We start from the raw sequence: 72,089 nt of genomic DNA on the forward strand, positions 1-72,089 counted from the left end.
TACCTTGACATCCTCAATCAAGGATGTTAAAGTTTGAATACCGTATGTATTTTGTTCATCGTTGAAGACTGAATTGTGACTTGTAATTATACACATCTTTGATATTGGATCTTTTTAGATTTTCACTCTCATTCGCAATCATTCCATACTTCTTCAGTTTTATCATTATACGTTTTGCTATGGTTGAAATATTTTATGAAATATTGTTCCATTTCATGTCGGTATATTTTGCTTCCCCTTTTTCATTTGCAAAATGGATATACATGTGTTTCTTTTTAAATTACGTACATGCGTAGCAACGATGTAAAGAACAATTTCGACATATGACGTGTATCTTGTGTTTCTATAGTCCTGGCAAAAATTGTTTCTGGCTTTGAATTGGCCAATATCTACCTTTTCAGAAAGTCTTTGTTCTGAAATTTGATAAATGTGATAAGTATCGATAACATACAACATATACGATGTTATGTTTTCGTTTAACTAACATATCCCATCGTGCCATCAAATGCTCCTTCTCCTTTGTAATAATGTCTAGTTTATTTATAAACTTTCTGGACCATCTCTTATGATGGCCAGTTTTGTTCTTTTGCGGTTTGTCGACACTGGCCTGGGCATAAATGTCAGAAGTATATTCGAATGTTGAATTAAACGTTACACATAGCAGGCAACATATGTATATTTTGTTCAGAATTGTCCATTTTTTATATTATGATTTATTTGCTTTTTCCTAGATTTGCTATCAACACAGATACAGAACTGAGCACAACCTAACCAGATATGATACTGGCTGTACATACCCTGAGGTAAGTATGTCTACACACCAGCTCTTACGTGAAAATGAATACTCCTTAAGAATTTTCGTTATAGTTAAACATATTACAATAGTCTTTTCATCTATCATTTAAGGTCGTATCAAGTAATTTCGGACTACAGCATTTTATCAATGTTCAAATCTCATACATTCACTGAAAACATACTCACTAAAGTAAAATAAAAAATAAACAGAACTCAGGAAAGGTCAAAAGTTCCAAAATCTGTTGCGTCGACAGGGTATGTCTTCTGCTATGCATGCTTCACTCGCCATCTGAATGTACAGTCAAAACGTCACAATCAAGAATATGACGAAGTCTGTATATTTACAGAGTAACCGACGTTTCTACTGTCTAAATATAGAACACATTGAAAACATGTCACAAATGAGTAAGTATAACATAAGAAGATGTGGTATAATTTCAAATGAGACAACTCTCCACCAGAGACCAAATAACATAGATGTAAACAACTACAGGTCATCGTATGACCTTTAACAATGTGCGAAACCCCATACCGCATAGTCAGCTATAAAAGGCCTAGAAATGATAAATGTAAAACAATTCAAACGAGAAAACTAATGGCCAGATTTATGTAAAAAAAACAATGAACGAAATATAAATATGATATACAGCAACTACTGAATTACAGGCTCCTGATTTGAGACAGGCACATACAGAATGTGGCGGGTTAAAACATGTTAGTGGGCACCAAACACTCCCCGAGTAACAGAAACACAGATCCTACGTGGCAGGGTATTTATACATTCCTACAACAAAATCAAACACTAAGTACAACTCTGAGAGTACTCGCAGTTACTGACAATTATTTCAAAGCCAGTAACAACTAATAAAAGAAACATTTATCTAAGACTAAAGTATCAATCAGCACACATCCAACATCCAATGGATTAAGTGTAAAGACGTCATTAACAGTCAGAGAAAAACATGACCTTGTGAAATTCCAAAATACAGGTATCGACAGATTGTAGAACCGTGAATGTGCATATGTATATGTTATAACAATAATATTAGTTTGATTTAAATTTACTGATAACATCATCAATATTTTTACCAGTAAAACAATACTTGAAGATCTAATTACAGTGTTGAATTGGTAACATTTTATATAGAATAAGTTTATTTAAAGGATCTATTAGTTTACCCTTGTCGTATCTTAATTTCCGGGCTCGGTAAAAAACATCTCCGTAAAAATTAGGATATGCTATCCCGTTTGAAATAAGTTTCTACAGGTACAGCCAAACTTACAAACCAAATGTTTGTATCTATGGAAGAATTTAGTAAAGGTTTTAAGTAATTAGTCGTAACGAAATCTCTGACTTGATAATTTACCGGTAATACATAGATTACGTTCATTGGAATCCAAAACCTCACTACAGACACGGGCATAGCCAACCAGTTGTGAAATATATATACCGTTAGATGGTGCCAAAGGAACATCATTATCCAATAAAGGAAAGTCAACAATAAGGAAAGAAAAATCGTCCCTTTTGTCGTTAATTTTAGTGTAGGGTTTCCCGTGTAAAACCTGAATGACTAGGAAAGGACAGTTATTACAGTTTATATTTGATTTATCTAAATTAAGTTCCTTTTGGTAAATTTCGACAGCATATTTAGAGAATTCTCTATTATTTAATGAAAAAAAATATCATCAAGATAACGATAATTGTTGTTGAATTTATCAATTAAATGCAATGTAGACGGGTCTTTACTGAGTTTGGTCATAAACTGTGATTCATAACAGTACAAGAACAAATATGATATTAAAGGGGCGAATTGGTGCCCATAGAAAACCTACAACCTGTCGATACACTTTATTGACGAAACATACGTAAATGTTATCAAGGAGAAAATTAACCGCTTCAATTATCCCATCATACCTCCAGTAAGTATATCTAGCATATTGAACTTGCTCATTAGAGACGAAGGCTTTAAACGAGTTGCAGCAAATATATTTGCAATTTGATTTTTCAAACGACCATCTAATTAAGTAAGAACACTTTTGTTTGATAAGAGTGTACGGAAGTGTAGTGTAAAGAGTTGAAAAGTCAAAACCCTCAGCAGAATCAAAAGGACCATGTCATTTATCTAAAACATCCAAAGAATTTTCTACACTCCAAAAATAGTTAATTCCACTTTTTTCATATGTTTTATAACAATAAATGATAATAAGTTTTTTGGTAATAGTTAAGGAACTAGTTAAAAGCACTGACAGATTAGTTGTTGAACATTTACCAGCGGCTGAAAAGAAAGATAGTTAACGGCTTTTTGTGTAGTTTAGGTAATCAATATATAGTAGGGACCTTCAAATGTTCATAAAAGGCATTACGCTGTGAATGTAGCTATGCTATGAATGTTTACTATATGACTCTCTATAGAACGCAATGACCTGAATGTAAAAAAAAATATAATTTAATTCTTAAGAACGTCCGTGTAGTATTTACGTCATACCATTACCACATTGTTGGCTGCTATGTCGGCCGGTACAAACACAACTGCTTTGCAAGTACTTGTAGTTGGAATCGGGAAATATACTCATGATGGTTTTAGTAAAACCTACAAAGTGTCTTTAACAGTCGTTTTGCATATAGCTCTGCGGAAGTAATTTGTTTGTGTCAGGAGCACATATCTTGCAAATGAACGCTGCTTTAATATGGCATATGTCTGTTATATCTATGATGAGTTTATATACATATCTTATGTAAAAATAAATAGATGTATTACGATTAGCAATATGACAAGTATCAACAAAAGACCAAATGACAAAAAGTGGAACCTTTGCAGGTTATCATATTGCTTTCAAAGATGAGCAAAACCCATACCGTATAGCAAACTATACAAAGCAGATAGAATAAGACATTTTATAGAGTTCAAATAGCTAACGAATGTTTAATACCATTAAATTAATAGCATTTATAACAGACAGCAATTAACTATAACCGCTGGACTATATGCTCCTTGATTAAGGTCTAACATGTTTGAGGGCGTTCAAATCTCTTCATAGCACAGAAACGTGATTTAAAAGGACAGATTAAGAACAAACAGTTAACAGTAAAAGTCAGTTGAAGAGTGTTTGACTCATCAGATAACTATTAAGCACAAAAACAACTTCAAATAGAACAAAATAGAAAGGTACTGATCATAGATAACTTGTAGTCACAGAACGATATTTCAAAGCCCAATTTTAAGTAATAAATAATTAATTGAATACTTGTTGCTTGTAAAACGTCAAGTAGAAATTATTTATCCATATTCAAGACGATTGATAAATAAATCATGATACCATTGTTAAAAAAAAGTAATCAGCACACTCAAAAACAGATTAAATAAAACGACGTCATAGGTAAAAAAAAAATAAAAAGAATATGTCAAAACAAAATATGCCGATTTAAAAAAAATATCATTGATTGAGTTGAACTCTAATTGATCTTTACGGAATAATAACATGTGTCTCAATACATTTACCATTTTAACAAGTTCATTATTTGTTTTAGAAAAACAAAAATAAATATCCCACAGTAGTTTTATAGTTATAATAAAAATAATACTACTCAATTATGGCCTTCATCTAAAATTAATATGCAAAATAATTAGATCGAGCAATGGTCCAAATACTTCTAATATCCCATACATCTTGATGAAGGCGGGACGTACAATGTAGTGCAATTATTGTCTTTCGTGATATAAATTTGTTGAGCTCAGTGAATGTCAAAAGAAAATAACAAAACACAATTATCGAATCATAATTTATTTAGTTATTCTTTAACGAGAAGGACGATCAACAATGACTTGTTTTGATTGGACGATGTGAATATGAAAATTTCACATCCACGATTTCTAAAAATGAACTACTTGCATACTTTTGAGCATCAAATATACTCTTTCATAGGTGAATATGTTTTATTATTCGAAATCTGCTCTATGAAATTGTGATATACTATCATATATTTCATTAAATAACAATAACTTTTTATCAACTTGATAAACATGATATGAAAGAAATAATTGGTATTAATGATTTAAAGTATTTATTAATATTAATCAGAAGTGAGCAAATTCTATTCAGGGAATTTTTTTGGTAGAAAATGAAACCCTGAGAAAAAAAAATATATATTCACATAAGCAAGTGTAATACACAATGTATTTGCAATTTCCGTATCAACAAATGACTTAAAAAAATGCACATATTAATAGCAAAAATAAAATTGGTACCATCCTCTCTAATTGTTAAAGGGAAAATTCGCGATTTTTTACTTTTCATCTTATTATGTTCATAATACCATAAAAAACATATTTATCAAGTTTTATCTGGATATGAACACTAATAAAGAAGTAAACTGGGAATTAATAATTTAATTTATTCCAACTTCCTGACTTATGTGACGTAGTTTAAGTCTTTTTTGCATACCGGGAGTGAATAAATCTCATTGTAAATCTTGTTTGTTAATCATCTAATAACGCAATTTAAAGCGCAAAGACGACTTTTGGCGTAGCTATTAACCAACTAATAATTAAGAAAGTAAAGTGATCAGCCGTGCAACTTTCAAAATTAAGATGTACGATTTATATTTAAAGGATTTCTGATATGATTATAGTAATAAAAGTAAATCATACAATAGAATATATTTTTATGATTTTTTTCCCCGACGGATATTTTGAACAAACATATATAACTGATATTGTTTGAAAGTACAAATGCATGTTTGTATTCTCGCCTGAAGGATTTTACTTCAGTCTAGCAAACATTTCCCACTAGTAATGTTTAAATACAATGTGTATTGTACTGTGACACTTAGTGACTACCTGTTGAATGCGTGGTTAAATTCAAGGTAATTAAAAGATTAGCATTCTGTAATTCTATTCTTTTGATCTTCACTTAGTGAATTTTAGCCAACACGGTTCACCGTTACAGGTGTGAACAACATTTCGTATGAATGATAAAAACATTAATTATTTGGGGAGGAATATGGTGGCAAAATACCTGAATCGCCGTTATATACATGTATATCTTTTATATTTTGCGTAAGCTTAATTTTAAAAAAGATAGGTGAGTATTTTGTTGTAACATCAAAATTCTGAATTACTTTCAATTAAATAATTTTATAAATAAAAATGGCCCACGAAAACGAGCGTATAAACCAAACACTGTACTTACTTTTTCAAATTATCATCGGTATTAACCTTGAATATTTCAATGTTTAGAGAAAATTATCACGGTTACATGATTAATATAGCTTGGTCCGTCCACAGCGATCTACATTTACCTAATCGGGAATGCCCTTATCAAAATATTTACAATCTCACAACGTATACATAGCTATTTGACCAACGATGTTTAAAAAAATAACAGAATCAATCTAACGTCAACTTTCCTTTTTTGAATGGAGACAGACCGGCGGAATCAATTTTCAATGTGCTTTATATCTTGTACCTTTGCAAGACTTATCATTCATTCATAAACCCACTATATACCAGAGACATATATGTCAGTCTTAACTGACAAGAATACACCTAAAGCGGACAAGATGTATATTCTTTAAGTTTCTGTGATTTAATACCAAGAATGAAAAAAATCCCGAAATTAATTTGATACTTTGATACTCAGTATTTTTCCTGGAAAATATTCACATCCTCGTTTGGTCTGAAAATAAGATAAGAATTTGGTATACAGAACATGCAGAAGTGTGAATGTCATAAAACCTTGTTATATCAGAAACCATTATAAATGTGAACCTGTATACGTAAGACCTCATGGGACGTCACCTAACCACATACAGGTAATATACAAGTAGCTCTGTTATACCCGGAAATGTCAAGGTAAATCACTACCGATACAGAATGTACCAATGCAAAGAAAATTCTGATGATTGTGAAGCATGACCATTCATGATTTTAGAGGAGCCTTAGGTGGAAATTGCCGGTACGATTTAAATTCTGACAAGATTTTTTTCTCTCAATTTAAATCAGTGAACTTAAAAAAAAAAGCAACCTACGCCCAAGATCAGAATTTTTCATGTAAATTCATAAATACAACGTTCTTATTTTGTAACTTTCGATATACTTCACCTCCTGGCTCCAACCACCGCCCCCTCCCAATCTGGGAACAGTATATCTAACATTACAATGTTTGTGTACCTGCCCAAATCAAAAAAAAAAAGAAGAAAAAAGAAAGAGATGAACGGTAAGTCACATCAGATTCAAATATTTATATGGTTGATTGTCGTTAACTAGAGATGTATAGTTACATGTCTCTGCGTTAACTTATAAGAATGACAGGAAAGTATATACTTGAAATAGATTTATGATGAATAATATGCAACTGCAGCACCACCTTTTATCAAAGTGTACATGCATGTATTTTAATGACTGTGCGTTATTTCGATTAAGAATGACAATTGTACGTGAAATTCTGTAGTTGCCAGTGAGACTTTTTTACCAGATATGCGACTTTTCGTATTTATATTTTCTCTTATATTACTCTCATTTAATATTTCAAATAAGCTTTTTGGGGATCATTAGTGTACGTCAAGTGGCATATATATTACATGCATGTCGGAACAGGAAAATTGACATGAAGTACTACCGGTATTAGAACCATGTTCACATTATAATACATAATACACAACCATTGAAATGATGATGACTTTCTTAAACTGTTCAAAATAATCTAATTGAAATAAAAATCTGTGATTTTACTATGTGCATAACTTCGATGAACCAAAGCAAGTTAGATATCGACCTGTATTTAAATCAGATTGGTTTTGGATGTTTCTCTCGTATATTCAATATACATGTATATATTCTAAATTGCGACTATCTATAGTTCCGTAACCTTCTATCTAGATGTATAATCCAATGATCGACAAGTGCGTACATTTTTTTAAATCAATATTTGTATGTTTCAAAATGTCCATAATTATTGACAACGAGTAATGACTTATATTTTCCCCAATTTACGTTTGGAAAATATGTAAATATATTTTTATTTTATCAAATCTTTTTTTGTAATTATTTAGATTTTCATAAATATTCTTTACACCATAAATGTTATTTATAAACCAGCGTATGAGACAGTCAGAGTTTAGTCATATATATAATTGCTATTATATCTATGGTTTAGTAAAGACTAGTATATCACTATCGGACACACAAGAAAAAGATGTATATTCACCTGATAGTTTCAAAATGGAAAGTTTCAAGTTATCGGCCGTGTACACTTCTCAATACCCTCAGAGGTGAAGTGATGCACGAACTTGCTTTATGCAAATGTGTAATCAGAGTTTTAAAGCCCGACAGGAAATCGCTTGAATACCTGGACGTGTCAAATTACAATACCTCTGGGAACACTGCCTTTAGCCATGCTGGTGATCAGATAAGGGAAGGTCCGAATTTAATTAAATATGATTATTACATAAAAGAATTATGAACACACTAGATTTTCGAAAACAATTTTACACTGAACACTTATTTATCACTTTGAACTTTTTAACTAATTTCCATTTAAATTTCTTGTTTAAAAAACTTAGTAAAAAAAACAATTTCAAAACGACAGACCATAGTACTAGTTATTAAAAAAAAATTATATATAATTAAATTTTCCGTATCAAGTTAGTTAGGAAAGGTTGCATGCACAACCATGTCTATTATAATCTTTTTTTCTGTTTATGCTTTCCTTGGCGGGTAAAACAACCGTACGCTTGACAATATATCGACACTCAATAACGGCTACGTTAGGTTACTACTTTTTTTGGTCCTTTGTGGTTTATAGATATATCGTGGTTTCTATTCGGGGATGATGTCAAAATGGCCGCAGGCGGAGAAGTGATACTCTAAATTTAAAATCGATGGTGATTTCTTATCTAGCAGAATTAAACTTTAATATTTATGAATTTGTGCTTTTTTATACATAATCAACATAATATCAATTTTTCATTTTTTTGCGAAGTATCTCTTTAATGGGGCTTTATTCCTCAGCTCGTCTATATAAACAAGTTATGAGATCAATGCTGTACATTTAAATGTCTTTGTTTTCTGAATGTTGATATGTTAAACAACAAATATGTTAATATTATGTTGATAATTCGTTTCAGCTTTGCACCAAACGACATGCAACCGGGATAATTTTTGGAAAGCGGAACAGTCAGCACAGTCATATTATTTGCCAGAGTTGTTGTAACGAAACCTTACTTTGTAATAGAAACACAATGTGTAACAGTCTTACTGTAGGTAATGAACACACATCCTTATACTAGTGTATATATATAATTCTACTAATTACGCTCCTCGGCTCTTCGAGGATGTTACTATAGCATTCATTTCCCGATGTACAACGAGGCATCTCATTTAAAAGAGGTCAAAATCCTTGACCTATGGGTATGACGTAGCTATACCTAGCTATAAATACTGCGGCTATTACCTGTGCCAATCATATTATTTTTCGAGCAGCGAGGTGTCTAACTCGTTATTATCTGTGACGACGTCCAGAATTTTAAGATTTTGTAAAACTGAGAACGTTGTTCCAGTAAAAAATGTTTTATAAACATTAGTTATCTTGAGAACTTATTATCCAAGTTCGTTAAATACAATGTATTTTATCGTTGTTCTTTTTTCTAATCCTTGTTCTAAAAATACACGTGTACTGTGGTGTGTAACACACAGGTGCTTATCACGTAATCAATGGTGGACCGAACGTTCATTTTTTAATAATTTTTGACATTTTTTCGTCTAAATAAATTGATACATTATCGTAGTTATTTTAACACGAATGAATCTCTATACAGAAGTATATGAGTAGATTGTCTTTCTTTATTTTCAAGGTAAGTGCAAAATGTACGAAGGTGTACTCGTACATTCTTGCTATAATGTACCCACGTAGTGACGTACAATTTATAGAAAATATAGCAAATATACTTGAGATTTTATTATCACAAAATGTTGTGATTAAAAAACATTTCTTATTCCAATATAAGAAACTGTAATGTAGTGCATTGGAATATTATGCTAGACTACTTGTCGATATGTACACCTGTATGTGTGTTACTATAAATAGACAAAGTTAGTGATAATACGGAAGGCATTATGTGCCACTTCCAATCTAAGGTATCTGTAAACCTTTGCTAAAGATATATTATATCAAATAATGTTCAAATAGCTAATTTTTAAAAGCTTATTTGTCCAAAGCAATTAATGAGCTTAGAGACTTTTATAAGTCCTTGGTGTGTCATAAATGTGACAACAGTTCAGAATGAACTTACAATATTGTTGAAACTATCGAGAATATGTACACAATATGTATATCTGTAATATACAAAGCCATTTAAGGCTTCAAAATAAGTTCTTAGTGAGATAATAAAACTGTGTTACAGTTGAAACATTTACAGAAATAATATTATGTGACTGATATTTAAAATATCTGAATATTGAGAGGCCAGTGGAATATCACGGCAAACATGACCAGAAATAGGTCGAAGGGGGAACATTAGCATTTAAGGAATAGTTCCTTGTAGAGCATTTAACATGCCAATAACAAACAATTGATTAGGTAGAAACATACTGTAGAAAATAATAGTAAAACAATTATTATTGTTTGAAAAATCTGCAACAATGCAGTGTTTAAAAATGCAAACTTTTGTTGAATAATTCTGTACATGAAGTTAATCTCATGTCTTTTACTATGATTTAAGATTTTATCTTGGCAAAAATTAAAGCAGAGGAGCATTGCTCATTGTTAACATGAGTTCTTTGCTTTTGAAAAAGAATAAGTACAATATGATAATAATGTTACAAATTGTGAGAAGTGTGATGCCAACATATCAAAACATAATAGTTGATATCAAATATTAAAAAAGAAAGATCATAGGATCTTCTGAAAATTATATGATTGACCTGCATTGGTCAGATGTAAATTCCTTTTTTCAAGGATAATTTTTATGATGTTGACATAACATGCATAGTGTTACCGACCATGCAAGGGCTGTATAGTCAGTCAAGGTTGTTAAAAACATCCATATATGTATGCATAGTGTGGAAGGAAATAAAAATAATTTCCATTTGATGGTTTTATCATTGCCTTGAAATTCATCAATGTAGTTTTCATATTATGAATAAAATTATTTGACACTTGTAAAATGATACATTCATGTACATTTATTACCATATCTTTATAAAAGATATCCTCATATAGTTGAAATAAGACAATAGACTGTTTCAGTCTTATATCTTGGCATTGTTATGAATATAACAAACAAAGCCTTAGAATAGGTAAACAGTTACTCTTTTCTGAAGAAATAGTTCATAGTTATTGTTCTCATTAATCAGAACACAATTGTAGATCTTGATCTTGTTGTCTACAAGGTATCAGTAATAGTAAACAACTTTTTACTGTAAAATATAGTTTGAGATACAACTATTAAAATTATTTAGATTCTGCCAAGGAAGGAAGATTCTTCCCAAAAGTCCTATTTTGACTTGCAGAAAATATTGTATAAATGTGCTTATTTTGATAAGACAAATTGTGCTTTACAATCTCAGTAATGATACTAGATATGATAAGCTATAATATATATTTATTAAATTGCAAATGGCAGCAGCAATGAATGATAAAGAACTATACAAAACAGGAAGATTTTTCTCTCAACATGCAAATTTTGCTTTGATGTTTGACATGAAATATCTGACATATTTTCCTTTTTATAAAAGGAATACTATAATGTACATTAGATATGTGCAGCACTAATCTTTATGTGACTAAGTGTTGCCTTGTTATAGGCTAAGTCATATCTCTGTAAACAATTGTATATAATGTTTAGGGGACTAATCTCCTACACATTTTTCGTGTCAGATAGCAAATACTGAAGAAAGTAGTATTACATGAATTTATGTAGAATCTATAAAGTTTCTATAATGATAATCAAATAATAATATTGCATCTATGCATCTGTATTATTGAAATCCTTGATGGAAATGAAAATTGAAAATGGTGAACTTTCTAGACTCCATGAACTTGAAATAGAATTGCTATATTGATGCTTTTGTATCATCAGTTTATAAGAATTGACATATTCATGGTATGATATATATATATATATTATATATCATTTATATATTTTTATGCTCCATCGAGAAATGCAAAGTATTCTATAAAGCATTAGAATTTGCAAAGCAAATTACAAACTAATATTTTGTATATGTACACTGAATTTTCTTTTCAGATCAGATAGAAATTACTTTTCTTAATAACATGTAGTTATATTGCTCTAAATATAACATAGCCATATATAACATTAGATGTATATATATATAGAAAAAATAGTACGTGTAAGATGTATCATAAGCATATTGTACAAAGGAGCAGTTCAAGTCTTGACTAATATAGGTTAATATACAGTAATAGTTATATTCCTTCAATATCCAACATGTGTATGGATATCAGGATGGGTGAAGGTCATTTTCAAATGTTACAGTTTACAATGAAGTATAAACTTTGTAACCCTTCTCCAGTTCTTTTTAAGAAAATTATCAGATTATCAGATGAGTGTTCACAGAACAGTATTACTTAAATCTTAGGATTTTTAAAACACGCTGGATCAAGTTTTAATTCTGGATATATTGATCTATATTAATTTTTATAACATAAGATATTAAATAGCTACACTGTTTTTTGTATAATTTGTTTATACTTAATGAAATATCATAACGATGATACTTTTGAGATGATTTACTTCAGAATGGTACATTAGATGCAGTATGTATACGTAGACCTAGTCTGTATGAAGTGTTGTACTTTAAGATTCAATTTATTATCAATACTGTTTGATATATTAATATTATTCACATACTACATATATTCATTGTCATAAACAAACATGGAATGTAAATTTACTGAACCAGGCATCAAATACTATATTGTAGTTGGTATATTCTAGATACAAATGAATAAGAAGAAATTTGTAAATATAGTCACTTTATTAAGTGTCCTGAATAAGAACTACAGTAGAGGCTGTTCATCTTTGACATCTACATGTAGTTTTAAATAAGTCAACCTTTACTTAACAGGTGACCTTAGTGTGACAGTAATCACCTATTTATGACTTTTAATATGACTCAGAGAGGAGTTTTTGATTGTTAAGTTATGTTAAAGTTATGAATATTAACACTATTTGAAGCTTTCGTTGCTTACTTGAGCTTTTGAATAAATTTTTCTGTTCTTACAATATTGAAGACAGACTGAATTGCAAATGTCATGCAAAGAGATAATACTTGTAGAACTTGCAGTGACAGTTTTTAGCTAGTAAATATACTAGATATTTTACCATGGATTAATATTAGATAGATCATGTATACATAATATTGAAAGCTTCAGAATTCTAATGAAAATCTGTATCTGGCTGTGTTTACATCGTTATTTAAACGACTGTCTCCTGAATTTGTCTTCAAATTCTTGTTTGTTCATACACATCTGAACTACAGAGAGTGTCATGTTAGAAGAGTACAAAAATAAGGGCTAAAGAATTAAACACTTTCAAATATTTAAGAAAAGTGTTGCCGAATAATATGTCAGTAGATATTTAGATATACAAAAAATGGTTTGTAAGCAAGTATCAGGTAAATGGTATTTTGAAAATTCAAAACCTGTTATATAGATATAGGAAGATGTGGTATGAGTGTTATGCTCTTTATATAGTTAAGAGAATTTGTCTTGAATGTATAGAATAAGTTATTATTCTTGAAAATAGTGAAATTCAGACTACAAAATATATTGAGAGAAATATACATTTTGTTGTGTTTTCATTTTCAAAATTACTTTAAATGTTTTTGACTTGATACAGGCATTTTCTTATATAAAAAATGGTGGAGTGAACTTGGTTTTATAGCTAGCTAAACCTCTCAGTTGTATGACAGTCGCATCAAATTCCATTATATTGACAACGATGCGTGAACAAAACAAACAGACACAATAGGTAAAAATGTCAAAATAGGGGTACAGCAGTCAACATTGTGTTATCATCTTAATCACTATAAAAACAAACAAATGTAACAAAGAAGCACAAAAAGGCATACATCAAATTTAACATCCTCATTTTGCTTTTTTATTATACGATTTTATTTATCTATGTAAAATCCACCCATAAAGGATGGAAGGTTTTAAGTACTGGCGTAGAATCGCGCGTTTGACGTCACACAGGATCTAACAACCGTATGTAATATATCTCTCACAGATGATAACTTGCATTCAGTAATTTTATAACTGAGGTAAAAAGGACGAGGAACATTCCCGCAAACGTATGTGACACAGATATGCAATAACAGTTATGGGCATCCGTATAACTTTTAAAGTGTTGCATTCAAATTAACGATTAGAAACCGTTGATGCATCGGCTTATTCGCAATCAACAAAATCATGATAAGAAACGCAACGATGCGTTACTTACTACAAATTCAAAACCTCGTTTGTTTAATGTTGAAATAAAAAAAAAACCTAATTAATATTATATTTTCTTATCCCAGGCAGATAACCTAGCCGTATTTGGCACAACTTTTTGGAATTTTGGGTCATCAATGCTCTTCATCTTTAGGCCTGGCACCTTTGATAACTATTAGCGTGTCGTAATGTTCTATTGTATTGTTTATTTGTGTGTTTCTCTGTCCTGTATGTTCTTCCATTTATTTTTTATTGTAGTCCTGTCATGTAATGTTGTCATTTTAGTGTTATATTTAACATTGCCATTAAAGCGGGAGGTTTAGGTAGCCACAAAACCAGGTTCAACCCACCAGTTTTTCTTAATATGTCCTGTACCAAGTCAGGAAAATGGCTATTGTTATCTTATAGTTCGTTTCTGTGTGTGTTGCATTTTAGTGTTTCTGTTGTGTCTGTGTTCTCCTCTTATATTTGATGTGTTTCACTCAGTTATAGTTTGTAACCCGGATTCGTTTATTCTCAATCGATTTATGAATTTTGAACAGCGGTATACTACTGTTGCCTTTATTTATATGTATGGTTATTTGCTGAAATCGAATGTTGGGTGTTTAAATAAAATATTTAAACTGAAAATTTTTGACGAATAAATCGATTATTGAATGTTGAGGACATTGAAATAAAATTTTTAGAATTTGAGCGTTGACTATTTGAGTAAAACGTCATTGGATATACTTTTCAATATGTTAGATGTTGAATATTGTATTAAACTTAGTAACTCAAACTGAAAATATATAGAATGTATTATTTTTTACAATAATGCATACATCTGATAGAAATCTCAATAATGTCTACAACGATTTTCCGATTTCAATGTAATTTTCGAAAACTATTTTTACTGGTAAAATTTGATGAAAAACAACTAATTAAAATTTAAAGTTTGCAATCATTTTAATTTAATGTTGAAGCTCCAACTCAGAGTTGTCTTTCATGCAGCGGAGTAGCAGATCCACCAAGTTGTAAAACAACCACACAATGTCTGGACAATGAAGTAATGTATTAATAATTGAAAACACAAATATTGATTACTGACTTACAAATGTATTATGGCATTTGCAGCACCCGTGTTAACGACTTTCTTTTAGAAATTATGCAATTTATTTCATCTTCTGATATGGAGGTCCTGTACCTGTATTTACCATTATTTCCTTGAGAGAAAAAGATGGTTTCTGTATGACTTTACGATTACTGGTTTTTAACGACAACAATGAGTTTTTCTATATAAAAAAAAATATACACATATTTGCAACATACTCTTCTGGATTAGAAATATACTTTTTTCCACTTCTAGTATGTATTAGAGAATAACAAGAAGTAGTGGATTCGTTAACAATAAGCAACGCGCGACGTTAGTATTTGCAAATATATCTCCCTTAAATATGCGACTTTTCTCTTCAGATCTGTTACCTACACAAATACAGAACAAATTTGAACCAGGAAAGATATGATTTAGGATGCAAGCATTCAGCGGTAGGTTATTATGCCTTACAATCATATCAATGTGCGATATAAATGCGCAATCTTTAAATGATTACTTTGAGAACAACTGAAAGTAAAATGAAAAACCATTGTCGTCTTCAGGTAATTAAATAATGTATGAAGCTTTTTATGAAGTTATGAATATTTCGTTGGTTCATAGTATTGAACAAATAATACATATGGTTTTGAATGTGTTGGGTATTGTTGTATATCATTTTGAATACACCATAACTTGCTAACACTTCACTTCACATCCACCCCACCCCCATTACTCCTTTTTCGAATTTATGATGTAATTATACTTCTGCATGCGCACAAATATGAACATCGTTATATGCCGAAAGGACGGCGTTTTAGGGTTAGGGGTTTAATATTTCGTGAAATGTTCAAATTCAGAGGAGAAAACTGCAAAAAGATAGATTAGTAAGTTGGGTTAGAAAAGTATGACGCATACTGTACTGGGCAATGATTTACAATTGTTAATAGAAAATTCTCCAACGAGACTGCCTGAATGCCATGATACTTTGAAGACACATCACTACCTGCCTATCTTAATATTTACAAACCTGACGTTAAAAGTCATTACTTCTCTGCTGACATTTTTAAAAAGTTACTTTTGTGTTGAACTATTGAAGAAAAAGAACAAGGAAGGAAATCCAATGGTCTACAATGGTCTTGAATCAATCAGTTGAAGACGTTCTCTCGTTAATAAGCGAGATAGAAGAAAAGTGTCTTAAGGTCTACATAGTCGTTCATATATGGTTCATTTTCACAAAGCAAAGTAAATTATAATTGTCATCCATATAAAATATTTGAGTTTTGAACTACTATTTTCAGAAATATCAAGTTTTTAAAATCTGTATTCCATTGCATCTGAGTCAAGTCAACTCCTAAGATATATGAAATCGTCAAACACAGGTAGTCCGTCGCATTGTTATAGGTGTAACACTACAGCAGAGTAAAATCTTGTTATGTTATATAGAAAAGTAATAAGCACCTATTTATATTGAAAATTTAAAGTTCATAAAAATTGCACCAATATTATCTATTTGGTTCCTATGTAATAAATTGTTTTAAACAATTTGTTTTGTTTCATAGCTTTGTCTCCATGGACAAATAAACATATTTGGACGTCGGTCATCAAACGCTCATCACATGATTTGTGAGAGTTGTTGTAGTGGTACGACAGATTGTAATGGTGAATTGGTGTGTGTCCACAATAACCGTGAGTTCTAAATTTATTTGTTGTTTACAATTTGTAAATCAATGTGTAAGTCATGTAAATGCAAAACAGTTTTTTAATCTGGTAAAGCAATGATAACTTAATCAACATGACATTACAATATTTGTTTGAAAATCTGTTATAAGTATTTATTTAATTTTATTACATTTTCATCTATATATACTGCTATCGCTTGTTTATACGGAGTTAGATTATATAAACAACAACATTGTGCCGGAGAATTCATGACCAAACTACAAATCGGATTAACATGACAAGCGGTCATAGTTCAAATATTGGCATATATTTGTAAATGTTTTTCTTTTGTTCTTACGTAGATTAATTTTTGTTTTCTTAAATCAAACCTTATATTTTTCAAATGAATTTCTCGTTCGTTTGAAAAGACGAATTTGATGATGGCACAATAGAGAAAAGGGGTTGTGTCTACGGTTAGTTGAACATATTCGTGATAATCTGTGACATAGATGTTTCATGGTGGTGATAATGTCGTCTGTACAATTTTCTAAGGGATAACTTAAAATTTCTCGTTATTAATGCATAGTACACTATTTTCTATGCAATCAGCAATTCTATTTAAAAGATATAAATAAAAAAAAAAACATCAGACCGGGAATTTCGTTGTTCATAGTTGAAGGTTGTACGGTGACCTATAGTTGCCTAGATGCACGTCATGTAGTAAAATGACTCACTGGCAATTATACCACATATTTTTATATATGTGTCTTCTATTTCACAATTGTTTTATGTCTGGCATAATCATTGAAATTGTGTTTAGAGGGTGTGGATTTATTTTTCGGGTATTTTGTCCCTTCAGAGTGGTGTTGATAATGCAAACGTCACACGTTATACTATGGTTTGACCGATTGCATGTGAATGTAAAAAATGCACGGGGGCAATCAGGAAGTCTACACTTGAATTCGTTAATATTGCGAGTTTTGCAACACGTGCTTGTATTTAAAAATTGTAATTGCAATATGTGTTGTATCGGTATAAAGAAAGATTTGAACAGACATATCTTCAAATTATGATGGTATTTTACATAAGGTGGATATAACTAGTTTATGATGAAGTCTATTGCCTAAATTGATGGCATCAAAAGTTTTTTTGGTAATTAAAAAGATCTTTTTTCCGTTTCATGTTTCCTTTGTCAACTAATGTAAAACTAATTGTTATTTGTTACAATTAGGATTGTGTACTATAATTTTGAGAAAGAGAACTCGCACTGACTGATGAAAATGTTGATACACGAAGTTATTTACTTTTTCTATGTCGTTCTATGATTCTTCAGTCGTAAGTCGTATTTCAGCATTTAACTCATTTCAATGACATATGCCAACGCACAAAGATAAATAGCACTATAATTCGTTGTCAGAATAAATTAATTTATAACTCCGATCATTGTAGTTCCTGCTTGCGTTTTTTTTTTTTTTTTTTCGTTAAATTACTTGTGCTTAAAATTGAAAAAAAATATTATATTGGCATACATAGCCATCATAGTGTTAATATGAATAAGTGAATGCAAACATCGAATATCGAACTACCTTTATTGAATTAGCAGTAAAACTGAACAGGAAATTATTTTAAAAAAAAAGTGTAATACGCCAACAAATTTCAAATACCAAAACAAAAGACAAAGAATTGTCTAAAAACCTTGTTTGAGAAGTGAAACAAGGTATATCAAAACTGAAACTAACCGAACATTTGATATATGTACAATTGCAAAATAAATTCTGCAATTGAATTTTGCAAGAATTTCGAATATCAAAAATGAAATTCAATAATCAGCAAATAACATTAATGGTTCCAACTTTATTGCACTAGATGAGCATTTTGACAATAAATGTCTGTTCAGTGATAATCGAGGCCAAAGCAAAAAAAAAAAAAACAAAAAAAAACCTGATACACATATTGAACGTTAAATGTCTTAATGTGATATATAAAGGTTAAAATAATGTGAATAAAAAAAAAACTAAAAACAAAAGTATATAATGATAATTTAACATTTAAAAGAGGGAGGTAAAACAAGTTGATTTTGGTTTTTTCCTAACAACACTTTTTTTTTTAAAAAATGATGATTTATATTTGTTCAGAAAAGACGATTAATGCAACGTGTATATCGACCAATGAATGTAAAAGTAACCTGATTTGTTCCTCGCAACGTTGTCAATGCCCAACAGAAGATTACTACTGGAAAGATACAAAATGTTATAACAGTAAGTATGATCTTTTTCATTGATGATACACAAAAACACGTATTCATTCGTTTGCCGTATTCAGTAAAGATATGTTAAAATAAAATAAAAAAACGAATGTGTGACCATAATTGTATACACCGCATTTTCACCCATTTACAGTTGCTGTGAGTAGTGAAATAATTTGATAATTATCACTCTTTTGTTCATTTCAAATTTTTTTTAAAAATCAACGATAAAGTTCTATTTACTGTGTGTTTTTGTTTATGAAGCAAAAGTATAAAATTAGATAAAGTATTTCAAAGAAATGTTAGCCTTAGGATATACAGACATTTTTTTTTTTGTTTAGGAGAAGCTTGTGCTGAAAGAGAGGGGAAGGATACCAAAGGGACATTCAAACTCATAAGTCGAAAATAAACTAACAACGCCATTGCTAAAAAAAGAAAGACAAACAGACAAAAAAAGTACAGCGGGGTTGATCTCATGTGCTCCGGAAGGATAAGCAGATCCTGCTCCACATGTACCACCGTCGTGTTGTTCATGTTAGTACAATTCGGTCTAATTCGGTAGGTCACATTCGAAGAAAAAGGGAACGGGATTGTAGTTACGACAATTGGAACATATTCGTTGTCATCTGTAAAACGGATATTCCATAGCGGTCCATCAACTTGTGATGGCGTCCGTAAAATTAACGATGGGACGATTTCAAATTCACCACTTGGAACTCTTGTTTTAATAGCTTCCCTCTATCAAGGAAATCGTGATAAGAAATACAAGCCCTGGAATATCGTATCAACGTGGAGATAAATATTCCGTATGTAGGTGCTTCTGGAATGTTGCTACATAGAAATGGGAATTGGGAAGCTGAAATCATCTCTTTTGTCGTAAAGTTTTGTTTTTAACAGACCATCATTGTCAATTTCTAGATGTAGGTCAATATATGAAGCAGACTGTATTTGTTGTATCCTTTATCTCAAGTTAGATGGGATTGATGCGTTCAACATAGTCACCAACATTTTTAAATATCTAGTGAGAGAACATCATTTATATAGCAAAAAGTGAAGTGAAAGGATACTGCTAACTTCTTTTCTTTCTTCCTAAGAAGTTCCTGTATGAAGTCAGCCTCGTATGAATAAAGGAACACGTCGACAAGAAAAGAAGCACAGTTTGTTACCATGGGAATGTCGATTGTTTGTTGAAAAACACGTCATCCAATCGTAACAAATATGTTGTCAATTAAGAAATCAAGCATCTTGATAATGTCAGTTTCAGAGAACTTTTTGTGTGAATCAGTTTTTTTTTTCACTAAGTAGGATTTATCCCTTCCTAAGACAAGAAACTTGTATCTACATGTAGTTAGGCCATTCTTTTTTTATGAAACAAGCAGGACCAACTCTGTCAATTTGTCTTTTAGTTTGGAATGGCGAATAATCGTGTAAAGTGTAGAAAAGTCAAACGTTTTAATACTATTGCAAGACGAAAAAAGTCTTAGATTTTAAGTACTCTAAAAGATCTTTGGAATTTTTAGTATCAACATCTTATTCACGCCACCTCTAGAATAGGTACTTTCACAATAACTTTGAAACTTTGTTTAAAATTCCAAAGGAACATAGAACAGACCTATAATTCTCCAGGATTTCTTCCTATGTAAGTGTCGTGGGGGTATATGTTGAGTTTCCAAGTGAATTGTCAATACATAATTCATTTATCAAGAAGTTTATGTAATGTGATTTACACATAAAAACGATGTTGTTTGGGGCTTTATCTGCGCGGACAAAACTTATTTGTCATGGAGGTAGGACAGATGTTTTGCAACAGTTAGGTCTTTAAAGTTAGATGTAGCATAGGTATTCATAGACCCATTCAGTTTTTATTTAATTCTGATTTGTATCAACAACCCCACAGCCTCGATCCATTCGGAATGAGTATCTACGTCTTCTTTCACGCGTTTAACTCATTGCCTGGCATAATCCTCGACTGAATCAATCAGTCTTCTGAAGTTGTGTTTCCAATTGATGGATTTAGGCTCACGATATGTCGGACCTTTGGATAACACATTTCGCAGAGAAGTGTTATCGACAATGTTATATCACAGTAATAACGTAGCCAGCCGGATTATAGATGAATTTGGAACTAGCACAGGTGCAATTAGGAGGTTTAGACTTGATTTATGCAAAACGTTTATCCCCGATGTGATCGATGAAATCTGCATAATACATTTATATTATTACTTTTGAGTTTGTGAAATTAAAACCATAGCCAGGAAACCACATTTTAATATCGTTGTACTCGGGAATGATGAGAAAAGGATCATACATAAGCGGTTTGTTATAGATGCAGAATTTTTTAGACTTTTAGTGTTTAGAAAATATGAGTTAAACATATTTCATTGATTAAGAATTGACGACATGACGTGAAAAACATTAAGGAGCACCGTATTCCCTTGGATAAGAATATGCATCACACGCCTTATACATAGAGGAGGAAGATAATAATGGGATAATCAAACTCTTAATTCGACGACAATCTACAAAGGCCATGGTAAAAAACGAAAAACGAATAAAATACAAACAACAGGCTATAACACATTTCATTGAAAACAAAGACTGATGAGCAACACGAACCCCACCAAAAAACCGAGGTGATTTCAGGTGTTGCGGAAGGTTAAAACCGTTCTTGCAAAACATATGACATCCTTGGTGTTGCTCATGTAAATACAAATGTGGTTATACTTCTAAGTCGGTGATGTTACATTCTTCAAAGCTATTTTTGTATTAACACTGATAATCTTATAAAAATTCTATTTAAATCATAACTTAACCATTATTTGGACTAGACCTACTACCATAGGAAGTTTTCTGGTTTATGTTGTTTCGCTTCGAATAAGCTTCGGCAAATTTGAATAGTCCGTTTAAACAACAAATAACAGCATATATAGTATTGTGTAACATTGAAACAAATAATGAATTTTAATCAATCTACTTCAAATAATCATATGAGGAAATGTACAAAAATTACAAAGTAAAAAAAAAACATATGTATTGTCAAACATAAAATGTACTTCTAATGACATAACAGAACAACCTAAACTATCTTACATAAACAAATTGTATACATTTATTAATGAACAATATATTTAATGTATATATTGTTCAAATCATGTCATTTCCAAAAATGGAACACACAGGTTCAACAACAACGTTAATTTCTTTTATAGTTTATCTAGACGTTTTTCTAACCAGTATTGCTGAAAATGTGAAATGGTTGTTATTTTTCAGGGTTGTGCTGCTTGACGTTCTCCTCTCAAAAACTATTGTTGTTCATACGCATCAATGCAATAAAATTAATACAGAAAAATTTGTATCATTGCAACATGTTTTTAACTTTCTTTTTTCGGTTTGTTCTAAGTTAAATCTTTTCTCTAAGCATGCTTTAAACTCAGGCTGCCAAAATTTAAAATCAACATGGCCAGCATTGAGGCATGCGCTACGGACTAATCTTCAAACTGTAATATATCAGATTAAGCTTTCCTATGGCAGGTGAACTACTAGAATATTGATGCATTTAAAATTGATTAACAACACAGTTGTAACTTTTCTAAGCCACTGTACATGGTGCACTATATGTACTATGTTCACAAACTAAATGTTAACATAAAGCTCTTCACATATTCAAGAATTTATGCATCATTGGCTTTTAAGTTCCGTGTATTAGCGTTATTGTGGAAAGAAATTCAGAAAAGCGGTAAGGACGCACTAAATTTATTTAATGTTATTTTCATTTTCTAGCACTGGATCGATACTGCTGCTGATCGGCTCTTAGTCCCCGATTATCATCAGCTCAGTAGGCAGTGCTTCTGTACTGCCATGATTCATACCATACATTTCTTTAGTTCTACGTTGATATATTCAGAAATTGTTAAGAAACTAAGCTTCCAATTCCCTCAGTCAAATTTGTCCATAGATGGATTTTACTATTCTTTGAAGATCTTTTGGTTATAAATCTCTTTACATCAAAGTTTTTGGCTTAAGTGTTTCTGATGAAGTTAATTCCTGAAAAACGCCTCGAACGGAGCTTATTTTGATTTTTTTTTATTGAAAGCATTATATACCTGTTTATAATTTCTGATTACCTCTTTCTTGCAGGTTGTCCCTCAAAATACTGCATGTGTTTGTCCGTTACAAAAGACGTATAGTAAAGCAGTTTCCCAGTAATATGTCCTTGTGTTTTCATTTTACGAACTTTAAACAAGGTCTCTAGGTTTATTAAGAATCTGCCCTGAAGTATTCTTTTTGTTCATCAGTAAAGACCGTACATCAACCTGTAGAAATTTATCTTGCCAGTGCATGTATCTATATTTATTGGCAAACACAACCAATACGTAATTCAATAAATATATTTACATACGTTTGAATTACTAATACATCTTATATCAGGTTGTGTTTCCTATAACAAATACTACATAGGCAAACATAAAATGAAACACTATGGAAAAAGGATAGTCATTACAAACTAAATATTCTAAAATTCTAAATCACTACGACTCTACGGTACAGTGGATTGTGTTCACTACATAAGAACTATTCAGTTTGTATTGTATTGTATTTATTTTAATATATTTGAAGATGGTAAATATAGATTAAGAGAGGTGTGTCAAAAAAGTCAGTAAAAAAGTTGCCCATTTAAACTGTCTTCGTTATAATGTTTTTCAGAAAAGAAATACACTGACCAGTGTAACTCATCAGACCAATGTAGTGCTTCTTTATATTGTGACCATGGTGAATGTCATTGTTCCAAAACAACACATTGGAATGGGACATTCTGTATTCAAAGTGAGTATATACGAACAAATTCGGTAATGCTTGAATTGCACAATTCAAATGTAAAAAGAACGTAAATATACCATCAGAAGCATGATTAAATGCATGGACATCGTTAAGTAGATGTGGTTTTTATATTTTAGAAACCATGTGGTTAATAATATAATTATATAGATAATTGTATAAAACATCTAATGTACAAAAACAAAATGTATGCGGTAGGTTTCAATTTGTCATTTTATTCAACAAGTTATACATAAGCAACACAACGACATGTGGAGCAGTGTCTGCTTACCCTGTTGGAGCACTTGAGATTATCCGCGGTTTTTTTTAGTTTTCTATGTTGTGTATTGTACCAATGATTGTGCCAAGTCAGGAATATGACATTTGTTTTTTGCTCGTTCCGTGGCTAAAAACGTTTGATTTTGCCAGTTTTTATAGACATCATCTTTTTTTACCTTGGAGTTCGGTATTTTTGTTATACTTATTTTTTGTAGACTTTTATTTGTTTCTTGGTCGTTTTTCGTGTTTTTGTCAAATATCGCGGAATTAGTTTGTCTGCCATTTGAGTATGAATATCCATTTGGTTTCTTCCTCCTCTATTTTGTAGACGCATTGACTTTCAGATTTAAAAATTCTAGCCCTTTGTAACAAATCTAGTTATAATTAGACTTCCTAAATGATTAAGAAATTAGTTACTGTAGAATAGAGACGAAAAGTACAGTGTAGGTGTCACATCGCCAATTCCACCAATCAGCATCAAGAACGTTTGGTAAAAATAGGCTATACCTGACAACACATTACTGGTTGAATTTAATATGGTTTTGAATTGATTGTATGTCATCTCAACCAACGTCGTTTGTTGTTTCCCGTCAACAATTGATTGATTGTTGACCTAGCAGCGATTTTTTTGAAATTTTCTACATTTTGATATTTTGAAGAATGAAGTTTATTATATTTGCGTTTTTTTTTCTAACCACAAAAGTCACAAACATAAATTGTTTGCCAAATTACAATTAGTTTATTTGAAAGAGGATCCTTTCCAAAATTAATATTAAAAAGGATTCCCCTAATTCTTTATCCAAAGTATAAGTTAAATAACAATTATTCACATCATAATGCTTTGCAAGATATAGAATGTTCTTTTGATTTCCCAATAGTGTGAAGATCTTATTACGCTGATAAAAATGACCAAAATATAAATGTTATTTATAAATATGAGGACCATCGTAAAATAGATAGATAACTTAAAAGCATGGCTGACCACTAGATATGGAGAGGATATTGCTTCTTACAAATTTTAAAGTCAAATGGATTGATAGCGGATCAGTGAAAATATAACAATTGTGTGCTGTATTTAGCGTTGAAAAAGAAAAAATACCAAGGAGACAATTTCAAACCATAGGTCAAACAAACACAGAAAACACCATGATAAAAGCAACAACAACAAAAAAAGACGGCCAAACAATAAGCTATCAACAAATGTGTACCTAAAAGCGGAGATAATCTGCGCTGCTTAGGAAGGGTATTCGATCTGTCACAAAAACATTTTCAGTCCCTTTCAATAAAACACTTAAAAACAATAAAATACCATGATTAGAGGTGTAATTGCAATATTCTTTTTTTTTATACGCAATTATTTTTTTAATTTATATGTAATTTGGAATTATTGAATTCTGTTTTGTAAACTTCAATAAATACTTTAACGAAAAAAATGTCATACAACAACCAACAAAAGACATTTTGTTTAAAATTCTAGCAAAAGTTAGAAATGTCCTTTCTGTTCTTTGAACTTTATTTATCGGAAATTGCACCGTAAGAATTATTGACGAGCAAACCATAAAATACAGATAAAAACTTTTTGAATGACATATGATATGATCGTATGTTACATGTAGATGGATACATGAAAATCTTTAACTAAATGTGTTTTATAAATGTCACCCGCCGACAACTCGTACCCATTTTCTTTCATTAAGGTCCATACGATTTCACGCAACTTTGATAATCTGACTACAAAAAAAAACATGATAAAGATTATACCGACTTCCTCTTAATTCACAGGAAACATCTTCCTCGTATAACTTTTCAATTTTAAACACTAATAAGATTTAAAAAAAAAGATACAACCGCAGGTTTTATTTTTCGTGAACAAAAAGACCCTTTCACCGCGGCAAACAGGGCGTAGGTATAACGTCTGTTTTAGAATATGCAAGTAGTTGAAATAGCCCTTTTAGATATGGGTTTCCCTTTTTTTTTGCACTTTCAAGAAAAAAAGTAGTTATGTCCTTCATTTGTTTCAGTCTGGTGTAATATAATGAGAAACGGTTGCAGTTTGAATTTAGATTTTTTTTTAAACATTGGCCTAATAATCATATAGACCCTAATATCTAGTTTCCTATTAACAACATTTTATATACATGTAAAAGCAGGTTCAATTCTTTCAGCTTGCCCAACGTAACTAGGCGCATTCTTTGTTTTTTATTTAATCATCAGTTTTGTTTTTATCTGGTATGCCTATATTTTAGAACAAAGTGCCCTTTCTGTATTGATTTCTATTGTATTTCTTTGAAAAAAAAACTGTTTTAATCCTAAATCCTACTTCATGGTAAAACATGTAAGCGTGTTCTAAGTTAAGTTTTAGTAAATCTTAATTTTGATAATTTTGTGTTGATGGTATTTTATAATCTCTGTAAAATTTACTTTCTTTTTTTTGGGGTGATTTATAGCTTGCAATATTTTTGGAATTTATATATTTGTATAATATAAAAGTATCATTGTGATGTCTGATTTATATTTGCATTTGTTAACCAATGATTATGAGAAAACTGTAAACGGAAAGTTTTTTTTTCTAGACACACCATGTAGTTCATCTCCCTGTGTTAATAATGGTGTGTGCATTGACGTTGGTAGATTCTACAACTGCTCATGCCCAAAAGGATTTACTGGTCACAATTGTGAAAGTAGGTATTTAATAAAGCGTTTAAAAAGGGAGTAGAAACTAAGCCAAGCATGATCCGATGTTCAGATTTCAGATATAGCAATCACTTGGCAGTCGTCTATATCCAAATAGAATATTTTTTCACCTGTAAATCAAAAAGGCAGTTGTGATTTAAAGTTTTAACCTGATTCATCCTGATAGTTTTCTGATGGTTCTCAGACAAGAACAGCGCAAGGGTATACCGCTTTCAACGTTTTCTTAAAATTATGCAGACCACATGATTACATCTTTTAATGAAGATCCGATCGACATATCTAGATCACTTAGATATCGAGTTTTATCCTGAGAAGCATAACCTAAATACTGTTTTACACATAATGCGTTTGTTACGAATAGGTAAACCTTTTTAAAACAACGTCATTATGTTGAAATATTTTGATAACATTTTTTTACAAGGTTATATATAAAACATTAGTTCTTGTAACACTAAATTCACCTGTCTTGAATAAATTCATGATACATCTGCTTAAATTGAAGATTTCGAAATTGATTTGAATCCAACTGCCTTCCGATTTGATAACGGATCTTTCACGATTTAAAGGCAAAACTTCAGCCCATTGATTTTCTTCTTCTACAATCTTTTTTCTCGAGAAACAAACTACCGGCCGTGTACAAAAACAATGGTCTCAAAACTATAAAACGCTTCTCGTTTTTGAAAACAGAGCTTTAAACGTTTCTTTCCCCATTCTTTGTTTTAAACTTTCTAAGCACCGTTAAATATTCGGACTTCCGACGGTTTCAAAAATTGTCCAATAATTAATGAAATTCTGTGTGAACGCTTTGAAGCTTCAGAAGTGTTCATTGTGTTAGGTCCAACAATACTTTCTCTCCCAATGACCATATAGAAGGTGAGCAGGTGTTAATGGTTCACTATGACAAATGTCTGTAGAAAGTCAGTGGCCGGTATTTAAAATATTTTTTAGTTCGGCATTTAGTGTTTGAAGCGTATTCATGTTTATCAATGCACATCATAGTATTTTATATACATTCGTTTAAGTTAATGTGATAAGTCTCTCCCACAATCCCCGTACCACTGCAGTGGTTTGGATAAATCGCAACTCTACTCCATGTGTAGATAAGGCCTCTTTGATTTTCCGGGTTTCACACAGTTGTTTTATCTCTTGCAATGCTGAAATAAAGGATTAAGCATTGTCTAACATCATTACATGTGGTAAATCTAAATTTTCTAAATCCTAACAAAAATGGTTCTTCTGTAATGTCGGGTACTACTTCTAAATTAACGGCTCTTGTCGATACACAGGTAAATAAATATAGATATATGTTCCGTTCTTTTCCTTAATATAAAGTGCTCCAGAACTATCTATATAACGGAAGACGGTCTGGTGCTCTGTATGGTTTTTTGAACTTTCCTGCATGCTGTACATCTATTGAGTAATTTGCAAGTGAATTGACGTAACGACGGAATTCAAATATTTGACCGATTTTCGTCCAGAATATAAAAAAAGGTCGTGAGTGTTCAACACGATAAGTTCTGATAATCAGTGATTTGCTGGTAAAAGATAAGGGTTTTGCTGATTCGGGTATTGGCGCATTATGATTTCTTCCTTTGCATCTCATTGTGTCGTTTTCATTTAAATATAACTGAATATGTCGAAGTCAGGGTAATTTAGTTTTCCATGTCTGTTTTAACTTCAATGTACGGATTTCTTCTTGGTTTGCCATCACTATACAACACCGTATCCATAATATTATTGATTGCCGTAATTTATCTGGTTTCATTGCCCCCATGATTCGTAAAGACTAACCGGTCTATAATTATAAATAAATGTTGGACAAAGGCTGTCATTAGCAAAAGTTTATTTGTTAATATCTATATCCAGCTCCAAACGGAAGAATACCATTTTCGCAAATTTTGCTCTCTTCTTCATCTAACGAGTCTTTGTCTTCCTCTGTAAATACGGATTAGGCTATATTTATCTCAATGAACGTTTTCGTATATTTTGATTCATCACCTATCAAATTCCGTCCTTTCACCATAGTTTACTCTCATTAAACTGATTTGTGGTCATATCATGAGATAGTAAATCAGCAGGATTGAAATTTGTCGGGCAATACCTCCATTTACTATTGTCAGTTAATTTCTTCATTTCATTGATTCTATTTAAAACTTAACGTTTTGTTTGTCTTTAGACACAGTAATACGATTTGACTATCGGACTATAGTGTTATATTTTAACATTTAATGAGGTTTAAAGAGGTATGCTAAACGGTACTCGGTACTCTCATCAAAATAGTGCCGAGAAAAAGTGTTTTCTGTAGCGGTTTCTATATCGTTCTAAACGGATCCTTTCTAATTGTATCGTATGTGGTAGGGTTCGTCTTATTCGTAACCTCTTTTCTTAAAAGTTGTTAAATATCATTCTTAACTGGACTAATAATCCAAGCCGGTCGCCAATTTTCAATGATTCCCAAATTTAACGTTGAGTAGTATTTTTTCTCTCTCCTTGTGCTGGTACGATTGTCCGTTTTGCATACGTAAGTTCATCATTTTCGACGTTCTAACCCATTTACAGAAGCATTGTCTGTTTTTCGGTGTCTAATACATTCTCTTCATGGCGGCTTGGTTTCTAAGTTGTTCATTATTTGAGATCCACGAACGAAGGTTAAATCCAGTTTTGAGCATTAGCTGTCTTGCTTCCGTGAAGTAATAAAGGGCTTCATTTTCATCATGCTTGATAAAATGTCTTCAACATAAATATATGGGTAGTTTTTTGTCACTTGAAATCAGTAAATCATTGCAGATATCAAAAAATAACTTTATCTAACAGACTTTTTTCATATTACCGACTTTTGACTTCGGATTATAGAATTTGTCGACCGGTTCCCTACTCTGTGGTAGGACATCCTGGTACTCGGTGAAACAAGTAAAATAAAAAATATAATCGGTGCAATTTGGTGGAAAAAATAACTGTTTTCCGATGATTTTCTCGTGTATAGAAACATAACACAGTTAATCCCCCCCCCCCCCAAATTGTACCATTGTAAGCTAGGTTTTTCTTATTTAATTTGCTCTTACTTGACCAAATACAAGAATGTCCTACCACATAGTAGGTAACCTGTCGAAAAAATATAAACTCAGGAGTCAAAAGTCGCTAATATGACAATAGTCTATTAGAATTAGAATATACATTGTATACACTTTATATTCCAATATTCCAATTTCAGAAAAAGTTATCAAACGGACATAAATAGCGCACTTGATTTTATACATTTATGTATTATCATGTAAATAAAGGCAACAGTAGTATACCGCTGTCCAAAAGTCATAAATCGATTCAGAGAAAACAAATCCGGGTTACAAACTAAAACCGAGGGAAACACATCAACTATAAGAGTAAACACAGAAGTGCAACAAAAAACAAACAACAATGCAACATTCATAGAAACGAACTATTAAATAACAACTGCCATATTCCTGACTTGGTACAGGACATTTTAAGAAAATATGGTGGGTTGAACATGCTTTTGTGGCTAGCCAAACCTCCGCGTTTTATGGCAATGTTAAATATACCGCTAAAAAGACAACATTACATGACGGGAACAGAGTACAAATAAATGCAAAAACACCAAAGACAGAGAAATACATAAATAAATAATATAATAGTAAGATTGAATGAAACTTATGCATTAACCTGTTTCAAAATAATGTATGTTTTTGTAGTGACACCGTGTAGTAGCTCTCCTTGTCTAAACAGTGGAGTTTGTTATGTTGTAAACAGTTCTTTCATTTGTGTTTGTCCAAAAGGATATTCCGATTCCAGGTGTCAAGGTATATTAAACTTTACATACATAATCAAATTACAATTTACATCTTGATTATCAATTATTTTTGGAGCCATCCCTTGTGTTGTTAGTTTGCATACAGGCAGTTCATTTGCAGGTATGTCTAATTTCAAATTTTTGGGACCAATAACTATGTATTAGCAACTCAAACTTTCGAAAAAAAATACTAGTTGTCTGACTACTATTAAAGAACTTAACATATTATAATAAGAATGACACAATATTTTTTGGAGTGTAAAATGTCTCAGTAGTCCGTGATTCGGTTCTGACATGATTTTTAGCATAGCTTTCACAAAATTCTAAGCGTTACTTATTATGATTACCTTGATGAATGACTGCAGGTTATAAGTAAGAAAATCAACCTCAAATTCTTAGTGGTAAAGTTAAAATCACAGATGACCATGTATATGTTCCAATTGTCGTGATGACATCATTGAATGACATTTAACATTGAATTTGTACTTACCATCAGCAACACGCGTACGACGGATGATATATGTGCAGCAGGATAGGCCTACACTGATATCATTCATGTTTGTTTTAGATTTGTGTTGCTCCGTATTTTTTATGTATTGTATTGTTGACTTGTTTGTCTTTTCGTTGTTTTCCTCTCGTCGACTCATGAATTTTAATTTCGCCTTCAGTATCCTCCGCTTCTTTTTTCATACCTTAAACTTCCACGCAGTCTTATTTGAAAGACGTTTTCTTAGTTAATCAGACGATCCTTTAAATAATAAACATGTACATTTTATTCCTGTAACGAATACAAAATATTTATAAAATAAGTAGATGTGGTATGATTGCCAATGAGACCACTATCCACTAAAGTATAAATGAAGTGGATGTAAGCTATATAGGCAACCGTACGGCCTTCAACAATGAGAAAACCCCATATCGTATAGCCGGCTATAAAAGGCCCCGTTATGAAAAATGTGAAAAAATTCAATTTGAGAAAACTAACGGCCTAATTTATAACAAACTGTTTACGAAAAACAAATATGACAGTCATGAACCAACGACAACCACTGAACTACAGGATCCTGACATGGGACCGACACATAAAGAATGAGGCGGGGTTAAATATTTTTGAAGGCGCCAACCCTCTCCTAACTTGTTACAGTGGTGTAACGGCACAGCACAAGAACAAATTATGGAAAACAATAAACGAAAAACAAATATGAGAAACAGCAAAAAACGACTACCACTCTGTTACATGTACATGCCCCTGACTTGGGACGGCACTTGTCAATGTTTGGTAAAATAAAATTCTTCTTTCTATTTATTCAACCACTCCGATGTTAATAACTTTTGTTTAAAATTGAACCTAAAGTAGCTTTTAATTATATAGTAAAGTTTTATATTTAACTACTCTCATTATACATGTTTTGATATTATTACAAGTAATAGCTTTTCTAAAAAGCTTGCCGTATTTTAGCTGCTTATACATGTATTGAGATCGGTGGTTTGTGGGTATAGATTTTTTTTATTGGAATCTTGCACTCCAAGCATTAGAATATATAGTGTCTTTTTTCTCCTGGTTTTTGATTTTAGTTGTAGTATTGGTGAATCAGGGTTATCATTGAAGGAGGCTTGATAGTCACATATGATAATATTTATATATGGTTTGTAATAGCTAAAGTAACGATACAAACACTTTTTTGTTTGTTTTGTGGAATATGATTGTTTACTCTTTATGACAATGCAAGTAGTTTTAACATGCATACTGTGTCTTGACAGTTATATAATAGTAAGCAAGGTTATAATCAAGTTGATAAGAAAAACGTATTATTTACTTTTGAGGATTACTGCTAGACAAAATGGACTACCAGTGGCAGATCTAGAAATTTTCATAAGAGGGGGCCAGCTTCAGTCATGCTTCAGTGATTCACTACATGTATATGATCAACCAAAGTTTTCTCACGAAAGGTGGGGGGGGGGTCCCAAAACTCTCTAAATCCGCCTCTGACTACTATAGTTGGCCGTTCGAACATGAGAATATTGCATCTTATATGTATAGAAGACAGTGGTCTCTTTAGCCCAAATTATAAGGGCGCCGCACCCTGTGTGCCCTTAGCCATGCCCTGGGTGCCTTCAATTGCGCCCCTCTCAGACGCCTTTTTCCAAAAGGGGGGGGGGGGAGAATAGTAAGTTTATTTCGCTTCTTTTGGTTAATAGTGATCTGGTGAATGAATGTGTATTGACATGTTTTATAAACATGTAGTATGAATGACTCTTCTAATGCAAAATTGATAGAGTAAATAATCAAAACAACAACTTATGCATCTTTATTAACAACATATACAGTAAAAAAAAAGTGGACTCGTGATACACACAGAAACGTAGACAAAAAAAATGAGAAGTGCCTTTTCCTATCATAAAAAAGTGCCCTGCCCTTCACTGGCACCCTGCCCCTTTCTATTTCTAGCTGGAGCACTTCAAGTGATGAATATCTCATTTGGCTTTTGTCTTAGAAGAAGCAATTAGTTTTGAAGGTACAGGTTAAGTGTTGTTATTACTAATTTCCAGATGAAGTATAACTGTAAGAAGATGTTTTGTGGTAATGGATTTGGAATGAAATATTAATTGCAAATAATTTTCTAGAACATGTTGTCAGCTGGCTTCTTATATTTTTTTATTACTTTGTTGCGGTTTGTAATCTTGACATTTTTTTTGTAAGTTCTATAGATGAGAGCTTCATATTGGTATTATCATTTAGTGCTTTATATTTGGTTGCATGTGTAAGCATATGCTTTTGTTATTTGGAATATTTATATATTTTCATTTCTGATGGCAACAAGTTCATGTAATACATATAGTCAGGATTATTAGTAAGCGATAGTTGTTTTGTTTGTTTATGTTAATTGTCATGATTGATATGGACTATATAACTTGCTGTTTGGTGTGAACCAAGGCTTCATGTTGAAGACCGTACTTCAACCTATAATGGTTTACTTTTACAAATTGTGACTTGGATGGAGAGTTGTCTTTGGTACTGATATGACATTCTGTTATATCTATCGACAAGATTGAGAACACATTTTTTTGTAATAAAACATATTTAATTCTATGATATCATATTTAACTATTTATCGGTAATTTGTGCATTTTTCCTTTGATGTGTACTCTCTGATAATGTCAGTATCAGTTGACTGGTCGTGATATATAAATTATTGGGTCAGTTCGCAATTGACATGCTCAGGTGCACTGTGTCAGGATCTTCTTTCCCCTTTCATTCACAAAATCATGCATGATTTTTTTTTTTGCAGAATCGCAAGAGTGTTTTGGTGAATGAAACACTTCTCATATTGTTTGAAAGTTTCAGTAAAATTAGTTTTGCCTTTTTGACAGATTGTGTGAAAATTCGAACAGAATATGAATAAAAAACCCAATAAACTTTAAAAAAATGCACCATTATTAATACATTGTAGCTTTCCTTGCTTATTCACAATGATGTACAAACTGTATAAATATATCATACATGCTATTCCGATCTGAGTTTTTATTCATACATAGTCTGGTGCTGTTCCAAGTAGTCTTCTTTTTCTGTTTCTTGAGAAGTATTTGTTTTACCTGTTCGGTCACTTTAAAGTGTTACAATTAATATTTGGACGCAACACAGAATAGTGACCAAAAAGGTACTGCTATCATATGAGAGGAGCTAGAAAAAAAAAATGAAATGTACACTTTATCAACATTTTTGTGGGACCATCAAAATGTGGTTTCATTGACTTTTTTGTCAATATATAGACAGATATTCATAGACCAAATAACAAATAAGCAACAAAGTAGATGTAGGATGAATTATAGAAAGAAGGGGTACCCGGGGGCCCGAAACTTGACAAGGTTTGGTTTGGAACAAGTAATATGTCTGCATTAAAATTAAATGTAGGTTTTAAAAGGGGGACCCAGATTGCCTTACCCTAAATCCTTTTCTGAAATTAAAGGCAACCGCATATTTCTGGGCGCAGTTGAAAAATAAATGAACATGACTTTGAAAAAGCAAGAATATTAAGCTAAAAGAAATAGACCAAATTTGGATGACATCTATTAAAATGTTTGAAATAATTATGAAGTTGACAAGAAATGAACTTGTTCAGATAATATACAGTCAACCTACAGACTTGTTGCTTCCTGAAATGTCTGCTTACACAGTGCTTTCCTAAAATGATTTGTAATGTGATCGTTTTCATGATGAATGATGAGCAAACATAGATTATGCCGTTGGTTTTCTTGTTTGAATTGTTTTACATTGTTATTTCGGGGCCTTTTATAGCTGACTATGCAGTATAGGCTTTGCTCATTGTTGAAGGCCATAAGGTGACCTATAGTTGTTTATTTCTGTGTCATTTTGGTCTTTTTTTGGAGAGTTGTCTCATTGGCAATCATACCACATCTTCTTTTTTTATATTATAATGACAAAATAAATGTTATGTTACCCACCCAACTAAGTAAAATATATAACTTCTAGTTGAACTTCTAAAACAAGGATAAATCTGCTGATTCATATCGTATCATTCAATGCTGTCAGATGCTATGTGAAAAATAAAGAAATTTACCTTAATGTATGCTTCCATTATTTCGGCACTGCTTTTCAGTTATGTCCAAAGCAGAACTTATGAAAGACATGCAATAATTTATTTTCAATAGATGCATTTGAAAACTTTATTTTCGGCACTAGTAAAGCGACGTCTATGTTCATGATGTCATGTGATCATCTATATATATAAGAATATTTCATTAGAGTTGATTTATTAAAGATTGCTTTGAATCCTACTTATTGCTATTTGTCTGCAATTACTGGCCATCACAAAGGTTCACGTAAAATTTTGACGTCATAATACAAAATATCTGACGCCACAATGGAAAAGTGATTGTAGTATGATGTCAATGGTTGAAGCGGGACAGATTCTCAGGTCAGCTGGGACAGAATTCCATAAAGCGATTAGGTGTACGGTTATTATATATGGGTACTATGTTCAGGAGGATGAATTCAAATATATATACATGTACGTAAAATACCTGTTCGGTTTTGGATTAACATCCTGGATCTGGATATCCTTATCAACCACCATCATTGTTAACGCATCCAAGTCATAAACTAGAGCCTTTACATAGTCAGTTCGATCTGCCAATATCGAATACTTATACAAATACAGCCGATAGATTAAACTCAGCACCATTGTATATTGATGATTATACATATAGTATCAGCTCATTCAGATTTGAAAAGGTTAGCAAAATAGCAGCACCATCTGAAAATGGGAAACCTTGATTATCTCGAGCATGTGAATCAAAGCAAATAGTAATTATCATCACGACGAAATACACTTATTGTAAGACCTGATACATTGTACATTGTAATGTGAACAAATTAGAATTGGATTTATCTATATCAAACATTTGTCAAATGCAGTTCTCAGTGCTGTTAATATATCAATTAACAATGACTGCTGAGCGCCACTGTGTACAGTGGCAGATCCAGGACTTTTCATAAAGGGGGGCCTATATAATCAACCAAGGGGAGGCGCGGCCACAGCCCCCCCCCCCCTACACCCTTTGGATCCGCCTGGGGTGTACAACGACTCTAAAAGAATAAATCATTATGTACGAGTACATTAAACTGTCTACCCCACATGCGAACATCATTTGGGACCTCGCTGTGTTGCAAGTATCTTGGGTTTTCAGGCATATTAATTCAAATTGCTCATTGCTGCCTTTTTTAATTTCATCTATCTATAGTCGTAGACGTCCAGCTAGAGGGGTCATTAAACAAACTATAGTGCACTGAAACCCCTGCCCATAACTAAACCGTGATGCTTGGTATTTGCTTCCTTGCACACAAGCAACCATATTACTCACCTTGTTTGTTTTCTATTCTTCTAATCAACTGTTTATCGGCAATTGTCTGTTTTGTTTACATCAGAAATCAATGAAGCGGTGAATGCGCGGGGAAACGAAAGGACATCTTCGTATCAATGCGGTAAATTCCGTGATTTGAATATTTTCTAACCAATATGTTCAAGCAACGAAAAATATGAGGATAACATTTTTAATCATAGAGCACACGTTTTGTGTATTTACTATTTAAAATTATAGTTTATGAAGAAATATAATATGTTTCAATACGCACTATAAAGTGAAGATTAGATGTATTATTGTTTTGTTTTTGAAAGAACATTAATTATTTTTAATAATCCATAAATACACACCTTTGTACCAAAATTGCAACAAATTTTAAGATAACATCAATTTCATCATCACAGAATGATATTATTTGCTCAAATTGACAGGGCTTCGTGAACTAAATTTGGCTTAAATTATGATAGCAATTGAACACTTCATTATAGTTTCTACCGATGACCTACTATCATGATTTTTATCCGATCCCACTTACGGACGCGTTGACATATAATGCATTCAACTCAATAATAGCCAATCAGACGTTAAGATATCCTTCACTTCCCCCAGAAGCAGCCCGGAAGCAGCTGAGATGCAGCCATTTAATGTTATTTATAACCAATGAGATACCGTTAACAGATTAACCACATTCCAGACGTCCAGCCTCTGACTAATCAGACCGTATCACCATGGTGATACGGTAATAAAAATAAATGCTGGTTTTTTGTTTAAATCTATACGAAATAAAAGCAAATGATCTTCATATTTTGCATGATGCGCGAAAGCTTAACTTATTAAGAGGAAAAACATTGTCAATTATAGAATGTATATTTATAATTTAATATATCCGCTGTAATGATTTTGTTGGTTAGCATCTTACTCATTATGTATTTTTGTAGCATAAAGACCTTTCATATCAAACAATTGTTTTTTTAATAAATGTTTCTCTAATGATATATTTTTCATTGCAGTTACTCCTTGCGATAAAATGGTATGTTTGAATGGAGGCAGATGTTCATCAACAAATGGTACAGTTGCTTGTAATTGCAGATCTGGATTTTCAGGAACCGTTTGTCAAGGTATGAAATGTTTCTAATAAACGGTGCCTACAAACATAAAGTTTAACACTTGATGTATCTTTATAGAATGAAAAGCTTAATTCATACACTTTATGAAATATCTTTGCAGCTTTAATACTATCTTATATTAATTCTGACAAATTTGCTCGAATTATTATGAAAGTTTTCTTTAAAAGCAGTAAATAGGTTTTGTTCCTAAGCATATATTTCTATATGCTGGAATCGTTACAAAAGCAAATAAAGTATCATTTTCAGCATAAACTTGCATTCAAATATGTTTAACAACTAATTTTTAAGATGTCTTATGGGTGGAATAATATTTCATTTCCGTCCGGTGTAATAAAAATTGATCTATCACAGTCTAAGAATCCTAACTGAAACTTTTCGTTTAACTCTGTAGCACTGCTTGCAATAACCTTTTGTTTTAGTGATTGATACACTTGGTTAATGTATTTACGGGTTTCTTGTGAAATCTATATTCAAAACCCGTTCCTATCTTGTTTACACGTTCCTGTGTCATTTAAATGGAATGGGTAAATTAGTATGAACTTGTAGAGATTGATCCTGTCGCACAGAATTTTTTAACAGTTTACATACAAATATTTGACGAATGTACATTTGGGACATAATATAATTCAGTAAACCTTAAAAATGAACAATCACGTAGTGATTTTCAGTCATATATTTTAGGTATTTTATTTTTTCGGACACCATTTGATACATCGTGTCTTGAACTTCGAATAAACTAGAACACTTTCAAAGGAAGACTGCAATTGTTCCCGTAACTTCATACAAAGATATATTTAGTTTTTCTAGCACTTTTCATGTGTTAGTTGAATTACGTAAATGTGCTTGAATTTATAAGGTATCCGTCGTAGATCTCACACGTCAGATAACTCCTGACTAAATGACATTGTTAAAATGTACCACAGAAGGGCTACCATATTAGCTATGATTTGTTTGTTTTTTCAAAGAAAATTCATTTGTGATTGGTTGTCAAGGCGAATTTTGAAAGTGAAAAAATATAACACGAAAAAATGTGTATAAAAGTATTTCGCATGAGAGCAGAATAGAAATTTGTAGAAATTGAAGATCACAGATAACATCCAAATGTTTGAAACTTTTATTCAAGTTATGCATTTTCAAGATCCAGAAGTAGAGTCTGCCATCTAAATGTTTTGCCAGAAAAACAAAAGGAATGTGAGTGAATGGCTCGTCGGACGTCTTTTTTATTTACATTTTCATAAATAAGATAAACAATATGACTTCATTTCCTTTTGGTAATGTTTCAAAGAAAATATAATAACTTCATGAATAAGAATTGTGTTTAAAATTTCAATATATACAGTAGCACAAGGTTATTATACCCCACGCAAATTTTTTGCGAAGGGTATAATGTTTTGACCCGTCCGTCCGTCTGTCTGTCCGTCTGTTCGTCCGTTCGTCCGTCCGTCCGTCAGTCCGTCAGTCCTGTTTCTTGTTATCGCAACTCCTCTCAAACCACACAACAGAATTTCATGAAACCTTTTCAGATAATAAGGACATACTATGTAGTTGTGCATATCGACAGGAAATTACGATTCATTTTTTTTCTAGGAGTTACGCCCCTTTGAACTTATTTGCTTCAATGTACTACTGCAACAGTTTGTCATCGCAACTCCTCTGAAACCACACCACAAAATTTCATGAAACTTTGTAGATAATAAGGACATACTATGTAGATGTGCATATCGACAGGAAATTACGATTCAATTTTTTTCTAGGAGTTACGCCCCTTTGAACTTATTTGCTTCAATGTACTACTGCAACAGTTTGTCATCGCAACTCCTCTGAAACCACACCACAAAATTTCATGAAACTTTGTAGATAATAAGGACATACTATCTAGATGTGCATATTGACAGGAAATTATGATTCAATTTTTTTTTCTTACACTTATTTTATTTCTCCAATGACAATGTGGGGACGTGGGGTATGTGAGCGCGCTCACTAAGGTTCTTTAATTTTGTTATTAAAAAGAACCAACTCTGCTATGATGACTCGTTACAAAGGTATTTGACAGGCCCAATACATTTTATATTTTACTTTCTAGAAATGTGTATTTTAAATGTTTTATATCACCATTTAACTTTGAAATATAGAATAAATGAAATTTGAAGCGAGATGAAGTATAATTCGCTTTTGTTTTATATCTTTAAAGTACGTAGCAATCCACTTAAACACAATTAAATATATAAGGCGTATTCGCCTTTCTCTTTACCGTAAGGTTGTAACTCATTTTCAATCGCTTTAACGGGTACAGATTTAACTGTACCAGATGTGTATGTTGGCAATATGTGTCTCTTCGGTAATGCCCGAGACCAAAACATGTAACGACCAAAAACCTCATACAAATTTTGTAAGGACTGAACAAACCAAAAGGACCAACAATAATGCCAAACCTGGACAAAGAATCAGAGATGAGGTGAATACACGTCTTGATTTAAAATGATGTCCAAATAAAGCAAATTTCATATCGGCGTTTTGGAACGAGTTTGGATATTTTGTTCAATGTTTGCATTTGCACTGAATATTTAATTTTCTATTGTTCTACCACACACTGAATACTACAAAGCTTCTCTTAGCTGGTTTTGTATGAATTTATCCATCCTAAAAGTATCCCTCATGTTACTAGCAATACTTAAAAATAACAAGACTTGATGCCATTTTGTTTCAAACTTAGATTTATGTGATCAGAAGTTTTATCAAGGGTAGATAATTTTCCCCTGACTTTTGGTGAACAACTCTTCGAGTTGTCTGAGCTGAATAAAAAGAAGAGATGAGTTCCGAAAAAGCTAGGGAAAATATTATTTCCCTTGGGTAAAAGTAGCCTACCCTATATCTTTAAAAAAACTTCCAGGCACGTTTATCAAAGTTTAAAACAAAATGGCATCGGGTTAGCTGCCTCGTTGTTCAAAACGTTATGAATGCGTAACAGTTTCCAATCAATTGAATAGTTGAAGTTTGAATTACGGTGGCATTTAAGACAATGCAAATGACATTGTCATAAAAAAAGTAAAACTGTAATGAAATATAAAAAAGAATATTAACATCAATGTAGTTTTTATATATAACCGACTTCTAGTGTATCAGGAGTTCTCATACTTATTCGTTTAATATCTAATCTTTCACGTTTATCTTTACGTATTCTCTTATTCATTATATTTAGATTCAATGCAAGTTCTTTTCATATTTGACAGTTACACCGTGTTCCTCTAACCCTTGTTTGAACTTAGGCTCTTGTTTGATACGGACAAGCAATTACAGCTACACTTGTCAGTGCCCGAGTGGATTTCAAGGCGAACATTGTGAAGGTATGTGAGATATCATTTAATTTATTACATTAATTGCAATATTTATATCGGGAGTAAATTAACATTTTTTTAAAGTCTCATTGAAAGTAATGTTGTTTGCAAGTTTTAATGACAGTAACATGACCTTAAAATGTCTTGTTGAATTATTGGTGTTGGGTTTCTGTCTCATAGATATATACAAAAATATAGAGACATGGTGTAATTTGCAATAGGTCAATTATCAATTAAGACCAAAAAAAAAGTCGTTACTATACGCCTTTTGAGTTTTTGTTAGCTATTTTTTGTGCATAATGACGATATAGTAACTCAATCCTTTTCAACTGATATTGGACTGTTTATTCTTATGCTGTGTTACAACACTGTCCGAGATCAGCGGGAAGAAACATATTTACCTCCGCCGTATTATGTATGTGCCAATTAAAACCAGGAACATATAATTGCGTCTTTTTCCTCAAGTTGGTTGGTGTCTGTCATTGTTTTGTTTATTGTAAAATGTTCTATCATAAATCAGGCCGCCAGTTTTCTAGTACGAATTGTTTTACATTTAGTCATGTCGGGGGATGTAATAGCTTATAATGCGATATGTGTTTTGCTTATTGCTGAATGCCGTTGGGTGACCTGTAGTTACTTATCTTCACATCATTTGATTTCTGGTGGATATCTCCATTATTGACAATCCTGTGTCTCCCTTTCTTAAATAAAGGTGTGAACAATTACCACTCACCATAACAGGTTTCAACAAGGACCAAAATTCGAACCGTTAAGTCATTTATAAAAGACCTTGCTATGACTAGTCATCAAATGAGAAAGCTAACAAGTTGATAATACTTTTAATAAATGAAAAACAATTATGACACACAGACCCCGACTACAACTACTGAATTTCAGGCTCCTGGATTAGAACAGGTACGTTCATAATTGGGAGGGCTTTAAAATGTTTGTAAACACACCCAAACTTCGCCTATCCTGTGACAGTGGTAGAAAAAACACAACATAAGAACAAACTGCAAAAAAATCAATTTGAAATCGGTTAACTCATTAGAATTGTAGTAAGCACAAAAAAAAAGCAAAAAAAAAGCAAATTTTTGAACGCTAGTTCAAGGCACAATTTCACAGTAGACATCCGACAATTTAGGGTCAAGATAGCATACGCAGTCTGAAGAGAAAATCTCTTTTGCAAAGCCAACATACAAAATGTAATAGTATCAACTTCATGAATGGCCATAAATGTTAATACCTGGATAGCAATACATGTTTAGTGTTGTTTTTGTTAGAAAATGAAATCAACGTAAGTAAATAGAAAGACAATATTTAAAGATGTGATATATCAAGTAAAATTGACAGTCTTTAAGAATAAGTTTATTCGAAACCCTATTACGCTTGTATATATCGTATTTTAATTTAAAATCTCTATGAAGATTATGTCCCTTTGGTATCTTGCGCCTCTCTTTTACGTTCATTGATATCTTAAACAGCACTACAGACACATTTACAAGAAAGTGGCTCGATAAATTTTTTTTTTCGAAAACAGGACAAATCGAAGAAGTTAATTTATATATGAGATAGGTCAAGTACGGAGGTAAAATGTGTGTTATGACGTTTTTCAGGACGTCTCTATGTTGTTATTGTATCTGTTCTGAACCCGATCATTAGTACTCTTGTTAAATCCCTTCGCCGTGATGGACAAAAATACTACGAGGTTGCTTTAAAGATGATATATTTACAGACATATATCGATAGAAACATGAAGAAAGGCATATTAGCTTCGCTAATTATATGATTAACACTCTAATTTGAGGCAGGTGCTTCCTCATGAGCACGCGAAAGTTACTTTTTGGTAATAAATTATACAATTTGCAAACCATTCGTTGTTACTCTATGATGCTTTACGTAAATTCCCGAACATTAAACTATCCAAAGTGAATAACCATTGTAGTTAACGAGGTATGGTGGTAGAAGAATAAGCTACGAAGATAATAAAATTGAGAATGGAAATGGGGAATGTGTCAAAGAGACAACAACCCGACCATAGAACAGACAACAGCAGAAGGTCACCAACAGGTCTTCAATGCAGCGAGAAATTCCCGCACCCGGAGGCGTCCTTCAGCTGGCCCCTAAACAAATATATATACTAGTTCAGTGATAATGAACGCCATACTAAACTCCAAATTGTACACAAGAAACTAAAATTAAAAATTATACAAGACTGACAAAGGCTAGAGGCTCCTGACTTGGGACAGGCGCAAAAATGCGGCGGGGTTAAACATGTTTATGAGATCTCAACCCTCCCCCTATACCTCTAGCCAATGTAGAAAAGTAAACGCATAACAATACGCACATTAAAATTCAGTTCAAGAGAAGTCCGAGTCTGATGTCAGAAGATGTAACCAAAGAAAATAAACAAAATGACAATAATATATAAATAACAACAGACTACTAGCAGTTAACTGACATGCCAGCTCCAGACTTCAATTAAACTGATTGAAAGATTATGTCTTCATCATATGAATATCAGGCACAATCCTTCCCGTTAGGGGTTTAGTATCATACCATCATAACATATATGAGAAGAACATAACCCGTGTCATGCCTACAACTGGTTTTTAAATATATGTGTTTAGTGCCGATGCAAAGACCCTATAAGTGAAACAGTATTAACGCCAAAATATGCAATCTTTAATGACCTGACAACAGTATCGTAACTATATCCCTTCTTAATAAGTCTATTTTAAGGTTTTTTTTAGCTTCAGAGGTGAATACTGACATTTTTGTGCTTTATAAAGAATATTTCCATAAAAAATTGGATGTGAAATACCTGAACGTATAAGAAGTCTGCATGTTGAGCTATATTTACGAATGATGTCCTTATACCGATGATAAAATTTAGTAAATGTTTTGACTAGTTTGTGATATCGAAAACCCTGGTGTAATAATTTTTCAGTAATACATAAATTTCTCTCGTTAAAATCTAAAACATTGTTACATACACGAGCGAATCGTACAAGTTGAGATATATAAACACCGTAAGATGGTGACAAGGGAACGTCACCATCTAAAAATGGATAATTAACGATAGGAAATGAAAAATCATCTCTTTTATCATATATTTTAGTATTAAGCTTTCCGTTAATGATATAGATATCAAGATCGAGGAAAGGGCAGTGGTCATTGTTAGTATTAGCTTTATTTAAAGTAAGTTCAACAGGATAAATTTCTTTAGTATACATACTGAAGTCGTCATTATTGAGAGCCAAAATATCATCCAAATATCTAAAAGTATTATTAAATTTGTTGATTTTTGTCATAAATTGTAACTCATAGCAATACAAAAAAAGGTCCGCAATAAGTGGTGCACAGTTAGTCCCCATTGGAATTCCGATAACCTGACGATATACGGAATTTCCAAAGTGAACAAACATGTTATTTAGTAAAAATTCAAGGGCATATATAGTATCAAAGCATGTCCAATTGACATAGTTTTTTGTTTATTGCTACTAAAAAATGACCTAAAAGAGTTTGAACATATATATTCACATTCTGACTTTTTAAATGCCCATTTAATTAGGTGTGTGAATTTTTTCTTAATGAGAATGTGAGGCAATGTGGTTTATAGGGTAGAAAAATCAAAACTTTGAACAGATTCAAATCACCAATATATGCATGCAATTTATCAAGTACTTCCAACGAGTTCTTGACACTCCAAAAGTAATTAATTCCACTATTTTCGAAGGCCTTATTTGAACAATTTATTATCAGGTTTTTGATTGTACCAAGTGTACTGGTAAGAAGAATAGACAATTTAGTAGTGGAACAATGGCTTGAAGACGAAATGAATCTATATTTGTAAGGTGTTTTGTGTAGCTTCGGAAGCCAATACATAGTTGGGACTTTCATTGTATTTGGTTCTGCTTATAAAGCGGTAGCTAAAAGTTTATGTTTGTTACAGATGTCGTTTTCTGAAAATGGAGTCAGTTGGAATGTTGGTGAATTGGTGATTTCTTTTTTCAGAACCTCAATGTAAAATTTACGTCAAACAATAATAATATTATTAGCAGCTTTATCGGCCGGGACAAAAACAAATTCCTTGGCTAGTTCTTTTAGTTTATGTTTGATACGAGAAATAGGTTTATTGTGGTTATTGTTAAGAGTAAAATGATCTTTAAAATGTTGAATACGTATATCAACTATGTTCATTACTGATTTAAAAAAAGAGTCCAAAGATTTTTTGTCAGCTTTTTCCCGTTTTATCCATTTCAAACAGTAAGTATGGAGTGAGTCGTGGATGATATTACGACACTCATTCCAATTAATAATTGACGGGGGACGATATTTAGGTCCTTTACTGAGGAATGATTTTAACTCTCGGTCTTGAACGATGTTAAGATCTCCTGTTATAACATGGGAAATGGGTCCATAAATGTATTCGGAATTACTGCAATTACATGAAGTAGGTGTATTTTCACTGATATTAACATCTTTACACAATTTGCTATAATTAAACACAAATTTCCGGGTAGATTTCTTGTGAATATAACAAATAAGAGGGAGCTCAGTATTATCAAAATATCCCGGAATTTGTTCTTTAACAGAATGGTCGTTAAAAATACCGGCAATATTTACAAAATCATAACCTTTATTGACATACTTTATTTTAATAAACTGTTTTTTATGATCTTCAGGGCGATCAATTTTGGGAAACAGTTTAGAATAACAATATGCCATTATAATTTGAACGATTTCATACTTAGGACTGCTATATGAAATTGTGTTGCAATCCTCTAAAATTTTATTTAACTTATTAACCGGTAATGAACAGAGCTTTGTTAACAGATAATGTCTGCCGTTGTTTTTTAAAATAGAAATTAGGTCCGAAATATTGGTATGATTGGTCCGAAATTTTCTTTGATTGCGATTTTTTCTACGACCATGAGAACGGTTTTTACGAACAGTTTTAGAAACTATATCCAAAATGTTAACAGGATCGGTTCTTGATATATTACCAATTCCCATGATATTATCATTAAGACCGAGAAGGTAGACTGTAATTTTTTAATCCAATTTAATTCAATTATTTTCCGCGATCGTACAAACTTTGAATGAGATTCACCAGGCTGCTTATTTACTACTTCTAAAGGTTGAACTGCTAAATATTTAATAGGATGATTGTGCTTCTTAAGGTGTTGATAAATGATACTTACTACTACAATTTGAAGCGTTAAATACAAGCAGATTCCAGTTTAGTAGAAGAATTTATAACTTGATTCGTTTATTTTTCGTATTGTATTTTTATGGAACGCCACAGCTGTCTTATGTGGAACTCTGATATTACTTTATGTTGTTTTATTATAACTTGATGATATTTTGCCTTTACTTAATATGTTTTTGACATTACGTAATGATGTTTTGATATAACTCAATATGGAATAGTCATTACTTAATGATATAAATTTAGTTTTTAGCATAAAATCAATTAACTTACATTTATTGGTACTTAATTGTTTTAGTCTCACCGTGTTCTCCGAATCCTTGTAAAAATTCTGGACTATGTGGAATATTGTCAAATAACGATAGTTATATTTGTCACTGCCGCAACGAGACCTATGGAGATCTCTGCGAAGGTATGTTTAATTATTTTAGGAATTACCGTGTAACAAGTAAAATATGTTATGTAATGATGATACTAAAATGAAAATTGTTTTTTATTTTTTATTTTTTTTTAAAGTTTTTTTTAACGAGAACGATTGTACCGTTTCTATTAATATTAAGCATAATTACAAAATGTATGGGATACTTATAGAATAACATAATATTTATAGTATTATTATCTTTCAAAATTGTTTTGTTACATGAGTTTGACTGATCTGCATTAAGTACAAGCGGTGATTTCCCCTTTCAGGTGGTATGGAAGTATAATAAAAGAATGATATGTTTGTTCATACTTTGACAAAATTAGAGTGTATATTGTCATATGTTTAAAAACATATTAAAATGAGAGGTCACCTAGATTGTTTTCAAGTTACAGATTGTAAAATAATACACATGTTGTATTGATTATACAGAGAAAAAGCATCATAATGTGAATAGAAGATTAACTAAATTTTGAAATAAAATATGAAAAGATAGCTTTTATAAAATGCTTTCAGAATATTAAAAGAAATAAATGGAGTCACGGTTCGTTTTTTCCTGCTATAACATAAAATATACAGATTTTCTGTATATTTCAGTTTTAATTATGCTGTTTCTGAGTTACTCCCCCCCCCCCTTAATAAGCAAAGATTGAAAAGAAATCAGGCAAAAATATTCTTCTTTTGTAAAAAATATGATTAATTACTAGACAAGTATAACTTAAAATCACATGATTATTTTTCCCATTCCAATGACATTTCTTTTAAGTATATTACATACCTGCATCGATATTTGCTGCATTTAATAAAAATCTAGACCTAATGTGTTCTTCTATTTTACAATCTAAAATGGCGGAACATTCTTGGTGCTTACTGCAGACGAGTCATAATATCAATTATTAAATGCAATTTGCAGTATACTTCATAATCGAATAGGTTTTTTTTTACTCATCTGTAGATATTTCTCCTTACGGCACCAACTACTAATGCCTTCTGGTTATTTGATAGTCACAATACACTCAAAAAGTGCATTTGGGTCAATGTCAACATACTATCAATTTCATTATAATATTATGTTGGTTTTTTTTGGGTGTTTTTGTCTACTATCTAGATGGAATATATTATTGTTCTGCACATATCTATAATGATATCTTATATGTGTTATATGGCCTTCTGGGGGCCTAATTTGGTGATTAAAATATTCTCTTTTCTTTTACTCCGGTTTTCCCAAAATATCTGCAACAAAACTCTTTTTATTTTATTTCAACATGTTCTATCCTCATGTTAGTATCCTTTTTGGTTTGTTAAGGTCTTCAACGTTTGGATTTTTAAATATATCGGCCTGAGCATCACAGAAGAGACATTAATGTTCGATATGAGCATCTCGTGCAATATAATCAGTACCATTAACGTTATTATTTTCATTTAATTGTCTAGTACTTAGAAATTAACTTCATTTCATTTGAACTTTGGTGGACAGTTGTATCATTGGCAATCATGATGCAGATATTTTACGGACGATTGTACTTCATCCGTGATACGTCCGTTGCTATTTTATCTGTGTATGTTTGGTCCTTTAAGGTTGAATCAGTTCTTCCAAGTTTAAATTAGGTTTTGGATAATCACTGAAGAGAAATTAATTGCCGAAATGCGCAACTGGTGCAGTAAAATTGGTAAGTTAATGTTATTGCTACCACTCACATCGGTACCTGTGCTTTTGGGCTGTCCTCAGGTGGTATCACCAGTCTACTAGCTCAACACTTATGTACTGGTATGAAAAAAATGTATTATATTGTTTTATCGAAATTTTATATGAAAATAAAGTCTATTATATATCTTATGAAGCAATTTTAAATTAAAAATTTATCTCAATCATAACTAGCTCTGATTTCTTGTCCGGGATTGGCTAAACTGTTGGACATAAAATTCTACTGATAGTTGGAAAACGATATCTAACATTTAGTCTTTTGATTTGAAAATATTTGGTTATCACTTGGAAAAGGGTTAAAGGGTCGGTGTTCTTTTTTCTAGATTTTGACTGTAAATTATTTTTTTCAAATAATGAGTCGTATGTAGACAAAACTAGTGTCTGGTGAACCTAATTATAAGCCTAGTATCTTTGGTGAGTTTATATCCCATTTAAACAGATCTCTAAAAATATACCCCTTATAGATCCCTACAGACAAATGTTTGTAACTTTAAATATTAGTGCAGGGGGTTGCAATTGATTATTTTCAAAGGATGGAGAAAATAAATCTTCAAGAACAAATGGAAATTCCGAGATGAATTTAATTGAAAAGAAAAAAAGAAAAATTCGAAAATGTTTTATATATATTCTAATCTTGTCGACAATCTGTAAATCTAAACCACAGAAAATTTATTTTCTCTACTTACAACGACCTTCAACATTTGAGGTCTAATGCGGGGACATTAGGAATTTTAGAATCAGTTTAAAGTAAGTTACTTTTTGATACTGGATGTGGAAGTCTTTTAACCTGAAGTTGCTAGTTATCTCCCTAATTCCATATGTATTTTTGGAATCAGCCATAGTAATTATTGGACATCGGCGAATTTTAGTAATTGTAAATTCAAAAATTTTCTAAATTACCTGTATTTATATAAATGAAAAGGAATTCTAACTGTATATTTAAAATCGGTGTAGTATGAGCTATCATCTAACACTAAAAATGTCTTATAAACCAGAGTTCGCAGTTTTTACCGTTTTAAAACAAATTTAAACGACCAACACGTTTCGAATTCAGTGTAATCTTAATGTTTGTTTTACAGATCATTCAAACCTGAATTACTAACATATGTAAAATGGAATTTGGGAGGATCTTCAATAGTTATCCAAATAGTTTCTTTAAATATTATTTTCTCCGGCCACCTCGTTTTTCCTTCAATTTGTATTTTGCCTCAGAAGATGTCGATACGATACTTTATATATGGTTTCGAACGGTTATTGTGCTTTTGAAACTAGACCTTCTTAAATAAACATCTTTTAGTTTCCATTCTTTCTCCGAAAAAAAGAAGTTTTTTTTTTGTTTTGTCCTCTTTCGTTATTTTCTAATTCTTGGTATGAAACAATCTAATGACATCTTCCAAGAGTTGTTGCCCCTAAAATGTGTATATAAAAGACAACCTTCTCGGATAATGATTGGATTTATGAGTCCTCTGCCACAAGGTGCAGTAACCTTAAGCAAACCGAAAAAGTGCCTTTCCAAATCAGTGCAAATAGACTTTCTTGTGTCGCCGAAAGTAATATCTTGAATCTCTCTTATATCACAACAAAATGCCTAGAAATCGTATATTTTTGTATTAAGTAACTTAAGTTTAAAACTGGAAGTGGCGTTATTTTATGTTAATTATAGACAAATATGATTTCGCAGGCAATTCAATTGTTTTCTTTTCGTTTTGGGGTTTCAATTTGTATTGATAATTATAAGAAGCAGTTTTCAACAAATGTAATTACTACTCATAGAGTGAGTAGGGCTTGAGTAGATGACACGATCTTACCGTGTTTGCACTTCAATTTTATTTTTAAACTTTTAGAATGAAAAGCAAAATTATGTTAATTAAAAGCTATTCGTTTCAACAATTAAACATGACCACTCAAATCGTTTTGGTCTCGTTCTTAACGAAGATTTTGTATTTTGTAAAAACGTCCCCTTTTTTCACTCAGCCTTAACTTTTCTCTAAGTGACCTGAAATAAAAATATATTATAGGCTCCAAATTTACTGCCCCAAATGCGCATTAATATAGATTTTGTTTTTATCTTTTTCTGGTGCAATTCACTGTCATACATATTTACACATAAATAGCATAGCTCAAAACACAAGTACTGTTACCTTTTTAAAATATTTTTAATTTATGTAATTGACTTAAGTATTCTGTTTTTTAGTATCATATTTCAAAACAATTTACTCTTCTGGATATCCGTCCTCATATGGAAATGGTGTTCACCAAACATGGAACCTTGATGCCGGAATTGGTAGTACTATCAGAATCAAATTTAGAGATTTTCATACGGAAGCATGTTGCGACCACGTACGAGTAAGTATATTGGTATAGTTTCATCTTTTCGATTTTAACGTAAGCGTCTGTCAGTAAGAATCAAACATGTATTTGTATATATATATATTTTTTTTGCTTTAATGAAGCGATTTGAAACATCAGAAATTGGGTGCTTTGTTCAATTTGGTGTTTATCAAAGAATTAGATGTGCGAAAGAAGGAACATTATAGGATATATGTACACCTCAGATCTGTGTACGGCCTCAAATCTGTGTCCGTTTCTCAAATCTTTGCCCCATCATGACGTTAATCGCTAATTTATGTTCGTTAAAAAAGATACGGTCTCAAGTGTGTCCTGTTTTCAAATTTGTTTTTAATCATGACATCATTTGCAAATCTATGTCCGTTAAAAAAATTACGGCCTCAAATCTGTGTCCTTTTCTGAAATCTTTTATCAGTTTGTTTCGACATGCGCAAATTTATGCCCCTCTAAATACGGCCTTATAGGATTTTTGTTTTATTAAGTCATTTCCCATAATTCAATGTTAAGTTGGGATGTGTTCTCCATGTGTGTGATTAAAAATTTGACATGCGTGTGTAATTATTGTATGATTTACATTTTATTGTAAAACTACAACATTTTTAAATTGTTTGCTCTTCTTGATCCCGTGTTTAATTGTTCTGTAGTAATTATCGTTACTTCCCTTTACTCATTACGTCTTGATAACAAATACGAAATATGAGTCAATTAAGAACCTCAGACAAAATGACATCTGTATACAAGCTACTAAAGATACATGTACGGCATCAACAATGAATTAAACTTATTCGTAAGCTATACACACATACACCTATTAACAAACGTTTTGTTCAATGTTTCATTGAATAGGTACCACATGAAAATATTTAGGGTATAATGTATTGTGTTTACCAACGACATTTTGTGCCACTTTCTTATTAAAAATGTTTTATGCTGGTGAAACTATTCCAGTTTCGTAGCTATGTATTTTTTAAAATCCATTATGTATCATGACATCAACATTCAACAACCACAACATAATTCAGTGTACAAATTATTGGCATAACGAGCATACATGTTACTTTATTAATGTGCCTTCAAGAATGAATTTACACATAATTTTTTCACTAAAAAACAGTAAAGACTGAGTATTTTTTTGCAGCATCAACATACTATTTGTCTGTCGTCCATATAGCTGTTTAATTGACATTCATACCACTTTATCTATGTTTTAACTTGAATAAATTGATTTTGGGTGTAACGCGTCTTCCGATTTGGTGGCAGTGCTTTGTCTATCAGCTCATAGACATAATTTTGTCATGTGACCGTGACGTCATCAACGTTTTTTCATGATTTACTCCGGCTTGAAATGGAATTTAGAATTAAATTAAGGAACAACTGTAATATTTTTTAGGTGTAATACCACCATTGATTTCCCCCTATTAGTCTTTGTTAAATTTGCACTTTTCAAAAAATTGTGCAGAATTTATCTTTGTTTCAAATAAAGAAATACTTGGCATGAGTAAAGATTTATCCTGTCCAGTACTATAGAAAAAATTTCACATAACATTTCATTGCATATAAGAAAATAACCATCACTGGAAGTTAACCAATCAAATTTTCCCCCTTTTTTAACCTGTGTACAAGCTTTAGTAACCATGTAACCTCAAGTTTCCAAAATATTCTATAGAAACCCCAAATAAAGAAATAATGGTGCTTTGAAATACCCAAGATATATGTTTATGACTCAGAAATGTTTACTGCAATGAAATGTAGGATCAATTACCTACAACTGTCAAATTCAAGGGAATATTTTTTTTCGACCTATTTTCGTATGCAACCGGATGTGACGTACTATGATTTGGTGGTATTACACCTAAAGAAGACTTTTTTGTTAAATAAACTGAATGTGACTTTTTTCCGTTGTAATACTGGTTATTTCAAGCATTCCTGTCAAGTTTTGTCATAATCAGTTCAATAGTTTGAGAAAAATCTAGTATAATGTAAGACGACATCTACAGCGATTTGAGCAAAATTTCTTCGAAAAATCCAAACCAAGCCGCATCATAATAGAATATAGTGTGGACCAATAAATGATCAAATATTTATCTCATCTGCCTACAAACAGTTGAATATGATACAAAAGATGACTTTAGGATGATAAATACTACTAATGGACCCATTTGTCGTCCTTATAAGGTCTCTTTTGGTCCATATATACCTCTCATTTCCACAAAATTTCTACTTTTTAGGCCAATAAATAAAAATTTTGGGGTAACTTTCACTCATTTATGATGGAAATGTTATTATAAATGATTAATTGAAGTATTCAAACAGAATGAACTATCCGTATAAAAGTTTACTGTCTCCAAGGAGGTTTCAATAAGTCCTTACGTAAAACTTAAATTTACGCCGCGTTCCAGAGAGGGACATAAAAAACTTCTCTTTTGGTGAATAATTTGTTGTTACTGCTTTAAAAATAATTTCATTTACTTAAAACTATATATTTATTAAAGTATTTCTTAAGAAAAATTTTCTAGTATAGCAGAATATAAGAAATAAGGAGAAAAAGCTCCCCAAAACTCTAAGTATGGCTTGTTCTGTCAACTAATATTCATGGTAGAGTCCTATTTCAAGGAAATTTTCTCATAAAATGTATTTTGGAGACTCAATCCACTCAGAATATTTCATTATTTGTAATATTTCACTTAAATAGCAAGAAATTTTAACACATGAGAGTACTCACAAGGTCAAAGGTGCATGTACAGCTTCCCATATTAGGTGTAATACCACCATTGATTTCCCCCTATTAGTCTTTGTTAAATTTGCACTTTTCAAAAAATTGTGCAGAATTTATCTTTGTTTCAAATAAAGAAATACTTGGCATGAGTAAAGATTTATCCTGTCCAGTACTATAGAAAAAATTTCACATAACATTTCATTGCATATAAGAAAATAACCATCACTGGAAGTTAACCAATCAAATTTTCCCCCTTTTTTAACCTGTGTACAAGCTTTAGTAACCATGTAACCTCAAGTTTCCAACATATTCTATAGAAACCCCAAATAAAGAAATAATGGTGCTTTGAAATACCCAAGATATATGTTTATGACTCAGAAATGTTTTACTGCAATGAAATGTAGGATCAAGTACCTACAACTGTCAAATTCAAGGGAATATTTTTTTTCGACCTATTTTCGTATGCAACCGGATGTGACGTACTATGATTTGGTGGTATTACACCTTTATGTCTATTCGAAATAAAATAAAAAATGTGGTGCACACTTTAAAATAACCCGCTACGGACATAGATTTGAGACAATAAAAGACATAGGTTTGCGACAATGAAGGATATAAATTTGGAACGTCTATGACGCAATATTAAAAAGGACATAGATTTGCGGAAAGGACATAGATTTGAGGCCGGACATAGATTTGAGGCTTACATATATAAGCAGTTTTCCGGGAAAACAGTTTCGCTAAAGTGTTTAAGATTTAAATGATAGAAAATAAAAACCAACAGTTGTTCAATGATATTCAGATGTCGTAAATAAATTTTTTAAACAAAATTTCTCAACCAGAAGACAAAACCTGAAGAAACTAAATGATTACCAAATTACGCAAAACAATTGTAAGGTAAGCGTCTCCGTTTATGCATGCATCATCTGACACGCCATTCCATGCTCAGTCAAATATGCAACACTAGGGAATAGGACAAAATCTGTAAAAAAATCAGAATTAAACGACTATAATTCCAGTGTGTTTGAAATTGAGACCACCAGAAAGTGAATATCATGAATGAAGACACAGCAGAGAGACATAGTATAAATCGACAAATTGAAAACCCATTTGGCTGTTTTCTGTCTTTGGTCAGGTTGTTGTCTCTTTGACACATTCCCCGTTTCCATTCTCTATTCTAAATTCGTGTCGGCGAAAGTAAAATTTCTGTTTCTTTCAACTGGACTTCATTATAACCAATGGAAGAGTTTTTTTTTGTTTGTAGCACAATCCTGTTAATATAGTACGTAAATATCAACATTCACGCATGTAAAAGAATCAGTCAAGACGACTTATCGTCAACGATTTGGAATATTTAAAATTATATCTTTGTATTACATGTAGTAAATATTTCAAGAGAGAAATCTAGATACCTTCAAGCATCTGCAGTATCCTTTATATGAATCTTAAAACTTTAGATTAAATCTTTAGACTTATACATCGAAACAAGACTGACATATTATCCCCAGTGTGTTGAATGTTCCGGGGTCTTCTTATTATTAATTCTTTCTCCTTTGCTCGGTGAGATGCCCCTTCCATCTAACAATCACTTACTTTAAAGTATTTCGTTTTTGTTTTTCCTTTTTTATGCACTGGTCAGTAGACGTGCTATGTCAGGAAAATTCTAATATCAATTTGTTTTTAATTTTGCACCAGATACGCCTTGAAGAGCCGAAATTGGTCAAAAAGGTTCAAAAGTGCTTTACAAAATCCTACAGAATATTACAAATCCTGGTACTATTCAACTTTCTTCTGAACATTCCATTGACACAACTTTGTACAACTTTTTTGGAATTTTCAGTTAAGAAAGCTCTACAACATATACAACTTCGTATTTGAATTGGCCTTTTTAATTCGTGCGCTTTTAATGAGTCTTATGTAGAAAAAACGCGCGTCAGGCGTACAAAATAAATAAAAACTGGTATTTTTAGCTTAGATGAGTAGTTTTTCCTGTGAAGGGGGCTGTACAAAATGAGGAATGAAAATCTTTTAAATGCTCTAACTATCACAATTTAATATATACATTTTTTTTCTTCTAATGCTTGGATAATCTCTTACCCGAAATAAGACTTTATCCTGCGGGTGGACTATCGGACCCCGGGGGTATCATCAGCCTCGTAGTCAGTACCTCGGTACTGACGTGATTTATAATATACCTTTCTAAAATTGTCCGTTTATGAATTTAGATACTATTAAGAAACTAAGGTCTCAACTCTCTCATGCAAATTTCTGGATAAGGCTATTTTTAAGTTTCTTTTTTGGTCTAAAACTGTTTCGGTTCTTACACATCTAAACTTTTCCGTTTATAAATTTATAAATTATCAAGAATCTAAGGTTCCAACTCCCTAAAGCAAAGTTGACCTAAGATGGATTATTGCTATTTTGTAATTCCTTTTTGGTCCACATTAATCGCCCATTAATATTACAAATGAGTTATAACCAATCCGTACTAATTATAAAAATATGGAAATTGGTATGATTGCCAATTATGCAAGTATCCATCAGAGTTCAAATGCCGTAGATTTAAGCTAGTAAAGGGAACCACCCAGCCTCTAATATTAGTATAATAAATGCACTGAAAACTATGCTTTCTTGCATCAGTAGAATTGAGAACGAAAACAGGGAATATGCCATAGAAACAAATTCGACCAAAGAGCGGAAACAGCCGAAGGCCACCAATGTGTCTTCAACGCAGCGAGAAAATTCCGAACCTGGAAGCGCTAATTCTTTATAGGCGTGCTATATATATAATATATTATTATTACAAGAATGTTCATGAGCGAGAAAAATATTGAATATATTTATATAACGAGTATATAATTTTACTGTGCTGTGAAATAGAACAATGCGATTATCGTTTCAAAGATCAGGTCTTAAAGAAAAAGTGCAAAACACACGATCTGTCAAAGGCAGACCTGTACACAAGACTAGTCAGAAGCTGACATATCCTAAGAACCGGTCAAATTACAGACCTGTCCACAGATCTGGTTTCGATGTTTGCACTCCTTTTTCACTGAAATTACTCGGCCAAATTTAACCATTCTTGTCCGAAATCATCATTATGGTATTTAGTTTTAAAAATGTGTCCAATGACCCGGCCTGTCAGCCAACATGACCGACATGGCTAAAATAGAACATAGAATTTAAATGCAATTGGTGTCTCTTATCTTGAAAAACGCGATAAATAGAAAAATATGTCTTGGTTCAGAATGTTCAGAATGTTGAGATTTAACTATTGTTCATTTACATCAAAAACTATCAGATGACTTCTTATATCAGTTATTTCCCTCACTATTAAATAAATATAAATCTGAAACGGTCATTTTTTTAACATCCTGTAAAAAGTCTGTACAATAAATTATTTAGATTTCTTCAGTCTTTCAGTCAATTTCCGGACTTATCCATTGCGGTAAATTCAGTAGTGTTCAGAGAATTCGCCTACAGTCAATGCAGTACTGTGCGGTAGTTTTTCAGAGTTTTAGTATGATGTTCATGCATACAGATAAATAACAACTACTGAACAGTTTGATGATAGTCTGAACAGATCTTAATTGACTGCAAGCGAATCGTCTAAACTTACTGCGGTGGATAAGTTTGAAAATTGACTGAAAGACTGAAAATGATCTTTTCATTTATTGTTCACTCATTTAAGAGGTGTTAAGATTAAAATGACCGTTTCAGAAAAAGAATTCTGATTGCCCTTAAGGTAGATAGGGTGTCTTCCTCCATCTTGGATTTTGAAATACCAGAAAATAATCGGTCTAGACCTTTAATAAAATGTGCAAATTTTGAGAGTAGTGGGTAATTCATGTGTAAGAATTTTCATTTTAATATAGAAAATGACACGTTTTATTATATTTATGGTTGTATTTTACAAAAAACAGAATACTTTTGTTTGATTCAATTTTTTCCAACTTTGCCACATAAGGGGAGGCAACTCAAATGTAAGGGCAGATAATTCAGATAAAGTGACTTTTACAATAGAATGTGTTAGGAATTTATCTATTTTATTATGTAGCAAGAAAACGGGCCCGGTGACCCCATTTTTTCTTTTTATTATCTGAAAGTATAATATTAGAGCTATCTTCTCATATTTTATCTCAAAATCCTATGGTGTAGTTTTCGTTTTATGGCCGGAAATTGCGTTTTCCATGCATAATCTATACAAAATCTGTCAATTTTGCACAACCTGTAGCGTGAAAATAAGCCCCGTGACCCATTCTTTTTATTATTTTTTTCAAAAAAGCATGATATAAACTACATTTTGGCAAATTATTAAAAAATTCTATGGATTATAATTTAGACACCCCATCTACCTTAAAGGAATTTTTTTCTACTTTTTTTGTATATTGGACAAGAACCGTAAGAAGATAGAGAGAAACTGTTACAGAAAAATTATCAGCAATACCAGATTAACAAACAAGAGATTTTTGTCATGAATTCTCTTCTAGTCCCAAAAGTTACACAGTGTTCATTGTGGAAGATGCACATAGACCAGATTAGCGATACAGAATCTGTAAAGTCTCTTCTTTGTTGTTATTCTTATTTACTATTTGATTTTATGCTTTCCAAACTTATGGTCATAGAATTATTTTTGGAAACACTTCATATTCGGCAATGGTAAGGGATAAACACGAACTTTTTTCTATTGGATAATGTATCAGGATTAAATAATAGACGTATTGAAATTTTAATATTTCATTGTTCATGTTATGAAAAGTCATTTTTCTTTTAACAGGTTTACGATGGTAGATATAGCAACAATAATACGTTAGCAGATTACACTGGATCTCTGTCGGGTATTCGAGTACATAATTCAACTGGACAATATATGCTAATTGCGTTCGCAGCAGACGGTTCCAATGTAGCAAAAGGATTTAAAGCTGATGTTTACAAAGTAAAAACATGAACATTTTGGTGTTGGTTTTTTTTTCAGTTGTTCAAAATATTACCTATGATGCCTATTTTGAACTTGTTAACTTAAAGGTAACTGTGTATGCTGCAAATAAACTGTTAATTTGCAGCTTATCATTTAAAAATTAATTGGCACACTTTTTGTGAAAAGGACCACAGGGGAATATTAATCTAGAGACTCTTACGAGCATGTAGCACAAATCTTGATCTATGTACATCCAACACAATGGCCACTCTCGAACATTGCATAATAGAATATGATTCATGACTAAAATCTCTCTTTTTTCAATTGTATTGCTGATATATTGTTTTGGTTATAGTTTCATTCTATGTACCAAATTGTACACAATCATTTAATTAATTTTAAAAGATTGAATAAGTGTTAGTTGGTAAAAAATAATCACAAATAAATTTTTAAAAAAAATATAATTTAGAAACGTTAATTTACAAAGGTTTAAATGTCCATTCCCCATTTTCCGTAATTTCAGTTAAAATTAATTCATCGGATGTCAAATAAAAGCTGTGGTGGTTATACATAAACTAGGTCAGGGGCATAACTATATTTCACTTCATCCACCTCGAACGTGTAATGACGATATTCAACGGCACACCTTGCTAAATTCTTTAACACTCTTAAATCTCTCTTTAATCAATGCGTGTCTTATTTTAGTTTGAGCGTAAAATAAAACCAGAGCATTGTTCTACTTCCAAAACTTACCACTTTACCAACAGGTGTTGTAACCTGGAACTCATGGTAGAGTAAGTCACCTCTCTTCCAACTGAGCTATAGGAATACTCCACAATATGCGATTGACATTTTCCAAACAGACTCTTAGTTAAGGACTTTAATGCACCAACCTAACACTAGGCTTTATTATATATCAATCGAAAGCTTATTATCAGTACTTTTTGTTTGCCCGGTTGTACAAATTCGTACGGTGCAATTGTCGTTAAATTGAGATCAAAGCTCAAGAATAAAAAATGAAAACAACACGTTATAAATTTCATGCGTCCGAAGCGCTTTTATGGATTTACCTTCATCAAGCATTGCAAAATTTTGCTAGAATTAAACAAAATGTCATTTTCTGTACAATAATTCGAAACCAGAAACAGAGAAACAGAAAATTACAATTCTTAAAAACCTTCAAAAATGAAACAGAAAGCTCGAAAAGTAAAATATATCGTGGGGACTGATATTTATATGCACTTAAACAGAATAAATGTATTGTTATTAGATCAGGCATTTTTTCATAATTTTAAACTAAACCGATGTATATTGAAGGTTTTGTAGTTGCCCAAAATATTGCCGTCTGCGAATAGTGATTATTTAGCTCCTTTATGCTTAGAAATCACTTTGATTATTGTTAATATCAGGAAGACATTAATTTCCCACCCAAAATTAAAGTAAGGATATTTAATGAAATCTACCACTGAAATACAGTATAAATATGATTTCGAAATCGAATTTCTTTATCTTTTGAAGTGATTTTAAAATGCCAACACGACCTTGCTCCTAAATCGGTGGCATAATTAAAATCAGATAGACCTGCGTCGAGCTTTCGCATGATATCAACGAGCTATAAATAATGATGTTGCATTTTAATTATAATAGTGCTGGACATGTTAATTGTGAAGTTTAATCTCGTTAAATATTCTAAAGAATATGTTGCAAAACCGGGAATGGTCTCAAGTTCTCTTGGTAGAATTCATATTTTATTTTTTTAAACCAACTACTAATAAAGTCCTTTGATACAAATTTTCCTGCATTTGTGTTTGTGCTTATATACAAGGAGAAACATATTGAACCGGTAGTATGGTATGATTGTCAATGAGACAAATCTCTACCAAATGACAGACGTAGAAGTTTAGCAACTATAGCTAAAGGTCACCGTGCGGTCTTCAACAAGGAGCAAAACCCATACTGCATAGCTAGCTCAAAGGCCACGAAATGACAAATGTAAAATAATTCAAACGAGTAAACATACGGCCTGCTTTATTTACAAAATAATAAAAAACGAAAAACAAACAATGATATAACAACAAACGATAGCCACCTGACTTGGGACAGGCACATACAGAATGCGTCGAGGTTTAACATGTTTGCGGGCAATCCAACCCTCTCTAACCCGATACAGTAGTGTAAAAGCACAACATTAGAACTAACAATAAAAATCAGTTGAAAAGGGCTTTATTCCTTAGATCGAAGTACAGATCCGAACGTACTTGTAGTTAGTGTACCTTTTTATATTTCGGTGTAGAATTTGTGGACAGTTTGTCTGTTTCACCTTTCTGTTTTGGTTATGGTGTTATCTTTGTTTTTTCGAATCTTGGTTTTGGATTGTTCTATGGTATATTGTTTCCTATTAAGAAATTCATGGCAGCAATGAGATAATAGCAATGTTTACTTATGATTTGAATAAAACTTTAGAAGATTTCTTTTTAATCTGAAGTTTTGGAAAAGGTATTTCTTCAAACCAGTTTTTGAATATGATTAATGCACGCGCCATTTATGAATAAAAAATAAAGCAAAATGATATATAACTCCAATGTTCTTTAATGTGAAAATACAGTAAGAAAATCATTCAAGAGCTGAAAAGTCAGCTAAGGGGATTAAACACAAAGAAAAACAATATCTTCAAAAATAGTTCTTAAAACTCACCGAAGATACCAGACTTACAATTGTGTACGCCAGACTTGAGTTTCGTGTATAAAGGACTCAACAGTGTTGTCAGAGTAGGCCATCGTTTAAAAACTGATGTTTTGCTGATTGGTTAAATTTTTCATGTTGATGATGTGATGTTAACACAGTAATGTCTGTCCTTATACTACTAACTATGTTTTCCTATTTAGGAAGTATAGCTAGAATTATAATTTTTAAATTTGGTGCGTTCAAAGCGATTTTCTTAATTTACCTGCATCGTGAAAGCTCAAAACCGAAATTTTGAGAGCAATGGCGGTTTATCTACTTGAATAAGTATGGCGCTTTATGACCAAAATAATAACAGTCCATCTGATGTCGATTTGGTTGGGGGAGTTTAGGTAAAGAATTAAAAGCTATGTACATGTAACATGTCAATAATCAGTTACTTGAACATTACGTATTCTTATAAGGTTTCTTACTTCGCACTTGCCCAAAGATCATTTCAATGACTAGTAAATAATAATTTTAACATCTTTTTTCTGTCTTCGATGGACTTATGCATTTAAACTATGACCAATGCATAATGCAGTTGAAGCAGCCAAGAAGACACTTTTTATAATTTGAATAAAATAATTATTTGCAATTTTACTTTTCATTAATTAATTTTTCATCTATTTGTGTATATTTTGTTTTCTTTTTATGATTGACTTTATGTAAATAAAGTCTTTAAATTAATTAATGGTATAATGAAATAACATATAAAATATATAATGAAAGTAAAAAAGGTTATTCTTTCTTTCTTTAAGTTGCGTCCCTAAATTCCCACCAAAAGCATGATCTCCGCTTGTAATATTTCCATAAAATGTTTAAACATCTACAGTTGTGATTACATTTTTCGAAAATTTTGAAACCCCGAAAGTTCCCATGTGATGTGGCTTAAGCAAGTAAAATATCCCTATTTTGAAACAGTTAAATTCCATGGAAACGTATATAAAAATAAGGAGATGATGTTTGATTGCCAATGAGACAACTATAAACCAAAGTTCAAATTAAGTGGATGTAAGTAATTATAGGCAACCATAGGACCTTCAACAATGAGAAAAACCCATACCGTTAAGTCGGCTATAAAAGGCCCCGACATGAAAAATATGACACAATTCAATTGAGAAAACTAACGGCCTAATTTGTAACAATACAATTAACGAAAAACAAATATTCAGGAATCTGATGTTCAGTAGTTGTCGTTTTTTGATGTGGTTCATAAGTGTTTTTCGTTTCTCGTTTTTTATATAGATTAGACCGTTGGTTTTCCAGTTTGAATGGTTTTACACTAGTAAGTTTGGGGGCCCTTTATAGCTTGCTGTTCGGTGTGAGCCAAGGCTCCGTGTTGAAGACCGTACTTTGACCTATAATGGTTACTTTTATAAATTTTGACTTGGATGGAGAGTTGTCTCATTGGCGCTCTTACCACATCTTCTTATACCTAATGACAGACATGAACCAACGACAACCACTAAACTACAGGCTCCTAACTATGTACAGGCACACAAAGAATGTGGCGGGGTTAAATATGTTTATGAGGGCTCAACCCTCCCCCTAACCTGGGACAGTGGTGTAACAGCACAACATAAGAACAAACTATAAAAATGAGTTGAAAAGGGCTTAACTCATCAGATCGAAACAAAGCAGAAAAAAAACATCAAACATAAACACACACCGGACTTGGCAGGGTATTTATTTTCAAACATGTGATAATCTCTATGTTTTTAGATTTTTAATTTTTTTATCTTCTGCTCTTCAAAGAGGTAGATATGGTTACTTTCAGTCCAATATTAAGAATAGCACCATATCGAATATCATTGCAAGAAGATTTTGTATTTGCATATTGTTCTTCATTTTGAGGCGCCTTAAGAATATTGACCAAGCTAATGTCAGTTAGAAGCATTACTACATGTGAAGATTATTCTTCCGACATTTACTATTTGAAGGATTATATGCTATGTTTCATTTCGTCATTGAGTATTTTGTTACGTCTGTAAGTTTTACACATTGCAAACAACAAATCGTAATATTTTTGGTCATTGAAGCATACTGTCATCATCGTATCGTTGGTTTTAATTTGGAAAATTTACGGTCAAGGATGTTTATAATAACTTTAACTGTTTATAAATATACCTATTTATCTAGTATACAATGCAGTCGTGGTGTTCCGTTTTTGTTCGACATTTTGATTTTGATAACACATCGGTATCTCTCTTCTCATGTCTAATTGATAAACTAATTATACATGTAAAATTACTTTGAGGCCGTACAAATGAATAGTATAAGATAAGATCAGGATTTAACAATGTCGAGACAATGTTTTCCAAATCTATATTCATCAGTAATAAATCGTTTCATATCTTCTCTCAAACTAAACATGATTTACACCAATACGTGGGATTTGCGTCATTGAGACAACAACTCAACGACCGAACACCAAGAGACATATACATTTTAACGATTCAAAAGTGAACAGAGTACAGGTCGGTGACAAGTTCACAAAGACGCCTAGTTAACAACTTTAATGTACCCACCTAAGACACAGCTACATTATATATCACTTGAAAGTTATTCTAAATTTTGTAAATTTTAAATTACAGCGAGATTTATATTAATGCGAATAAAGCGACTGAGTTAGTATCGCAATAATCAAAAATCGCATTCTGATATCTGTTGAATACATCTGCATGCAGATTTTTCTGATAAGGCAATGATTAATCTCGGATTTGTGTCCATTCATGAAAAATAGCGAATTATAAATGCATGCAATAATTTTTGAGATTAACAGTATTTGTACTTTCTGTTTTACCCGTTCGTAAAAAATCTAGGTCAAAACTCAAGTATGATCATTCCTTAATTTTGCTATATTAAACAAAATAACCTTTTCTGCTTTTTGTATGATATTTTTGTATATCATATGCGCTCAGAATCTATAGCTCTAGACCATCTTGTATTACTAGAATTTGTGTTTTAGACACTAAATATTTATCTATTATGTCTTGGTACTTTCCAATGAACTTTTTGAGAAAAAGGACGAGACGTTCTTTGACAAAATCATTGATCATTTATTTTTTTGCTCAGACACCGGTGACGTTTTACAAAGTTTGAATAGCATCTGCAAGCTATTGCTTATCGTCTGAGTTGAGAAATGTATATTCCATACGCGGAAGAAGTTGATATATTGCTGCTACGGTGAAGAAAATTGATAATTTCAAAATTGAAATCGTCTCGTTTGTCATAGATTCTAGTTCTGAGATGACCGCTGTTGTTAAATTCGAGATAAATGTCTAAAATGAGGCAGAGGAAACTGTGGTTTCTTTAAACTCTAGTTCAAGAGGATATCTTAATGGGACCCAATCAAAAAAGTTTGGATTGTTAATAATGTTAATGGAAAGAACATCATCAATATACCTGTATGTCAAATTGAATGATCTAGCTTCTTTCATCTTCTTGTTTTAAACAAGTGTCTAAAGAAACTACGACTCATCTGATATTAAAAGAAAAGGTCGGCCAGGAGAGGTGCACAGTAAGTTCCCAATTTAATGCCGACAACCTGCTGGAAATTTCTATCTCTAAATTTAACAAGTATGTTGTCAATGAGAAACTCTAGCATACTGATCACTAATTCTTCAATGAACATGTTTTTTGTTTTACTAATTATTAACAAAATATGTAGAATTATCTCTCAAAACAAACAATTTGTAGCGTATGGTACCAATGTTATAGAGGTAAGCCTGATGGATTATTTTGTTATGACGCGTTTCGAATTTTTCGTCTGGTATGGTGGTGTGAAGGGTAGAAAAATCGAAGGTTATGAAAGCATTTATTTCAGAGAATGACCAAGTTTTAAAAAAAGTTCTTTTCACTGTTTTGAATCCACATATGGATAATGCCACTACGCAAATAAACAGTGTCACAGTATTTCTGTAATCCCTCCTTCACTGCGGACAAAACTTTTTAATCTAATGGACGATTCCTTGTAGCATATATCTCAGATGAGCCAGCAGTGCACCATTGTTTGTAAAGAGCTTTGTGAAGTTTAATTATCCAATACAAACAAGGTAAGTATTCAGATTTGTTGCTAATTGCAATATTCAAGGAAGCCATGAAGGACTTGTGGTTTGCCAGGAATAAATATTTATTTAATTTTCTCTCTCCATATTTTTCAATCAACACAGTTATTTGGTGTTTGTAATTGGATTGTCATTACATAACAGTGAACTCAGTCGACGAAAATATGGATTAGACAAAGTTTCATCATCACCTACGTAATAATAGTCTGTTCCTGATCAAGTTTTAACACCCAGTCTTTGATAGAACCATGCAAAAGGCTTATAAGTGGGTCCACATTACATGTCGACCAAATGTAATGAAATTTTGCACATATGTTATGATAGTCAAGAGAGAAAAAACATCTAGCTTAAAAATATGATTTAAGGCTTATTTTAGATTTTGCAGCAACATCTATTGAAAAAGGCTTAATTTCCCAAAATTTCCACAAAAATGTCACAATTCTGTTACTCTGAATATGCTAGATATGGTTATCATGGTTATATTTAGCTAATATTTGAGTTGATTTTTATAACAAGCACCATTCGTCCTTTGAATCTTGATAAAATGTTTTTGCTTGAGTATAGCTATATTTTGGGGCTGACCGGTCTAAAAAGGGCATTTTGGACATTTTTTTAGATACTTCCTAAAAAGGTCAACAAAAAGACAGGAAATCTTGTAAAGTACAATGCCATTTTTAATGTTTTAAATATTTCGATAAAGGTTTACATGTGTGCTACAAGTTTTATGATTTTTGAGCTGGGGTCTCTTACACCGTTACCATGGCAACGGAATAAAAATGAGTAATTTTCACATATTTTTCAAAATAATCCGTGTATTTAATAATGAAAACTTATTAATCTTTTAACACTGGCTTATAATATTTGGTATGAAGGTGTATTACAATAAGACAGTGTATCTCATAAAAATTAAAACCGTCAAATGACCTTGACCTTTGACCTCAAGTCAAAATACTTGATTTTTTTTACATTTTCTTATCTGGAGCACACCTTTTCCTCTCCCTTGACAAAGTCTTTTCATACTTGACACACAATTGCAGCACCTCAATATCATGTGTCACGTACCATGGACGATGACCTTGATCTTTGACCTTCAAGGTCAAATAAAAAGACAAGGTCAAATATTTTATATGTCACTCTAAAACCAAACATATTCTTTTTGCCATGTCAATATGAAAATGAAAACATGTGGACTGATTGCTTATGATGCAACTATCCACGTCAGTTAAAATGAAGTGGTAGTAAGCAATTCATAGGCCACAGAAGTGCAAGACCTTTTTTAGTACAGCTAAGGGTTTGTCCCTGGGTGTCATGCCCCGTCCCTCATAAAATAATGATGTTATTTAGATATATCTAAACAAAAGGGTTCAGAACTCCATCCTTAACCCATATATAATCTTAATTGCCTTTCTTGTTCATCATGAGGGACATGCCCTGCCCCTACATACCATTGATGGTAAAATAGCTTGAAATATGTTCATATCCCTACCTCTAAATCATATATATATTCTCAATCAGCAAGACAACACCTTTGAGTACACCATATATGTTTTTGCTGTGGTTCATGCCCTTATATATCTGTTCAGATACCCACCCATAAACCATGTACTCAAATAAATATATCATGACTAGACCAATTAAGTGTAACATATATATTGTGTCCCTCACGCCCTACCCCCTCGTTTCATAAATTGGTAAATATATGGAAAACTGTACATATTTCCATGCATTAACCATATATTCTTACTTGCAATGACAATCTTCTTTTTTTACAAGAATGATTTCTACAGGGGAGACATTAGTTTTAATTCACTAAAACGGTTCAACCTAGTTGTAGTTAATTTCAAAGACAATTTTGTAGCATTCTGACTTTATGCAGAAAAAATTAAAATACTGTGAATTCAGAACGTAATGTGTGTAATATTATTATTGCATATTCATGGTGACTGTCAAAAATGTGAGATTAATTAAAGCAAATTTAAATCATATTGAATATTGTACAAAAAATGAAATGTAACTTAGGTCATATAACAGTCTGGGTCTTATAGGGGTAACTACATGTTGTGGGTTTTCCTGTTTGTTGCAGATCGTGTGGCGATCTCTGGGTGTACATTTTTGGTTAGTTAACTTCTGAGATGAAATATTGTCTCCTTGACATATACCCCATATCTGTTCTTGTTGTCTCCCTCAGCATCACATTGTGGCCGGGATTATATGAATGCTGTTCGTTCGTCTGTCTGTCCGAGCATCGGTCTGGATTGTAAACTTTCTAGAATAATTAATCGTTATCTAATTTGGATAAAATTTATGCAGTAGCGTTCTACAGACAACAGGTCAAGTTTGAAAATGAGCCTTGTACAAAAGTTTAGTAGACGGGTAACATTGAAAATCTGTTGTGTTATTCATATTGCAATAATTTTTAAATTTACAGAAATATATTTTGAAAGTTTCGATCAGAAAGTTTCGACATACATTGTACATGTAAACGTCAGCTTGTTAGATTTCCCAAGTAAACCATGAAGATTTTGATAATTAAAGGCTGGGTTTTGAAAAGGTCCAAGAAAGTTGTAAAATTTCCCCAAAATTGTAGGAGACGTAATTTTTTTATACCACATCTTTTTATCTTTATATTGTATGCTTTTTTGAGCAAGGAGAAAACCAACTTGAAAAAGACCTCATTATGAAGGCATTTGCGATCGCCCTAAAAACAACTCCATATAAAATGTTTCCACCAAAAGAATGGTTATCATCAAACTAGATCAGAAGCTTATTTGGAAACTTTACTTTAAAGAAAACAAATGAATTGGAGGACAATTCTAATAAAGTGGAAACAATTGATGAAGCAGATGTAGGACATAATTCAGACTTCATTGAAGTACTACTGTCAAATATTGAATATATTGAACTCAAGATCAGTTGAAGACATAATAACGAGAAATTATTGCTTCTTCTTCTGTCTAATATATGTGTTTATATATCAGAAATATTTGTGAATGTATCAACCAGACTCAAGCTAGCGAACAATAAGCCAGCGAACAATAAGAAAACGCGCCAACCTGATCATGCCTAAAAACCCACGACTTGCAATAACACGAATCGTCATTTGAAATCTGATGACAATCATTTCCAGTAGGAAGACGAAATGCAATTCCATTTTAACACAGACAAAGTTAATTAGTTATTTGTGTATTTAATACAACTTTTTTTTAAGCCGGGTATCTAGAATTCCTTTTAGCTAATCCTTTCTCTTTTTAGTGTTCTCTGATTAGAGATGGGTTTGTTGTCCTAATAATAATGAAAAAAAATAATAAAAATAGCTCACACTAAACTAGTTTAAAGATACAATTGAATCTTCTAGCTCATATATCCGTTTGAAAAGAAAAGAAAAAAACCGACTGAGTGTGGACAAAAGCTTTGCCGTAGGGACTTATTTACGAATTAAAGAAGGGAGGGGTTGGGTCACCATACCCCAACTTTGGACCTCAATTAAAAACTTTCCGTAACTTTACCCACCTGGGTCTTTTGATCCAGGCAAGCTTAGGCAATTGCCTATCATTTGCACCTAGTGTGGACAAAAATTTTGTCGTAGGGACTTTTTGTAGGATGTTTGGTCCAGATTTTACATAATCTTGGATTCAAACAATTTGTCGTTTATATTAACCAAAATCTTTTTGTCAATTGGTTTCTCGTTCTATTTGTTAGTCACTCTTACAGTAATCACTCTTCCTATCGAAATATAATAAATAAATATATAAGCTAAAATGTTTAATTGTATCTTTCAACAAGTTTAGTGTGAACTATTTTTATTAATTTTTTCATTATTATAAAGACAACAAACCCATCTCTAATCAGAGAACACTAAAAAGAGAAAGGATTAGCTAAAAGGAACTTTAGATGCCCGGCTTAAAAGTTATTAAATACACGAATAACTAATTAACTTTGTCTGTGTTAAAATGGAATTGCATTTCGTCTTCCTTCTGGAAATGATTGTCATCAGATTTCAAAGGACGTTTCCTACAGGAACTTCATAGGAAGAAAGATAAGAAGTTAGCAATATCCTTTAACTTTACGTTCCGCTATAAAGATGATGTTCTCTCACTAAATAATACAAAATTTGGTGACTATGTTGAACAAATCTATCCCATCGAACTAGAGATAAAGGATACTACAGAAACAGTTAAGTCTGTCTCATATCTTGACTTACATCTAGAAATTGACAATGAGGGTCGGTTGAAAACAAAGTTTTACGACAAAAGAGATGATTTCAGCTTCCCAATTGTGAACTTTCCATTTCTATGTACCAAGATTCCAGCAGCGCCTGTATACGGAGTATATATCTCCCAATTGATACGATATTCCCGGGCTTGTATTTCCTATCATGATTTCCTTGATTGAGGATTGCTGCTCACAAGGAAGCTATTAAACCAAGAGTTCCAAATGGTGAAGTTGAAATCATCCCTTCGTAAATTTTACGGACGCCATCACTAGTTGGTTAACCGTTATGGAATAACCGTTTCACAGATGATATCGGATATGTTCCTTATGTCGTAACTACAATACCCTTCCCTTTTCACGAATGTGAACTACCGAATTAGACTATTTACCGGATTTGTAACAACATAAGCAACACGACGGGTGCCAAATGTAGAGCAGGATCTGCTTACCCTTCCGGAGCACCTGAGATCACCCCCAGTTTTTGGTGGGGTTCGTGTTGCTTAGACTTTAGTTTTCTATGTTGTGTCATCTGTACTAATATTTGTCTGTTTGTCTTTTTATTTTGGCCATGGCGTTGTCAGTTTGTTTTCGATCTATGAGTTTGAATGTCCCTATGGTATCTTTCGTCCCTCTTTTCGTGTTATTGCAAGTGTTTGGTTTTTAGCCATGATCAAGTTGGCGCGTTTTCTTATTGTTCGCTAGCTTAATGCATCTTATTGTTCGCTGGCTAATGGTTCGCTAGCTTGAGTCTGGTAATGTATCATGACATGCATCTGTTGCATCACAATTTGGTAGTAAAATGATTTTCTTGGGTGTTTAGTCCTTGTTTTATCAACATTAAACTTGAAAATTCCAACTTTAATCTTGGAATTATCAACTGTAATCTTAAAAATGACTGATATATTACTTCTAGTCCATAGTTATTGTGATTCTCTGTATACCTAATCTAATTATAATTATTTTCTCGGCTACATTTTTTGTAAAATGTTACAGAAAAATAGACGTGTATCTAAAGTCTTGTATAGTTTCACGTAGCCTAATATCCTTGAAAAAGGGGGGGGGGCTGTAACTTTCCAATAATGGGTATACGTGGATTTGCCAAAAATATTGGCCATAATTTTGCGAGATTTTATATTTATGACGCTACTTTTTAATGACATTCTATATTGATATGCATAGTTCTTTCATAATTTTATATTGATTTGGGGTATGTTCTACATATCTTTTATAAATATGTTATGGAAATCTTATATTTATGGCCAATTGTGGTATTTGAATCAATCAGGGACTTTATATTTACATTAAAATATTGTACACAAGTAAAGGTCATTCTTTGTATATATTTTTTACATATATGTGACTAGCCATGACATATCCAGACTTATGGAGGTAAAACGTCATTGTGAGAAAAACGTGGTTTACTATATGTGAATTAGCCACTTCCAGGGTAAAGAGGGTACATTGTCTAAAATTTGCTTTTTGTATATTTATCTAGAATATTTGAAACAAAACTCTCTGTCATGTTATTATGACATATTTGTTGTAATAGCAATGAAACGAGTCATTTCGAATACCGGTATGAAAATGAGACTGTTCTATGACGACTTTTATTTATTGAAGGCACTAATTTATAAAATACAAAATCATTGTATTTATTGGCGCTTAGTAATGTTCAATAGCGTATTTGAATAAAATTCAAAGAATTAAATTTACTACAATACAAACAATTCTTATCTCTATTATAGAACATGTAATTTAAACTTGTTGAAATGAAGTTAGTTTAAAATTTGTCAAAGTAAGCCATAAGAAGTCCTTTTTTAAATTGTCTTTTAATTTAGATTTATCATGCATGTCTCTATACATAGTATGCGACGAATAACAGTTTATAAGTAGGTGTTCTCATATATATGCATTTGATACGGTGCTTTTATTATGGATATATTTCAAACTCCATTTATAAAAGAAAATCTATAGAGCAGAGAATTTTGATTTTTTTGTAGCTCTATTTTAGAACATGTAATTTAAACTTGTTGAATTGAGTTAGTTTAAAATTTGTCAAAGTAAGCTTTAAGAATTCCTTTCTTTAAATTTGTCTTTTAATTTATATTTATTATGCATGTCTCTATACATAGTATGCGACGCGTAACAGTTTATAAGTAGGTGTTCTTTTATATGCATTTGATACGGTGCATTTATTATAGAAGCGTTTGAATGAATTGGGAAGCTGCAAATATAACTGTCTTATATCTGGAATATCATCAAACGATCATCAAGCTTGGGTTATTATAAAAATAAGAAGATGTGGTATGATTGTTAATTAGACAACACTCCACAAGAGACCAAATGACATAGAAGTTAACAACTATAGATCACCGTGCTGTCTTCAACAAGGAGCAAAATTACTACCGCATAGTCAGCTACAAAAGGCCCTTAAATGACAAATGTAAAACAATTTAAAAGTAAAAAATAACGCCCCGATTTTTGTACAAAAAAAATGAACGAAAAACAAATATGATATACAGCAACAAACGACAACCACTGAATTATATGTCTGAATGTGCCATTCATTTTATATCACTTGGTGGTTAGACAGGTCCT

General features: G+C 31.9%; 1 protein-coding gene across 1 annotated transcript; it reads left to right on the forward strand.

Annotated features, from left to right (window-relative positions):
- The first annotated feature begins 8,924 nt into the window (after window positions 1-8,924).
- On the forward strand, window positions 8,925-58,518 carry LOC127701942 (neurogenic locus notch homolog protein 1-like). The gene is made up of 13 exons (XM_052205919.1): window positions 8,925-9,056; window positions 15,213-15,295; window positions 15,703-15,774; window positions 16,882-17,008; window positions 19,117-19,239; window positions 23,931-24,050; window positions 26,894-27,001; window positions 30,722-30,829; window positions 37,713-37,820; window positions 41,060-41,173; window positions 46,678-46,791; window positions 50,700-50,851; window positions 58,348-58,518. The coding sequence occupies exons 1-13, from the start codon at window positions 9,035-9,037 to the stop codon at window positions 58,516-58,518; spliced, it is 1,422 nt and encodes a 473-aa protein (XP_052061879.1). The 5' UTR covers window positions 8,925-9,034.
- Window positions 58,519-72,089: the final 13,571 nt, after the last annotated feature.

This window comes from Mytilus californianus, unplaced genomic scaffold (genome assembly GCF_021869535.1).
Source record: "Mytilus californianus isolate M0D057914Y unplaced genomic scaffold, xbMytCali1.0.p SCAF_5, whole genome shotgun sequence".
NCBI lineage: Eukaryota > Metazoa > Mollusca > Bivalvia > Mytilida > Mytilidae > Mytilus > Mytilus californianus.

Coding starts and splice junctions, on each gene's coding strand:
- LOC127701942 (XM_052205919.1), top strand. CDS start 9,035: ATGTGTAACAGTCTTACTGTAG. Junction 19,240..23,930: donor AGATACAAAATGTTATAACA/GTAAGTATGATC, acceptor AATGTTTTTCAG/AAAAGAAATACACTGACCAG. Junction 37,821..41,059: donor TTCAGGAACCGTTTGTCAAG/GTATGAAATGTT, acceptor CATATTTGACAG/TTACACCGTGTTCCTCTAAC.